Source organism: Geotrypetes seraphini, chromosome 8, assembly GCF_902459505.1.
Source record: "Geotrypetes seraphini chromosome 8, aGeoSer1.1, whole genome shotgun sequence".
Lineage (NCBI taxonomy): Eukaryota > Metazoa > Chordata > Amphibia > Gymnophiona > Dermophiidae > Geotrypetes > Geotrypetes seraphini.
In genome coordinates this window covers 13375381-13436328 of record NC_047091.1, presented here as the reverse complement: position 1 = coordinate 13436328, position 60948 = coordinate 13375381, and the positions used below count along the sequence as shown (strand labels likewise).

Genomic DNA, 60948 nt, shown 5'->3' with positions numbered 1-60948 from the left:
TGAATACGGTTTTTAGCAGGGGAGACAGGGGAGGGCAGCCAGAGCACCAGCGAGTGATGGATTCACTCGCGGTATGCTCCGACCGCCTCTTCCTGTACTAAAGGCGGGTCTCACCAATCAGGAGCTGCGTGTCAAAGCAGGGGGAGCACTGTATTTTTTTCACTCAGATAATAGTTAAGCTCTGGAACGCATTGCCTGAGATCGTGATAAGAGCGGATAGTGTAGCTGGTTTTAAGAAAGGTTTGGACAAGTTCTTGGAGGAAAAGTCCAGTCTGTTATTGAGAAAGACATGGGGGAAAGCCACTGCTTGCCCTGGATTGGCAGCATAGAATATTGCTACTATTGGGGGGGGGGGTTAATTTTATTTATTTCAAATTATCACACATACACAATGATATAAGAAATACAATCTTTATCAGTAGCAAAAAAAACCAAAGGTAATATTTAATCTCATATAGTCCACAATAGGGGAAAGAGACAAGAAAAGAAAACCCCTGAGACCGGGAAATAAGTTTAAGGAAAAGAGCAGCTAACTACTATTTGGGGTTTTGCCAGATGACCTAAATTACAGGGCTTAACGGACCTTTGGTCTGACCACAGGAAGGCTATCCAATCAGATTGCAGCGCCGGGGGGGCCAATCAGGAGCCAGGCTGCGTAGCCAGAAGCCCAATCAGGAGCCAGGCTGAGTGGCCAGAAGCCCAATCAGGAGCCAGGCTGAGTGGCCAATCAGGACGCGTCTTACTGGCGAGTCGCTGCACAGGGGGCGGGTCAGGCGAGCCGGAAGCGCCGGTGGCTTTCCTTGTGTCAACGTGACGAGCGTGCTGGGCTGCTACCGGCTCTCTGGATGAGGCGCGAAGCGGGCGCTTGAGAGAAGCTGCGCGTGAAGACCTCCTGCGTTCGGGCCTCTGTGAAGGGCGCTACGCGGAGGGGGGGAGGAAGAGCCACGGCCATGTCGCTCTTCACGGCGGAGGTCGCTGTGGAAAACCAAATCTTCTGCGCGGTTTTGTTGTTTTCGTGGACTGTGTACCTGTGGGAGGCCTATCTCGCTTACCGACAGGTGGGTGCTCAACTTTTAGGAAGACGGGGGACCGACACCGCCTATCCTCAAGGGAGGGGTGAAGGGACAACCCCCCCAACCCCCCCCCCCACGATTTTCTTCCCCCCCCCCCTGGCTGTGTGGTCTTGATTAAGATGTGAATGGCCCAGGCCCGTCAAATACCACATTGGAAACGGCCACATAACTGGTTTTCAAGTTGAATAAAAAATTTGATTTGATCGCAAAACCGTAATTCAGTGCGATTTACAAATAATGATAAAATTGGAGTTAAAAAAAAAGAAAAGACATTAATCAAACCAGACGGTTAAAACAACTTTAGGCCAACCAACCGCATAAGGTAAAAAAAAAAAATATATATAAATAAATAAAGGGTTAAATCAAAAGCAGGCAAACGGTTCATATGCTGTATGTGGCAACACACGTCAGTGGCAAGAAGCCGATTGTTTTGAACAGATAAAACAACCAAAGGTTTGAGACCAGTTTCTCTTGCTTTTTGGTGGGGTGGGAGACTGATAAACATTAAGGAACTTTTATTTTTTCTTCAATTAAATGTTGCTTAATGTCATGTCTCTGTGTTCCTCTTTTTGTTGTACTTGGGAGTATTGGCGTTCTGAGATGTTTTTGTGTATAATTGAAGGAACATAATAGATATGTTTAAAAATGGCACATACAAGTAGGCAATAGTAAGTTTACAGGGAACATCAGAAGCCCACTTTGCATGTTTCACTAGTGTTATACTGTGTGTCCCAGAAAATAAGATCTGGTCTTATATTAATTTTGGCTCCAAAAAACACATTAGGGCTTATTTTCGTGGGATGTCTTTTTTTTTTTGTTCCCCATGTACAACAATCATATCTCCTTTCCTCCATCCCAATTCTTCCTCTTTCCTTTCACCCCCCCCCCCCCCATGTCCATCATCTTTCCTCCCCTCTCACCCATCCCCTTGTGCAGCATCTTTCTATCTCCCCCTCCCATCCCCCTGTGCAGCAGAACCCCACTGACCCTCCCACCGTGAGACTGACGTACCGTACCTCCAAAAACAACAGTGGCAGTGCTCTGAATGGGTGCTCTGGGGCTTTCCCTGTGCCGCATCACTGATGTGAAGGAGCCCGTTTAGAGCACTTCCGCTGCTGCTTTAGGAAGCCTCAGAGCGGAGGTATGTCGGGTCTCATCAGGGTGGGGGGATCGCTGAAATGACAAGTTTGATTTTTTTTTGGGGGGGACACAAATCGGGTAGTGTCAGGGAACTAACTGTCAGGGAGTGTTGGGGACATTCGGGGGGGGGGGAGTTCAGTCTTAACTAGGGCTTATTTTTTGGGGTAGGGATTATATTAGGAGCATCTTTAGGGCTTATTTTCGGGAAAACATGGTACTTACTTTTACTACTAGACATAACCACAAGAGACTTCTCTGCCCCAGGAATCTTATATTTGTCTCAAAAGACAGATGCTTTCAGGAGTGTAATGTTTGTTAAAATTAATTGGGAAGTGATTTTTAAATAGAACTAAGGTATATGATTTAAAGGTAGCCTTAGAAGCATCAAGTTTATAAATGACACTTGATTTATTTCTAATTATCCTGCTTCTCTTCAGTAGACCTTCTAATGGTCCAGTTCAAGGACTCCTAGATTCCTGTCCATCAGTAACCAGTCATCATCAAATTTACATGGAAGGCAAAACTATGTAAAACAAAGCTGAGCTAATACGATCCTGGTATCATTCAAGAGAGGGTAGCCTGGTTTAATTTTTGAGAACTTTTTGGTAACGTGGTCTATAAGTATAATGTTATGTTAATGTCCAAATTCCACCTTTCAGAAATTACGATTTGGATGTTTTGATGGATTTTTATTTTATTTTTTATATTTTGGTCATTTTGAAATATCCAACTACTTAAAAAATTAGCACTTAAGAGATCAGAGGTTTGCAGTATTGCAGCAGGAGGGGAAAATGGGCACACAATTTTCTGTTTCAGTTGTAATTTAATGCAAATTTGTGTGTATGATGCAACACATAGCGGCATTACTATTTAAATAATAAAAAAGAAATCACTAGGTATAGAAGAGAAAGCCCAAATGATGCAATATTCCTGTAGAAAACTGGTTTCTGTATAGGCCAGGGATCTCCCTCCTTGAGGGCCGTATTCCAGTCAGGTTTTCCCCAATGAATATGTATTGAAAGCAGTGCATGCACATAGATGTCATGCATATTCATTGGGGAAATCCTAAAAACCCGACTGGATTGCGGCCCTCAAGGAGGGACTTTGAGACCCCTGGTATAGGCTGTAGTATGTTTAATTGAATTAGCATTAAAGTTATCCAAAGACAATGTCCATGTATTTTTAAGGTCGCACTACCTTCAGTCCACTTAGTGAGATTAACCTCTACACATAATTCTGCCTTTTTTGCTTCTGTACCTTATTTATGGAATTCATTGCCATTAGAATTATGTAATGAACTCTTGTATATTAAATTTAGAAGTCTGTTAAAAACCTATCTTTTTGGATTGACATACTCTTGCATTTTTCAATCAGGGGATATTTAATATTGTATTGGTACGAACGTTGGGGGAGAGATTTGCAGTTGCTGCTTTTATAATCTTATGGGTTTTTTCTCTTTTTTTTTCCTATTTTAACTAGAATTTTACTCTGTAATTTATTATTTTGTATTTTATTTTCCAATTGATGATGGAGTTCTTTTCTTTTTTGTTTAGTACTATGTAAACTGCTTTGATGTATCAAACAGTGGTATGTAAATACTAATAAACAGAAATAGTATGCTGTCCAATTCCCTTAGTGCAGGGGTAGGCAATTCTGGTCCTCGAAAGCCGGAGCCAGGTCAGGTTTTCAGGATATCCACAATAAATATGCATGAGATAGATTTGCATCTCAAGGAGGCAGTGCATGCAAATCCATCTCATACATATTCATTGTGGATATCCTGAAAACCTGACCTGACTCCAGCTCTCGAGGACCGGAATTGCCTAACTCTGTCTTAGTGATTATTCAGTGTGTCCTTCACCTGCCTCTCTCTCTCTATTTGTCTTCTTACCCCTTAACATTCCATCCTTCTTCATTCCCCATATCCTAACCTTCTTGCCTTCTTCGTTGCTGCACTCTTAAAAAGCAGTGATTATTCTTCCATGGAGTGGTTTTATCATTTATGTGGTGTTTTTTTTTTTCCATGGTTTCAGAGGTTGGTGTACCGAACCACGACACATGTTCCATCAGAACTTGGAAAGATCATGGATGCAGAAACCTTTGAAAAATCTCGTTTGTATCAGCTTGAAAAGAGCACTTTCAGTTTTTGGTCTGGCCTGTATTCTGAAATTGAGGGCACGGTAAGCATTCCAAATGGGGCTATATATTCAATTTATGAAATATTTGGTGTGTTATAACTGTAGATAGTTTTGAATAATTGAAATCAAGTCAGAAGCAGTGTTCCCTCTTAGGTGAGCGCATAAGCGATCGCTCACTATTTTCAGTGGCGTCGCTCACACGCTTTCTCCTGTCACTCACTCGAGGGTGGGCGGAGGTGAGAGGAAGCGGCGGCGGCAGCAGCCTGTATTTTTAAAGTTGAAAGATGCGGCGGCTCCTCTCAAGATCCCCGACTGCATCGGACTTCCGACGCAGGTGGGGATTCGTGAGAGGAGCCGCTGCCATGTCTTCAGTGTCGTACCAAAGGGGGGGGGTCGGCCCCAGTTGTGCACCCACCCTAAGGCTGTAGTCGGAGAGGAAGTTCGGGCCAGCCAATCGCTGCCTGGCTGGGCGGAACTTCCTCTCCGACAGCAGAATTGACGTCGGGGGATTGCTGGTCGGCCCGGTGGGAAGCAGAGAGAGCTTGGGGCAGCCGTGGCGGTGGCATTGGGGCCTGTTTCCCCCGATGGTTGCTGCTGTGGCTTTGAGGCCTGTTTCCCCCGATGGTGGCAGCAGTAGCTTTGTGGAGGGTAGGGAGAAAGAAAGGGGGCAGGCAGGGAGACAGAAGGGAAACAGAAAAAAAGACCAAGTCAAAATGATCTACCAACAATAAAATTAAAAAACACAAAGCACACTATACGCTGAGAAAATGTTAATTATCATTCCTATTCTGGGTTTTTTTCAAAGAGGTCAAGGCAGATGACTCTATGCATTGTCACCTCAGTAACAACCATACAAAAATAGACAAATATACCCCCCTTCCTTTTTATTAAACCACAATAGCAGTTTTTAGCGCAGGGAACTGCACTGAATGCCCAGCGCTGCTCTCGACGCTCATAGGCTCCCTGCGCTAAAAAACACTATTGCGGTTTAGACAGCATATATAAATTCAGACACATTTTGATCACTAAATTTAAAATAAAATCATTTTTCCTACCTTGTCTAGTGATTTCATGAGTCTCTGGTTGCACTTTCATCTTCTGACTGTGCATCCAATCTTTCTTCCCTTCTTTCAGCCTGTATGTTTCCTCTCCTAACTTTTTCTTCCTCTCACCCTGCCCTTTCTTTCTTTTTTCTCTCTTGATGCCCCCTTTCTTTTTTTCTGTTTCCCTTCTGTCTCCCTGCCTGCCCCCTTTCTTTCTTTCTCCCTACCCTCCACAAAGCCACTGCTGCTGCCACCATCGAGGGAAACAGGCCCCAAAGCTACCGCCGCGGCTGCCCCAAGCTCTCTCTGCTTCCCACCATTGGGCCGACCAGCATTCCCCCGACGTCAATTCTGGCGTCGGAGAGGAAGTTCCGCCCAGCCAGGCAGCGATTGGCTGGCCCGAACTTCCTCTCCGATGGCAGCCTTAGGGCGGGTGCACAGCCGGCCAGATCCAGACCTGGCCGGCTGTGCACCCCCCCCTAAGGCTGCACCTGGGGCGGACCGTGTCCCCCCCCCCTTGGTACGCCACTGAAGACGTGACAGCGGCTCCTCTCACGAATCCCCACCTGTGTCGGAAGTCCGATACAGTCGGGGATCTTGAGAGGAGCCGCCGCTGCATCTTTTAACTTAAAATACACTAAGGTGAACAGGGCAGACCGCCGCCGCCGCTTCCTCTCACCTCCGCCCACCATCGATTGAGCAACACGAGAAAACATATGAGCGACGCCACTGAAAATAGTGAGCGATCGCTCATGCGCTCAGCTTAGAGGGAACATTGGTTCCAACCCCTTTCCCTAAATATCTGCTCCAAAGTTTGATATTTTTTATTCTATGCACACTCTGCACTGCTGGTACTGTCTGATCAGCAAAATACACAGCATCATGAGGAGATGCATGTATTTTTCCACCGGTCAGTATTTCATAATGTGTATGTGGTCATATAACTGCATAAATGAATAAAGTACCTGCGCAATAAGGCTCAGATTTTCTAAACGGCATCATTGTTGACATCCGCTGGTCACTTGTCAATCATGTGACTGCGCCGTTTCGAGAATCACGCCTCCGGCAAAGGTAGTTGCAGGAAATGTAGGCCAAGGATTTCAAGGCCTGCGTTTCTGGTGACGTGAATCACGCCTACAGAGGCACCTACCAGCGCCTAATGCCACTTCAGCATTAGCCACACTTACAGTAGCATTAGACGCCAGTAGGTGCCTCTGGATGCGCAGTTCCAGCGCCATTTTTTTTAGGCGCCGGTAGGCACCTGGAAATGTCTTTTAAAAGAACTCTTAAATGGTGTTTCCCTCTTAACTTAGGTGCCAGTAGGGTGCAGACTGGCGCCTAAATTAAGAATATGAGTGCTTAATATATATGCAAAAAGGGGAACCATTCCTAGAAGTCAAAATGATACTGCATGTGATTTTTGTTTAATTGTTAATTATTAGTTAAATGGGAACAAGCCTCGGATTATGGAGTTAATTTTCCCATTTTGGGATTTTTTCCAAGAGAAATAAATTATTTTCTCTTACTCTGTTTACATCACTGGCTTGAACCCGTCCTCCCTACCGTAACTAAAACCATTAATTTAATGTTAATTTATTATTAGTTCCTAAAAATTATATCTCTACTTACTTTCCTTACCTAACTTTTTTTTTATTATTCTTTATTCATTTTTTAATCTTACAAGTGTACAAATATTTAATCTTTAATCAGTTTTCATTCATCAAATTTCATTCATATTCAGTGATGAAATTTGATGAATGAAAATTGATTAAAGATTAAATATTTAAAAAAAGATTAGGTAAGGAAATTAAGTAAAGAGATATAATAATTTTTAGGAACTAATAATAAATTAATTAACATTAAATTAATGGTTTTAGTTACAGTAGGAAGGACAGGTTCAAGCCGGTGATGTAAACAGGAGTAAGAGAAAGTAATTTATTTCTCTTGGAAGAAATCCCAGAATGGGAAAATTAACTCCATAATCTGAGGCTTGTTCCCATTTAACTAATAAATAACAATTAAACAAAAATCATGCAGTATCATTTTGACTTCTAGGCATGGTTTCCCTTTTTGTATTTAATTAATAGATAACCATTAAGTTTTGTTTTGCTTAATATACATAGCACTGTATCAAATTATTGTTGATCAGTGGTCTCTTGAACCCTGCTGGGACATGGTTTGAAATGTGTGGTAGGAAAGCTTTCTATTCTGATGGGAAGGAATTAACTAGATTAAAGTAGATAGAACGGAGTTATTGGCTCATCTGAGAGAGACTGAGAGTTTATTTCAATGTTAGAATCCCCAATACAGAGCCAGAAGTTCAGATCTCAAGATCCTGGATCGGAATACAGTGTTCCCCCTCTAATCGCGGACTTGCTCATTCATGGTCTGCTCCGTTCACCTCTTCCTGTAGTAAAGTCGAGCTACACCAATCAGGAGCTGTGTGTCAAAGCAGCTCCTGATTGGTGTAGCCCAACTTTACTACAGGAAGAGGCGGTCGGAGCAGACCGAGAGTGATTTTCTTCACCCGCCGGCGCTCCAGCTGCCCTCTCCTGCCTCCCCTGCCTTTTGACAGGCGAAAAATCCTGGAACGGAACCCCCGCGAATTTCAGGGGAGTACTGTACTGCCTGTGAGTCATGGGACAAAGACAGAAGATCTAGTGCAAGTTAAACTGGAGATGGAATAGAATCTGCTGTTGACAGTAGATAGGGAATCAGTTTTATCTGTATCGTTAATACTAGGGCAGAATCCTCAACCACCTGTTACCAGGTGGAGATTTTCCTGTCATTTTGCAGTATGACTCACACATCTCTTGCACTTTGAATGTCTGAAAACTGTCACTATTAATTGTGGCTGAGACCACTTTTTTTTTTTTTCTCCTCTCCCTCCCCACCTACAGTTATATGCCTAATCTTTTGGCCGCTGTTCATAACTTTTAAACTGTCTTTGGTGTAATTTTACAGCTTATACTTCTCTTTGGAGGAATTCCTTTTCTCTGGAAAGTTTCTGAAGGCATAATTGAGCATGCTGGCTTTGGGTCTGACTATGAGGTGAGTACTTGCTTATCTCCGTGCAATGATGATTTCTGCTTAAATTGAGGTTTTTATGTTATCAGTTGCATGGGTCTAATTATTTATTTAAAAATGTATATACCATATATTAACTATACGGTTTATAAAGATTACAATCATAACAGGTTAAACACCACATATAAACACAATTGCAGAACAGATCTCGTAAAAAAAGGAAAAGAAAAAACCTAGAAAGCGCTAACAAACAATTTGAGTTTTCAACATTTTCTTAAAATTCATCATCCCAGCACGGTATCGCAAAATTCCAGGCAACGCATTCCAAGCATTCCAAAGTTAGCACCTGCCACAGACAGCATCGCTGCACCAATCCTAACATGAGAAATTGGCATCTTACCCGCTAAGCTCATGCATATTTAAACATTTAGGGCCATGGAGGCTCTTTTTCAGAACGCTTAGACACACAATTCTGACGTCGGAAAGGGAGTTCTGGGCCAGCCAGGCAGTGATTAGGGGGGGAGGCTGGCTTGCCCAGCGCTTCCATAGTTGCTGCTGGCCTGTTGCATCAGGGAACAGAGAGAACACAAAGGCAACGCGAGTCTATCGCGGAGCGCGGGATGGGCTCCGTGATCAACTCATGTTGCTTTTGCGATCGACTGGTTGATCGCGATTGACCTTTTGGGCACTGCTGCTCTAAGTGGTGCCTTAGTTAAGCAAAAAAAAATGCCATTTAAAATGCCACTTAAAACAAATTTCAAGGTGCCTAATAAAGCAGCACCGGAATCTCACCTCCAGAAGCATGATTCACGTCGAAGGTATGCATCGGAAATGTAGGACTTGAAAACTTTGGCCTACATTTCTGGCACCTATCTTTTCCAGAGGCACAGTTCTTTAAATGGCGCCTTCGCGTGATTAACACATGATCAGCTGCCACTTTTAAAGTGGCCACCGGCAACACTGCCATTTAGAGAATCTTGGCCCTTAACTCATACCTCTTTTCAAGGCAAGTTACATTCATGTGCATGTTTTTCCTGTCCCTTCTGGGTTCATTGCTTGTACCTGGGGCAGATCACTTAACTCTCCATCGCCTAAGCTCACAAGGAGCAGTGGTTCTCAGCCCACTGCTCTAACCATTGAAGTTCAAGTTCAGTTTATTTAATGTATTGCAAATATAAAACCAGAAGGCAAATCTAAGCGGTTTACAAAAAAAAACAAAACCTCACAACAAAAAAAAAACAAATTAAATAGGGTAAGAACAGAAAAAAGACAAAACATAAAGGAAAACAATTGAGAACATGGAGAAAGAGGGAATTGGGGATTACAGTAAAAATAAAAAGGTTGGGAAAAGGGATGAACAATGTGGTAAGGGAGGGAACAAAGAATTTAAATCTGCCCACGCAGATGAAAAGTATCTATTAGGAGGAAGTAAATTAAGAGCTAAAGGCCAAAGAGAAGTAGTATGTCTTTAATTGTGTGGGCTAATTCTCCACTCCTAAAAGTTTCCAATACAACTAGTGCCATTTCTGGAGTCCACTATTGATTTTGCATAGCTGAGTGATGAGCACCCTCTAAGAAGATTGGACTCCAGTGTGCCCATCTTTCTCAAATCTTCCTTTACTTGGCAATTTCCATGATTTTGCTCTGAAATAAGTTTTCAAGTAATGATGTGTACATGTTTTTACGTCATAAGTAGCAGTTGTTTTAATGCAGGTCAGAAACCCAGTGTAACAGTACATTTGTCTCTTGTCTGTATAATTTTTAAAAAGGCCTTGTATCATTAATTACTATCATTTCTATCTTTGTTATATGGAATTGGTCCTCGAGACCCTCTTATGATAAATAGAAGACGTTTCACTTTGGTGTGCATTCTTTTACAAGAACTCTACTGCTGCTGTTTCTTGATTGATAAATTAAAACTTACATCTTTAGGATTTTTAAACATAATTCAGCTGTCAGTGTAAACAAAACTGAATTAGTCAAATTCAGTTTTAGCCTATTTGAAGGGAAATAAGGCCTATGTGGTTACTAAGTTTGTGTCCAAATGTTTTGATTTGTCTGTCAACTTTGAATCCTTATGTCTTCCAAATTTTGACTAGGGTTAGGTTTGTTCTTTTATCTAAAATATGCACATCACAGAAACTAAGCTGCATTAGTTAAGGGTGGAATGTTCTCTCTCTCTCTCTTTTTTTTTTTTTTTTTCTTAATTCCAGAGCAGATATGAGTGTTCAGTATTTTAAAAAATGTCTTCCTTACTAGCACATTCCCCATTTATAAATCTAGGTAAATTGTATAAAGATTGTATAAGGCCTAATCATTATACATAGCAGCATAAACAGCTGAACATTGACTCACCCAAGTTTTTAAAATTCTCTAATTATAATGCTTCACCTTTTATTGAAAAAGTATAAAAATCTATAATATGGAATATCCTAGATTAAAAAGGAAAACTAGACATAAGGTTCCAAAATAAACATGGTGTTTATATTTTTTTGATCTTTTTTTATTTGCTTTATTTTGTGATGTAATCTGCTTTGAACCAGAGGTTAAGTGAACTAGAAATGCTGAAATTAAATTAAACAGTGATCAAATATCAGCAAGTTGATTGTTTTCAGTAATTCAGTTAGTATCACAAATTTACCCCCCACCCAAGCCACGGTAGAAGTTTTTACCACAGCCTGGAGTGGTAAATGCTCCTATGCTACTCCGACACAGAAACCTCTACCACAGGGGTGTCCAATGTCGGTCCTCGAGGGCGGCAATCCAGTCGGGTTTTCAGGATTTCCGCAATGAATATGCATGAGATCTATTAGCATACAATGAAAGCAGTGCATGCAAATAGACCTCATGTATATTCATTGGGGAAATCCTGAAAATCCGACTGGACTGCGGCCCTCGAGGACCGACATTGGACACCCCTGCTCTACCACATCTTAGTAAAAGAGGGCTTTAAACTTTTAATGATAAGTATAAAATGTACCACGTTTCTAAGAATATAAAGTCTCAGGCCCACATGGTATTCACTAGGCTTCATAAAAGTATCTTTTGGAAGAGGTCTTTTCGCTTTTCTACTGACAGAATTCAAGTCACTCAAATTGAGAACAAAGAAAAAATTCTGATAGATCTCAAGAGAAGGAGCAGCTCATCGTCTCCATATACCCTTTTGGGATCCTGCTAGGTACGAGGGGCGTTCAATAATTTATCAACCTCAGTAAGAAAGAAAAGAGTTTTTTCAAAGAATTTTTGTTTTATTTTTCAATATAGTCCCTTAAAAGCTCCGTACACTTAATCTACTTTTCCTGAAATGAATTCTTCTGTTTGACCTTCAAACCAGGACGTTGCATCTTCCTTGACATCTTCATCACTTGAAAACCACTGTCCATAAAGAGATTTCTTCAAAACTCGGAACAGGACATAATCCAAGGGAGCCAGGTCAGCATTGTAGGGAGGAAGGTTCAGATACTGAAACCCACATTCTCGGCTGGCAGCCTGTGAGTGTTGTCACATGTGCACTGGCGTATTGTCGTAAAGAAGCAACACGTCTGCTGTCAGTTTTCCTCATCTTTTATCCTTGATTGAGTCCTGCAAAGTGATCATTGTGTTGGCGTAACTCTACCCGGTTATGGTTGTCTTGTGTGGCATGAACTCCAGAAGCAAAAGTCTTTCATCATCCCAGAAGACAGTTGCCATGACTTTGCCTGCAGATTATTTTTATCTTGAACTTTTTTGGGGTGGGGGATGATGTGCTTCCATTACATTAACTCCATTTTGGACTCTGGATCTCTATGACAGACCCAAGTCTCATCTCCAGTCACCAAACAATGATCTTCACGGATCATCTCAAAGTTCTCCTGCAGCACTGGAGCCTCATGGCCTTCTGCCATGGTGTCAACATTTTTTGAACCCATCTTGTACTAACTTTGGACATGCTCAACTTTTCATGAATTATTTTCCAAACTTTATCTGCCGAGATGCCCATTTCTTCAGCTATTCAAGAAACCTTAATTTGTCTGTCTGACAAATCGTTGACTTTCTTGCACATTTCTGTGGAAGTTGCTTTCACAGGCCGCCAAGTGCGAGGGTCAACTCCTTGGGTTTTGGCCAGGTACTAATGTCCTGGATTGGCCACCGTGAGAACGGGCTACTGGGCTTGATGGACCATTGGTCTGACCCAGTAAGACTATTTTTATGACTCTCTACCCCACTTAAACTGCTTGCTCCAAAATTTTACTTTGTAGGATGATGGGGTATATTTGCCATAAACTGAAGTCATGCGTTCATGGATTTCCTTTTTCTTTTTCTATTCTTTTTTTGAGAAATTTTGCCACTGAACGGTGCTCCAAATCTAGTAGTTACTTACTTGATTTGCATGAGGACTCTCCTGACATCCTGTCTCGTGGAATGTTAGATTTGCACTGAACTGCAACTGTGCATGAGTAACCTTGAGACATCACAAAATGCACAGACTTGTTTCAATACGCTTGCTACTTTCTTTCATACTCGGTAGATAACTTATTGAATGCTCCTCGTACTTGTGGCCTGAATTAGCCATCACTGGAAACAGGGTATTGGGCTTGATGACCTTCAGTCTATCCTAGTCCAACAATGTTTATGTCCTTAGTAGTAACCTGAGTAGGTTTTAAATGTAGATTTGATTTTCTGTTATGTCGATGAAACATCAGCATTTTTCCTAAACAGCTGATGAAAGCCTCCTTCCAGGTGCATTGACTCTTCTGAACCAAAGAACACAACCACACTACTCTTAAGTGGTTGAATCTGCTCTCAAGCACGCCCAGGAACAAGATGACATGGTTGCCCATTTGTAGCCTAGTTGCATTGAATTGATCTGTAAAGCTGGGCTGTGAACTTCGGTCAATACACTTTTTTTTATCCTATCTAAATATTGTCTTGGGGATAAAAATTTTTTGCTAATTGTTCTCCATTGGATCTTTGAGGGCTACAGCACAGCTCTTTTCTCCTAGGGCCTGATTTAAGGAAAGAAATGTTAAAAAAAAAAAAAAAAGGAGGGTTTCCCAACACAATTTTTCTAGTCATAGTGAGAGGATAAAGATTGTAGAGAGGGAAGGAAATACATTGTCAAAAGGCTTTTCTTTGTAGTAATCCATTCAACAATAAAGGACATTTTAAATTGGAGACTAGCCCATGGATTCTATAACAGATACCCAAATTCAGGCAACCATGGAAGATGCCTCTGCAAATCTAAACTGTTTCCAATTAACTCCAGTTATTGATTTGTCTGCAAATTAGTTAATGAGCCATCAATCAATAATTGGAGTTAATTTACAACCATCTAGATTTATGCACTCATCTTCTCTAGTTATTCTAACACATCCACACTAGAGAGTTGCACAGGGACAGAAATCCCACCCGTCCCCGCGAGAAATCCCCTCTTCTGTCCCTGCCCGCCCACCATAAAAGTTACCTGTCCCCATAAAAGTAGCAATTACTTCTGTCAGTTTTGATTTTTTTTTGTCTTTGTTTATTTAAACCAACAATAAAATACAATATAAACAAATAACAGTGAACAGAAATAAGAGATGCATACATCACCGGAAAGAATTAGAATAGGCATTAGGTCATGTGACTGTAGGGTCGACCATTTCTTGTTAAAAGAAATAAAAGAGTTGGATTTTTTGGCATTATAAAGCTCACATCTGTAGAGCGAACAAATCTGGTTCCACCATCTGGCATAGGTAACTTGTGAGAGGTCCTTCCAAGATCCACAAATAGGTTTTAATGCAACAATGAGTAAAGAATCGAACGATACAGCATCAAAATCATTTAAAGCAGAATTGAGAGAGGTACTTTTCCGGACAATGGTTGCATAAGAAAAATGTGCCAAAACTGAACTGGAAACCCCAAAACAAACTCAGCAAGTACTTCATTTTGTACTAAACACAATTGGTAGCATAACTATGAGAGAGGGCTGGGCCTTCCACTTTGAGCTTAGCCTCCCTTAAAATGAACATCCCCCTTGCTGTAGCTGGTGGGACATTTTGTTTTTCCATCATCTTGGTCCCAGTTTCTGCTTTTGTCTATCTTCCACTAATTCTCTTTCCAGACCTTGGGAACCTCGGTTTCATCCCATGGGAGTCCTGTGAGCCTGAGGGGGGATCCCCGTGGGAGTCCCATAGACCTGGGGTGATCCCTGCAATCCCTGTTCCCGTGCAGACCTCTAATCCCACTTAACCCTTTAATTGGCAAATGGTGAAACAGCTGCTTTACGTAACTTGATGTTGAACGAGAGCAACAGTCCCAAGTAACAGGCATTTGGAGATGCTGATCTCCCATAAGACACACGTTATAATCTCAGTCAATACTCTGGCATAGAAATTTCTATGTGGATCGGGATGGTGCAGAATAAGTTGTGAAGGGGGGACCTTTTCTTGAAGCAGCCTGTCGGTGAAACATGTCGGATATGACAGGTCCCTTTCCCGATGAGATAAGATCATCAAGAAAAAGAATATAACAAGATAAGTTTTAACCAGTTTTTTATAACGGTTAAGTTATTGATATTAAGCACTTTAATAAGTTTGAGATATAATGAAGCACTTAAAAAAGCCAAAAAATTGTGAAACATATTGAGTAGGGGCTAGTGAAGAAGCCATAGCCAGTGAGAAGAATTTTGGCAACCAAGCAAACACAAAAATTGTGTGGTGACCAAATGGCATGTCTGAAGCCCTGATAGTTTGACTAAAGCAATTTATTAAGAAGAGAGAGCGGCATTGAGAGATATAGTTGTGGATCTCCCATAAGAGCCATAGAAGACACATGTTCTATTAATATATCAAATAGCAGGTTAAATTTCAACTTCCGTGGAGAGGATGCGGTATATAAACTTAAGGTTTAGTTTAGTTTAGAGTGCAACTCAGAAGGGACTTAGCTGAGGGAAAAGTATGGGTGGATTAGGAGCTGTTCCCAGAAGTTAGACGTAATGTCATTGGGCACCAGCATTACACCAGGTTTTAGCAGGCTTAAATCCAGGGCCATTGATAGTTGAGAGCTGCACTAAGCAGAAAACTAATTTAGTGCAGATTTTTATCAGAACCTGGCTTTGGGTGCCATTTACTGAGTTTAGCCCTAAATGATCTATGATCTCATGGAATAGAGAACCATAAGTTCTGGCTGATCCTACTAGAATTATGTTCCAACTGGAAATTTAGCCCCACTTGGCCTACATATCCTGATCACTTGGCAGGCTCCTCTTATGCTTCTTGAAGGGACCTATAAGTACCTCGTTATACATTACAACAAGGGTGATGCATGCTAAATCAGTCTGGAAAGATTTTACACTTCTTTTTCAGTGTACTCATAACATTCACAACATTGGTATTAGACATCACTGAAAAACTGAATGGATACAAAATACACTACCTTGTAGTCTCAAACATTAAGTCCTGACAGTCTGGATACGACAGCTATTTGCTTCAGTTCTGATACAGAAGTACATTTGTATCCTGCACTTGTTTTTCCTTTCTTGCTAACTGGTGAAATAAAATGTGATGTTTTATGTTCAGATCAGTCAGTCCTTGATGTTCCTTCTGCTTGCAACATTATTCAGTGCTTTGACTGGCCTACCATGGAGCCTCTATAATACATTTGTTATAGAGGAAAGACACGGCTTCAACCAGCAGGTAACTTCTGTTTAAAATTTTTTTTAAATACATTTATGATTGCTATTTTTATTTAATTGGTTTAGTGATTTTTTTTTAGTAAACAGGAATTATAGCGTGCTGAAGGATGGAACCTTTCCTAGGAGATGGACTTCTTTCTGTGGCGTGCCATATGGCTCTCGTTTATTTCTCCTACGCTTTTTAATATTTTTGAGTGCTCTGTAAAATGTGCATTTGTATGTTACCCTGTGCTTCTGATGGGTTTTTAAAAAATTAATTCTGTTAAATTCAAATACGGAGGACATTTCAGCTAAAATTACTGATTGCATGAATAGAATTGGAGATTGAAATGGAATGTAAGTAAGAGGAAGGTTCTTTGTTTTCATAAGTCACTATCTTCTGTCCCTTCATTTCTTACTCTACAGTCAGGTAATGTAATGTAATTTATTTCTTATATACCGCTACATCCGTTAGGTTCTAAGCGGTGTACTACCCTGCAAGTAGTGGAGTAGGAGGAGTGTGTGGCGCAGTGGTTGAAGCTACAACCTCAGCACCCTGGGGTTGTGGGTTCAAACCCCGTGCTGCTCCCTGTGACCCTGGGCAAGTCACTTAATCCTCCATAGCCCCAGGTACGTTAGATAGATTGTGAGCCCACCGGGACAGATAGGGAAAATGCTTGAGTACCTGATTGTAAAACCACTTAGATAATCTTGATAGGCGGTATATAAAATCCTAGAAAAAACTTGAAAAACTAGATAAAATGTCTAAAGTTTTGGGTATTCTTTTAGACCAGTGGTTCCCAAACCCTGTCCTGGGGGACCTCCAGCCAGTCGGGTTTTCAAGATATCCCTAATGAATATGCATGAGAGAGATTTGCATATAATGGAAGTGACAGGTATGCAAATCTCTCTCATGCATATTCATTAGGGATATCTTGAAAACCCGACTGGCTGGGGGTCCTCCAGGACAGGGTTTGGGAACCACTGTTTTAGACTCTTCTCTTATATTTGAAAATCAAATTTATAATTTATGGAGGAAGATTTTATGTATTGTGAGGAAACTTAGGCTAGTGAAGTCGTGCTTTATTGAACATCATTTTGCACTGTTGCTTCAAATGTTAGTGGTACCTCAACTTGATTGCTGTAATTCTTTATATTTGAATTTAACATCAAAACTGATTTTAAAAAATTGCTCCAGAATACTACAGTTAGATTAATATTTGGTCTAAAGATATGAAAGTGTTGCATTAGCGTATAAAAATCTTCATTGGTTATCGGTTGAGAGGTGAATTAAGTTTAAATCAGCTTGTACAGTTCATTGTATATTACAGACTGCCTCTTCAGATCATCTGATTTTGCTTTTTTCTCATTTGCATTATTCCATCAGATTATGTGGTACTTTATTACTACATCTTCCACAGATTAGGAGTACAGTATAAACAACAGTTCAGCTCCTCTTTTGCGTACGCTGCCATTTCAATTTGGAATAATCTACCTGTTTACATTAGGATTGATATCAATTACTTAAGGTTTCGTAAAAAATTGAAAACTTTTTATGATTTGTAATATTCATGGTATGATATTTTAATTATTGATTGCTTTTGTATTTTCCCGTAGATTTTACGCCTTTTTTGTATGTAAATTGCCTTGAACCTTTTTGGTATAGTGCGATTATTAAGTTATGTATTACATTAGATTTCTAAGGAGTCCAATCTGAGGATCTTTTATTTTCTTAAAAGATTATTTGATGTCTCTGACAGATCCAACAGATCTCTAATTTTGTTTGCAGAATTTCATGGATAGTCATTTGTGATGCATTGACAAGAGTGTAGGGATGCCGAGTTAGGCTTGCCATGATGGTTCTGCAACATTTAAGCATCTCCGTCTTTGAGATCCAGAAGTTACCAGTGTTTGTTGTTGTTTGTTTTTTAATTCAGTTTTACAAGTTGCACTGGAACTGTGAGATTAATCTAGTGTTGCTTTTTTTATGAATGGAGAACAATAATCTGATCAAATAAGTACAAGTTTTTAAGTGTTGACTTAAGCAGAGGCACATGGGATCTCTTAGAGACAAGAGGAGATGGTGGATGCTGCAGATAGGCAGACTGGGTGGGCCATTTGGCCTATATCTCTGTCTTGTTTCTATGTCCTTTCCTAGTCATACAGCTGTCCTCGGTATCTGAATGCTGGACATATTAGTTTTTCTCATTCTTCAGTGCTTGCAAATTAATCTTTCTGCTTAATTCCTAAAAGTTATCCCTGATGGCACAGCTGCAGACTTGTAAGCATTTCTGCAATTTGACTGTGCATCAGAAGTTTTATTTAACTTAGATGTATTGTTTGGCTTACATGAGTACAGCAGCTTTCTGGTGGGACAAAAGAGAACTGGAAGGCCTAAAATTTTCTCTCTTCAAGTGAGCAGGTCAGGATCAGACAAGAGTAAAATGAAATTGGTCTACCAGACTTGTGACTGTAGCATGAGGCAGAGCAAGCATCTTCTTGATATACTTATTGCTTGTTGAAGGCCCCACACAGGGAAAGGGGACTTGTATGCCGCTTTTTTGTGGCGTTAGCATTCAAAGCTGACATTCAAAGTGGTGGACACTGAAGGATTAAGTGACTTGCCCAGGGTCATAAGGAGCAGCACTTCAATTTGATCTCTCAACCTTTGAGCCATAGCCCTTTAGGTGAGCTGACTGGATGGACATCTGCCAAGGAACCTACCTTAACATTTTCCTGGCAACATTTGTCTTATAATCCCAACAGGGAGCCTAGGAGGTGTTTAGACCTTGTCAAAGTGTTATCTGAGAGTGAATGAAAAGAAAAAGGTGCTCCTGTGACCTTGTCAGAAATCACCACAATTTATTTGTATCGATGCTTTAAGACAGTGTTCTTCAACCACCAGTCCATGGACCAGTGCCGGTCCACAGAAATTTTCTGCCAGTCCACAGGGCCAGCACGTGCATCAGGCCCAAAACAGTGTTCTTCAACCGCCGGTCCACGGAGTGATCAATGCGGTGTTATCTTCGAGCCAGCTCCCTCTTCCTAACTGATTCAGTGCACAAAGCCACGGGCAGTGGCTCCTACGGGCATCCTGCGTCTGAACCGGAAGCCTTCTCTCTGACGTTGCAACGTCAGAGGGAAGGCTTCCAGATGAGGCACGGGACATGCAAGGTGCAATTAGTACTATTATGGGGATGGGGTCTGGGGTGGATATTGGGTAGAGTTGGGCAGGGTCTGGCCCACAACTTAGCCCAGTGTTCTTCACAGCCCTCCCTCCCTCCGACATCAGCGTTGACATCAGGGAAGACTTCTGGTCGGCTCTGTGTGCTGGGGCAGTGCAGGCAGGAAATAGAAGACGAGTCTCGCGGCTCAAGCTCCATTTGGCTGAGAAAGTTGCTGGTAATTTGCAGATGAGGGCTGGGAGGCAAACGCGGAACATAAAAGGGGGGAGGGAGTGCGTTTTTGGACACGAGGCATGAACTTGGGAAAGAGATGCTAAGGTGGGGGGAGTGCGTTTTGGACACAAGGCATGAACTTGGGAAAGAGGATGGAAGAAGGGAGGGAAAGAGATGCTGAGGTGGGGGAGGGAATGCGTTTTTGGACGCAGAAGTCATGAACTTGGGAGAGAGGAAGGGAGGGAAAGAGATGCTGAGGTGGGGGAGGGAGTGCGTTTTGGACACAAGGCATGAACTTGGGAAAGAGGATGGAAGAAGGGAGGGAAAGAGATGCTGAGGTGGGGGAAGGAATGCGTTTTTGGATGCAGAAGGCATGAACTTGGGAGAGAGGAAGGGAGGGAAAGAGATGCTGAGGTGGGGGAGGGAGTGCGTTTTGGACACAAGGCATGAACTTGGGAAAGAGGATGGAAGAAGGGAGGGAAAGAGATGCTGAGGTGGGGGAAGGAATGCGTTTTTGGACGCAGAAGGCATGAACTTGGGAGAGAGGAAGGGAGGGAAAGAGATGCTGAGGTGGGGGAGGGAGTGCGTTTTGGACACAAGGCATGAACTTGGGAAAGAGGATGGAAGAAGGGAGGGAAAGAGATGCTGAGGTGGGGGAGGGAGTGCGTTTTTGGACACAAGGCATGAACTTGGGAGGAAGGGAGGGAAAGAGATGGTTGTGTACACGGGAATGGAAGAAAGGAGAATTTTTGGTCATAGGGAGAGAGTGAGGTACAGATGAGAGGGAGAAATATTGTGTTGGAAAGGGAACAGTGGGACAGATTGAAATGGATGCAAGAGGGAGGAAAGTTGGACATAGTGGTGAAGGGAATGAAGGGAGAGATGTGGCGTGGTGCTGGAGAGGGGCGATAGAAGGAGAAATGTTGGGCATGGGGCTGGTGGGCAGGTACGAAAGATGAGAAAGGAATAAATGCTAGACCATGGTAGGAGGAACCAATGGACAGCAACAGAAGAATTTACAGAAGATGGGAAAGCGGGAAAAAGAAACTGGGACCAACTTTATGGAAAAATAAGTCTCCAGACAACAAAGGTAAAAAACGGAATTTATTGACTAAAATATGTTAGCTTTGGGAAATGTATATAGCAGATGTCTTTGTATTGTGTTCAAAAGAAAAGAAAATGCATTTCTGGTTTTATTTCTACAGTGTTGAAGTACTTGCTGACCTTTGCTGTGACTGGTGGGGATCCCTAATTACTGCCAGCAGAGGACCTCCTCTAGAGACAGCCAGAACTCCCCTCCACCAAGCATAGCAGTCGCTGGCAACATCCATGAGCCACTGAGGTGCCAGCATCTGTGACTCAGGGACGCTACTGCTGCCTGCCAAGCTTGGTAAAAGGGACTCCTGGCCAACTGCAAAGGAAGTCCTCAGCTGACAGCTTGGGGGTTCTCATCAGCTGAGTATTTATATTTTATATTTACATTAGAGGCTCTGGTAGAAACCCATTTACAAAGTATGTATTCTTCCCAATTAATATTTCCAAATTAATAAAGTCTCTTTGCTTATTTGTAAATGGGTCTCTACCAGAGCCTTTAATTCAATAGCATAATTAAATGAAATAACTATTTCTGAAGTTTATAGGGACGGGCGGGGACGGAGGGGATTCCTCGTGGGGACGGAGGGATTCCTCACGGGGATGAGTGGGATTTCTGTCCCTGCGCAACTTTCTAATGGACACTTCAAGTTTCTGCTTCTCAATAATCCAATTTCTCTTTGCAGACCCTGGGATTCTTTTTCAAAGATGCCATTAAGAAGTTTCTCGTGACTCAGTGTATCTTACTACCTGTGACATCGCTTCTGCTGTACATTATTAAAATAGGGGGAGATTATTTCTTTATTTACGCATGGCTCTTCACTTTAGTCGTTTCTTTGGTGAGTATCTACAGCTATTTGTTTTATCGGTTTAGTGTGAGAAGTCTGCCAGGTAGATTGATTCAAAACTGTGCCCTCCCATTACAAGTGAGATATAGTGATGGCCTCATGTTGCTGTTTTGTGGTTTGGAAATTCAAACTGTAAGGAAATATATCAAGCACAATAGTGATTAATTTCCCACACATGGAAGATGGAAGAATCCCTGTATTATGTTAAGCAGTTCTTCTGAACTCTCCTCCATGTTCATAGGTGTTGACCAAGTACCATGACTCGCAGCCCACTTGGAAAAGCTTCCTAAAAATTACTTCATTTAAGAAAAAACCAATCCCTATCTTTATTTGTTTTAATTGGATGTGCTTAGTGCAAAGAAGAAAATGGATAGGTCATGTGGGTCTGTTTTAGCCGCTGAAGGAGGAAGAGGTATTGCCTCATTGTTTGGGCAATATGAGCTCTTTCTTATCCCAATTTCAATTTCCTGTGTTTTAAGTAGTTACAGTTCCCATTTGTCACATAGCAGAATGCAAGGTTTGTGTGTGGTATTATAATAGGGAACCCATTGGGCCAGCAGTATTATAGAAAGATCCTGACTGGACCCCCCTACTTTACTTACAAAGGATTATACTAAGGAGCAGTACTTCACACATTAGGGATCCTACAGAAATATTAAAGTAGGACGATGAGAACTTAAGTCTGATGGACAAAATGTCTGGCTTATAATTGGTACCAAGCTACTGTTCTGAAGGAATACCATATATACTCAAATATAAACTTAGATTTTTCAGCTAAGAAAATGGCACAAACCTGGGGGGGAGGGGTTGTCTCGGTTTATATTTGAGTCTTCCTCCTCCACCACCACTGCATGCAACCCCCCAGAACTGGCAGACTTTTGCTGCTGTGGTTAGCACATGCACACGCCCCCAACCTCTACTGGAATTTTAGCTTGTGTTCCTTCCCTCCCAAACAGAGTAACACTTCCCAAAAAGAATAACACCTGTGGCCACACCCTCGTCCAAACCCTTACCAGAACGTCAGCTAGCGCTCCTTCCCTCCCAAGCGAGAGTAACACTCCTTCCCCTCCCACCAGGCCTACTGTGATTTCCTGGTGGTCTAGCGGTGCATTGGGGCAGGTGCAATTCACATTTGCTCCTGCCCATTCTTTCTCCACAGTAAAAACTGAGGAAACCCCCCCCCCCCTCATTTTTACTGCAAAGGAAGAATGGGCTGACTCTGACCCACCCCCGCCTCCCGAACCTCTGCACTTACTTTTTAAAGCCCGGTGGTCTAGGGGTGAAGTGGGGAAGGAGTGATTTCCTATGCTCCTGCCCTGTGCAGAGCCGCAAACAAATATGGTTGCTGTGAGTTCCTGTGGTCTCACAAGACTAAAGCGTGAACTCAAGGCAGCCATTTTTGTTTGCAGCTCTGCTTGGGGCAAGAGCGTAGGAAGATCACTCCTACCCTGCTTCACCGTTAAACCACCAGGCTTTAAAATTAAATTAAGTGGAGAGGTCTGAGAGGCAGGGTAGGTCAGTGAGACAAAAGCCATGAATAATCAGTCGCGAATGCCGAAACTGCAAATATGGAGGAGGACCTGTAATTCTAATATGATAACAAAGAAAGACCCTGTGATTCACTGGTAAAATGCTCATAAGTAAAGTAGATATTTACTATGGATTTTGTTCTAGGTGCTTGTTACAATCTATGCCGACTACATTGCCCCTTTGTTTGATAAATTTGTCCCTCTGCCTGAGGGAGAACTCAAAGAAGATATTGAAAAAATGGCTCGGAGCATTGCCTTCCCTTTAACTAAGGTCTACATTGTGGAAGGTGAGACAAGTACACTAGTGTACATGTTGAAATTTATTTTGGGTTTTTATACCACATAATCCTAAATGGTTTACATTGATCAGGTATCTGGGTTTTACCCTGTCTGTCCCAGGGGATTCACAATCTAACTATGATAGTTGGGGTAAAGGAGGGTTAGGTAACTTGCCCAGGGTCACAAGGATTGAACCCATGACCTCAGTGTGCTGAGACAGCAGTTCTAACAACTAGACTAGGAGTCTGTAACCTGCCATGTGGCTGTGGCTCTCCAGGCCCTCACCCTTTAATCCCCCTCCTCACCAAGCCTACCGAGATACCTGGTGGTCCAGCAGAGGATTTTCATGGCCTACTTATGGCTGCCTTCTAAAATGATTGCCACCACCTCTCGCAGCAGCTGGCGATACTACAAGAAATGCTGCGAGCAGCCATGAAAGGTCACAGCAGCCATTTTAGAAGGCAGCTGTGTGGAGACAGGAGCAAGAGGGCCGCGCTCTGCCACGGGACTACCAGGTACCTCAGTAGGCCCAGGGAGGGGGAATCATGGGGTGGGGTCGGGGCCTGGAGAGGGAACCTTGACTATGGGTTGGGGGTAGGGGGCGGGGGGGGGGGAAGAGGCGCAGAGACCTGCGAAGGGTTGGAAGGAAAAAAGAAGGGAGAGAAGCTAGAACTTGGGGAGGGACGAAAGAGTGAGAGACCTGGAATATCTCAAACTCCCTCCTCTACCTATTGCAGCTCTTTGTAAATCTTGGGTCAAATTTATAGGATAAATTGGCTCTGCTTTAAAAATTTTGCTGACCCCTCAACTAGATTAATTCTGACTGTGTGCAAATGTATGTAAACTGAGAAAACAGTAATATGGTGAATTATGAAGTTATTCAAAATATCCACGAGGACCTAAAAATCGGCTTTCTCCCTTTTCCCCCCCTCAAGTTTAAGTACTGGCAGTCTGTTGAAATTTTGAGCATATGTTGAATGTTGCTGTATCATTTATGTAATTGTGTTGGACCATTTGTGCTGCTAGATCTCTTGCCATTTAATAAATGATATGGGAACAATTCAATTTTCTGTTCAGATTACGCGACATAATTGCTATCTTTGGGTAATTTGATTTATAAAGTTTTAACTCAAAAGATGCATTAAAACGTTTGTGCTGTTTCCCAGATCATTCTCGTCCTCAACTCTCCCCCCTTTTCACGTTGAACACTCTCTCTAGCTCTCTCACCCCTTTTAGACTGAGTCCTACTCTCAGGTCTGTCTTTTAGTGATGCTTTTCTTTTTGTGTAATGGCTATTCCCAGTTCTCATGTTCACAAGTATGTGTATTTTTCTCTTCAGTCTTTTGTGTTTTGCAAAAGGCCCTATAAGGCTTCAGTGAGCCTGTTGTTAAATACCTTGAAACTTTAAACATCCCAGCTTGGAATGTCCCTTTTTCTGACCTAGGTAGCTTAATGGAGAAGAGAGGTAAAGGAGCCAAATTTAGATCATTATGGGTGCCCATACAAGAGTTTGCAGATAGTAATTGAATTATAGCGGAAGAATGGAAATGTATGCATGTAGATTTGGATGTACAGTGGTACCTCGGTTTACGAGTGCACCGGTTTGCGAGTGTTTTGCAAGACGAGCAAAACATTCGCAAAATCAGCGCCTCTGAAACCGAGCGCGCTTCGATTTGCGAGCACCCCCCCTGCGAATCGGCACCCTCCCCCCCGCTGCCATCGGGCACCCCCCCCCCCCCCCCGCTGCAACCTGAGGTCCCCCCAACCCACCTGAACCCTCTTCTTACTTTTCTGTAGCCTCCGCAGCGGCACCGGCACCAGCATGTCCTGTGCATGGTGCCGGTGCCTGAAGATCTGCTTCCTGTGCAAGGCCTGAGAGTTCACGTCGAACATGAACTCTCACGAAGAACGTGAACTCTCAAGGCCCAGCACAGGAAGCCGATCTTCAGGCACCGGCACCATGCACAGGACATGCTGGTGCCGGTGCCGCTGCGGAGGCTACAGAAAAGTAAGAAGAGGGTTCGGGTGGGTTGGGGGGACCTCAGGTCGCAGCGGAGGGGTGTCCGATGGCTGCAAGGGGGGGTGCCGGTTCACGGGGGGGCCTTCGGGGGGAGCAATGCCGATTCTCGTGGGGGGGGGAGCAGCGCTGCTGGCCTCGGGGGGGGGGGAAGGTGGAGGGAGGAAACATATCAAAGCAAGTTTCCCTTACTTCCTATGGGGAAACTTGCTTTGATATACGAGCATTTTGGATTACGAGCATGCTCCTGGAACAGATTATGCTCGTAATCCAAGGTACCACTGTATGTTGTTTTTTACCCTCTGCAAATGGGATGGGGGGAGGGAGTTTCATTTCAGGGATTTTTTTTTTAATATCCTAAGCTTTGTGTTATGAGCAATTTGTTTAATATGTTTTCTCCTGCATTATTGTATGTTACTATATAAAATTTTGGAACTGAAAAAAAAAATACCTTGCAACTTTGAACATCCCAGCTTGGGATGTCCCTTTTTCTGACCTAGGTAACTTTAAGCTTGAAATATATATTCCACAGTCATCTCTAACCATGGCTGCTTTCTTAATTATAGATTAAGGGGTTGATTCTGTAACAGTGCGGGTGCCTGCCACGTATCGCTCAACAACGAGCACCGCTTCCAGGACCAAGGCTTGATGGGTCCCTTGGCCACCGGAAATGTAGGCCAGGGTTTCATAGGCCTACATTTCCAGGGCCTAGGGTCCCATCGGAATTGGGGCCGGCACCATCCCCTAACCATACCCACTTCTGGGCTTTGGCATCGCTATGCGCCACTAGCCACCAGGGACCTGGAGGTCACATAGTGGTGCCTTTTTTTGCAATTACTCTTTAATTGGTTTTAAACGACGCAGTCAATTACCAATTAAAATAATTAAGTTAGGTGTTGGTAGGACGCCTATTGCCTCCTAACTTTCGGCATCCCGATGAGAATTCAGACTTAAATATTTAACTGACCTATTCAGTTACAGGATTTTTTGGGGAGGTTGAAGGAGGTAATAACAAGACAGGTACCAAACATGGTGTGCCACTACTTTCCTTTCTCTCTCTACTCCCCCTCCGCCCAAAAAATATTCATCACACATTTCCTCCCTTTAAATTTCCCATTGCAGAAAGGATAACAAAAAAACCAAATTGTGTCTTAGAGTTCTTTCAGAGTGCTATGCAAAGGGTGAACTTCAATAGGCTTTGCCTCTACTTTGGCAGCAAACCCACTGCCCCTATTTAGCCAGTGTGTTCAAAGTATGTCTGGAAATGTCTGGCCAGGGTCCTTCTGGGAAAAGAGCCAGCAGTAAAAGGGAAAACTCTCCGCTTCCATCTATTCAGAGCATGAAAAGGGTATGGTATCTATAGAGAAGAATAGCTGGTTCTTCCCTAGGGACAGTCTCCTGTTCAATCAGCAAATTGGCATGATTTATTCTAAATGGAAGTCAGAAGCCAAAACAGTCATAAAATGTAAAATGAATCTATTGGATTCAAATTCATGAATTCTTAAAACCTGTTCTTAATGTAGATTCTGAATTCTTACAGGGTAACAATTCTGCTGAGGTATATGAAAGTGTCAAATACCGCCTCTCACTAAAGCCACCTACCCAAAACATCTAGCCATACTCATTTCTTACTATCTTTGAAAATGACCAGATATCTTTTTCGTAAGATCTTTTTGTAATACATCCTTGATAATTCTTTTGTAATCCGCCTTGAACTGCAAGGTAATGGCGGAATAGAAATCCGTAATTTAATGTAATTATCTAGATTTGGTATCTGTTATTTCAGCTATGGATGCTGGAGGATTGTTCTAGTTTCCCAATGCTTCCAACATAAAGTTTTGCCCCTTATCTGAAACTTAAAGAAGGTGCTAAGGAAAAGGCCTCCTGTTTGGTGTTTTTTAGATTTGTAATAAAAAAAATTTCAAAGTTGTGTTGGTCCCAGGCTCTGGTTTGGCTCCCTCTTTCTTGTCTTAACTCTAGGGTCTCCTGCTCGTTTGACATTTCTTCTTTCTTTGTGCTCACCCATCCATCTTCCAGAGCAGATGTTGAACAGGGAAGTCTGCGGGACACAGATGCTCACATATTCTGTGTCCATCACCACTTTGTCCCTATCCCCTCCTCCTTTGCCAAGTATCACTCTTCTGTGTTCCCCATCCAGCATTTCCCTTCTGTGCTTCTATTCTCTCCCCATGTGTAGCATTTTCCCTCTGTGTTCATATACCTCCTCCTACATCTGGCATTGCCCATCTGTGTCCATGTATCATCCCCATGCAGCACCCTCCTTCCACCACCTATCCATGCCCATTATTTTTCCTCTTTCTGTATACCACCTCCCTGTGTGTCTCTCTCTTTTCTTCCCTTCTGGTCCAGCAGTCCCCTCCAAAGGTTTCGCCTCTCTCCCCTTCAGCTCGGCAAGCCCTCCTTTCCTCTCACCACTTGCAAAAACAGAAAGTTACACCATGAGGGGCCTGGCTGACAGGAAAGACCACAAGCAGGCCTCTACAGATCAGATGAGTAAGATATGCAGCAGTGCGGAAACTGCAACTTTTTTCCACGTGAGCAAAGCTTTTTACTGCTCCCACAGGGCTGTAAAAAGTTTTGCTCTTGCACCCACGGCAAATGACTTTGATTTCTTTTTACCACAGGTACCCGTGGTAACCCATCCCCTTGTCATTCTCTTATGTTCTTGTAGAAGCAGTGGCAGGAGGGATACCTATTCCCTCCTGCCTTAGGGCCCACCTCTTCAATATGGCAAGTGTCCTTCCACTGCCCAGATGCACTGGGAGGGGCCTAAACACCACATAAGGAGTTTTTCTCATGGTGTTTAGGCCTCTTCCAGTACATTCCAGGGTGCACCAGCAGGGGCTGGGTACTTCCCATTTTGAAGAGGAGGCCCTGAGGCAAGAGGGAGTAGGCATCCCACCTGACGCTGCTTCTACAAGAAAGGTACTGGGGGAGAGTCCTGGCATATATGAGGGGTGAAGGGAGGAGAATTGTTGAGCTAGGGTGTGCAGCTTTGCCTGGCCAGACCACCAGGGATAATATTTGAGGGTAGGGGGGGAGAGGGGTCAGGGGCTGCTCCGCTGGACCACCAGGTATATTTGTTTTGGTTAGGGGGTTGGGAGGGGTCTACTGGATCCCCAGGGATATTTGCAGGTTGGGCTTGTGCAATTTCCTCAGCTTCTTGAGCCCGAGCCATTCAGCGCTCTGGCACTAGTGGGAAAGTAAACGTACGAGAGCTCAAACCTGCTGGAAAAATTTTTGCATGCTGAAAACTGTCTGTACTTTGTTGTACATTACGCAGTGTGTTCATTTTAATACTAATGAGCTCTTTGTGTACATTAACATAGGATTTTCGGTGGCGGCTATCAGTAAAAGCCACCAAGAACCCTTTTGTGTATCAGCGGCTGAACTAATGTTCAAGCTAGACTGGCTACAACAACTCTTGCTTGTATGATAAGCGTTTGAGCATCTGCCTCTCAGCATTCAAACAATAATTGCAGCCTTTTGTTAAGAGGAGGAATTTCTCAGAGCTAACATGGAGAGTTTTCCAGCATTTATACTGCCCGTATCTTTTCCTTGCTCTGAAGATGGTAAACTCAGTCCAGCTGAGGGAGGAGTGGCCTAATGGTTAGAGCTACAGCCTCAGCACCCTGAGGTTGTGGGTTCAAATCCACGCTGCTCCGTGTGACCCTGGGCAAGTCACTTAATCCTCCATTAGATAGATTGTGAGCCCACTGGGGACAGATGGGGAAAAATGCTTGAGTACCTGAATGTAAACCACTTAGACTGATAAGCGGTGTATAAATAACTACTAATAAATTTAAGTCAAAATATTCTGTAATACCCATACCTGGATTCCGCTGGCTTCTCCAAATAAAGTGTAAAGGGGATGGGACTTGTATTCTGCTCTCTTGTGTGTGTGGTTTACACAATCAAAGCAGCTTACAAATGTTTCACAGGCTCTTATTTTGCACCTGGGGCAATGAAGTGTTAAGTGACTTACCCAAAGCCACAAGGAGTTGCAGTGGGAATTGAACTCACAACCTCGGGGTGCCGAGGCAGCTGCTCTAGGCCACTCCACATAAGTGTACGTCCTGAAAAATAACTTTGGAATGTTTGTGTTTGAGCTAAGATCTACACAAGACATCTAGATGTTATCCAGTCCACTTTTTATTTCTTGTTGTCCACTATTAACTGCATACAAGCAGTACTTTTTATTACTCAGGCCTGTATAAATACTTAAGAAACTTCCCATCTTAACCACTAGGTGTCGGACTATGCTCATTTTACTTCAGGTAAGGGAGGATAGCCTATTTATGCACACAAGTTTCTTGGTTTTATTCAACAAATCTTTAGGTAGTGATACGTTTTTATTAGGCTAATAGTGTTCTGAGATGCAGACTTTCAGGCAGCGGACTGGTTTACATGCTTTGAAGTTGCTCTCATTCTTTTAACATGAGGGCAAAAGTTCTAAATGGATTTTCAAATCACAGAGGGTTAGAAGTTGCAGTTGTACATTTTTGCAGATATTTGGGGATACCAGGTACAGGTCTGAACAGAGAAACATTTGAGCGCCCATTGTTTAAATCAGAATAATATACTAAATCAGTTTCCCAAATGTTTTTTTTTTTGTTTTGGTTTTTTTATCATCATGCGGGGTACCTCATTTTGGCAGTTAAATTCACATGATCCCTAGAGGGTCACAAAATCAGATTACCACAAAAACAAAACAAGCAGTGCATTGATGATGAAGAACCTTAGCCTCAGTACCGTGTAGTTGTGTATATATGAGTATGCTTTTTTTGCACAAATCACTTTCCCCTCCATACAGACTCATCCTCTCACTTTTTTCACCATTTCCTTCTTTCTCTCATTCCTCCATTTTCTCTGTCTGCTGTCTAAGGCTAACCCCTTTTCCCTCCTACCCCTACCCAAGGTCAACCCCATTCTCAGCCTTTTCCATTGTCTCCTTGCCTGTGGGGGTACAGGGGCAAAATGATGCATTTCTCCACACTTAACCACCCTATCAGGTTCACGCCTCCTCAATCGCACCCCTTCCCCAAATTCACTTCTCCCTTCCATGCCAGTGCTTTTCTATTATTGCCATTGAAACTGGAAGGGAACGAGCAGAAGTGAGTTGTATCCAGCAGAGGGAATGAGGCCAGTATTTTAACTGCTGCTGAAGGTAGGCAGAGACAGCCCTGGAAGTGGGGGAGGGGGGGCGGAAAGACAAGTGCCAGCAGTTATGCACAGAAACATGGGCAGCATAGAGGTGGCGGTGGCTGTTGTGGCAAAAGGAAGGAACGGTTCATAGACAAAACCGCGGAAGACAAAGGCACGTGCTGACAACTGAGCGCAAGACGGAGGCGCGCGCCGAAGAAAATGACAGTTTTTAGGGGCTCCGACGGGAGGTTTTGTTGGGGAGCCCCCCCACTTTACTTAATACAGATCGCGGCGGCGTTGTGGGTGGTTTGGGGGGTTGTAACCCCCCTCATTATACTGTAAACTTAACTTTTTCCCTGTTTTTAGGGAAAAAGTGAAGTTTTCAGTAAAATGTGGGAGGTTACAACCCCCCACAACGCGGCGCGATCTGTATAAAGTAAAGTGGGGGGGTTCCCCCCTCACACCCCCGTCGGAGCCCCTAAAAACAGTTATTTTCTTTGACACGTGCCTCCGCGCTGCGCTCAGTTGTCGGCGCGCGCCTTTGTCTTCCGCGGTTTTGACCTGACACCGGAAGAAACAGTTCTTAATTGCAGTGGTTCCGGGACACGCACTTCAGGACAGACAGCAAAATAGAGCAACCAGATCCATGCTGTTCATACTCCAGCAGTCTGGAAGTATTGGCTTGCTCATTTGCTTTACAGTTGCCATGCTGGAGGGATCCCTTCTTTTGTCCTTAACTGTGGTTGCGGCCACTTTTAACATTAAACTTGTGCATCATGGTCCCAAATGGGGATCGTAATTTGGAAACTGTGGTAGCAGATAATATAGCAGAAGATGACCAGTGGCCAGCCCATTCCACCCAGTTACCTTGCTCTCAGCTCTTTCACGTCTGAGCCTAAATGGCAGTACTTTCGCAGCTTAGTAATTAATTTCATATGGAGGGGGTTTCTGCACCCTTTTTACAATATACAGTATATACCAGTGGTCTCAAACCCTTTGCAGGGCCACATTTTGGATTTGTAGGTACTTGGAGGGACTCAGAAAAAAAGAGTCTTATTAAAGAAATGACAATTTTGCATGAGGTAAAACTCTTTATAGTTTATAAATCTTTCCTTTTGGCTAAGTCTTAATAATAATATTGTCATTTATAGTTAACATAGAGTATGACGGCAGAAAAGGGCCGACGGTCCAACAAGTCTGCCCTCTCAAGAACCCTCCCTCCATCTTTTAAGCATTCCTCTGAAGCGACCCCACCTGGTCTGTTCCATCATCTCTTGAAGTCAAGCATGGTTCTGGCCTCAACTACCTGACGTGGAAGGCCATTCCATCGATCAATTACCCTTTCGGTGAAGAAATACTTACTGGTGAAGAAATACTTCCCCCCCGAGTTTTAGCGGATTCCCTCTTGTCTTGTGATTATGATAAGCATACCGAGGGCCTCAAAATAGTATCTGGCGGGCCGCGAGTTTGAGACCACTGGTATATACCATATACAGTGGATCTACAAGATCCTCTTTTTAAGCTTACGGAGCTTTAAATAAAAGGATTTATCAGCTGTGGTACATGTAAACTACAAGCCTTGTAATTTAGGATGTTTGCTCTATATCTAGTGATACAAGTTCTCAATAGCACACTGTGTAGCACTTTGAAACATTTGAACCTAATTTGCAAGGGTTCTTTTACAAGGCCTCAGCCATTTGACGGCTTTAATGCCCTGTTTCTTAGTATTAGTTTGAATAGTAGTAGTATATTTTTTTTTTCTTTTATTTATAAAGTTTTCATTTAACATCACTAGAATACATCTTGCTACAGAAAAACACTCAAACAATAAGGGAGAAAACACAACCTCCCTAATAAAGAAAAATTCTATAATCTCAGAGAGAGAGAGAGTCAACTTTTCAAATATGAAGAAAGTAAAAGTAATAATTTTAAAGAAAAAGCCTAATATGAAGACAGCTGCTAATAATAATCAAAAACCCTTCCTAATCAGTCCATGATGATTTTCTTGATAATCCAGAAATTCCTTAAGTTGTTCCGGGGGGAAAAAAATATGTATTTGATTCCCAAGTACCTTCCCAAGCACTTACAGGGGTACACTAAAAGGAACGTAGCACCCAATTTAATTGTCGTAAAGAAAGGAAATCTTTCCTTCGCTCTTGAGTTGTTTTTGAGACATCGGGATATATCCAAACTTTTTGATTTCCAAATAGTTTTTGAGCATATTTAAAGTATAGCTTAGGATCATATTAACGTCCTGCTCAAAAACAGTAGTAGTATTTATACTGCCTACAAGCCTGAAAGTTATCATAAAAGTGGTCTCCATTCAGGTACAGTACATAATAAATACACTGCATGCTTTATAAATTGTAAGTGTAGTTGTGTTCCAAATAGGGTATTTTTTTTGAAGACACTAAATCAGTGTATTCATGGTGTGTCCTCTTAAAAACTGGTTATCTTTTTATCCATTTTAAGTAACTTGTAATGTGCAACGCTTTTCTATTCAGTTTCCTCTAAAATAAAACATTTTTCCTTTGTTCTTATCCTCTGCCATAAAAAGATTATTAAAATATACAGAGTGGCTTTTTTATTTCTGTAATCAGCATGGCTTTATTTATTTATTTTTTCATTTTTATAGCCCTGAACGGGTTACAATAGCAGTAATCATTAGGAGCTTAAGACTTCCCTATCTGTCTAAAAGGCTCACAAACTAACTAAAGCACCACATTAAACATCCATCAACATATAACATTTCAACATGACAAAACAAGTCAATCAAAAGAAAACAAAAATAATAATGATGGTAATAGTATTACAACGCCCCCTCCGAAATCGCAGTTTCGGTTATTCGTGGTTTTTCATTTTTAGGCTCCGCCCCCAGAATTACATCAGAGAAAATCGCTGCTCCCAGCGTTGTACAGAGAAAACGCTGCACTTTCTTCACAGGAAAAGGTCAGGTTATTCGTGGTTTTAGCATATTCTCTAGGGTTTTTGACAGAAAATCGCAAATAACATATGAAAAGTTATTTGCGCTTTTTCTGTATTCACTGAGTTGGTTTTCCCCCTATCACCACAAATACGGAGGGGGGAGGTATAGTCCAGTCCTCAGGAAAGCATCATCATCAGATCTCCGAAGACAGAAGCCGCAGGGCCTAACCACAGACCAGCAAAGAGGGAAGGGAGTAGCGGGTTTAAATATATAAATATATATACACAGTGGAACCTCGGTTTGCGAGTGTTTTGCAAGACGAGCAAAACACTCGGCAAACTTTTGCCTCGCAAACCGAGCATGTTCCAATATGCGAGCACCTCCCCCCCACTCTAACCGGCATCGCACCCCCCGAACCGGCATTGCAACCCCCCCTCCCCCCCCCCCGCGAGAACCGCATCGCACCCCGGTGCTGAAAGCTGCATCCGCCCACCCTTCCTCTCAAACACGCTCCTTACCCCTTCTGCTGGTTGTGAGAGTGAAAGCAAGCTCCCGCCTCTTGCCTGGGCCGGGCCTTGAGTATGCGCTTTGATATACGAGTAACTTGATTTACGAGCATGCTTCTGGAACGAATTATGCTCGTAAATCAAGGTTCCACTGTATATAGAAGCAACAGTATATTTCTGGGGATTATTAGATAAACACAGATTTCATTCCTTCTCCAGTTTGGTAGTGTTGGTCAGCTAAAACACAAGTCCTAATTATAATTAATGCAGTATTGTATTTACATGGATTAGATGGCATCTTCATCTGCTTTTTACTTGGCCATCTCATGTTTATGATAAATATAATCAGTTCATAGATGAATGCTTTCCTGTGTGCCAGTACCTGTTCTCAAGGTCATTACTTAACCCAGTCCTCAGGGCACACCCGGTCAGTCAGATGTTCAGGATATACACACACACAAATACAATTTACACTGATCTTCATTAGGTATTTTCCTGCACCCCACTAAATTTACAATCTAATGTAAATGATTTATGGTTCATTTGTATTTGATAGTCTGTCTTTACTAATTCAAGGTCAAGGTGGTTAACAATAACATATGTATGTTGTCAAACATCCTGTCTCTGCTCGCTCACTCCAGCCTTAGATGAATTTCATATCTGAAGGCCTGAAGAAAATATCTTCTGGGGGAGGGGGAAGTGCAAATGGGGAGTACATAGCCGCTGGAGAGATGGTAGAAGGGAATAAGGAACTTGGACTCTGGTTTTGCAGTAACATCAAGTTTAAAGTTGTATGTACCCTGCAACTGAACACCTCAGTGCAACTCTATTCAAAGAAGCACACCACACTCTGGGTTCTAAATTTTGTGTCCCTTTCTTTTCTAAAGGTTCAAAGCGTTCCTCTCACAGTAATGCATACTTCTATGGGTTCTTTAAGAACAAGCGGATTGTGCTGTTTGATACTCTGCTAGAAGATTACTCTCCGTTAAATAAGGAGGAAAAGGAAGACCCAAGTGGAAACTTGCAGGCAACGACACAAGATGGCTCAGAAACTGAAAATGTAGATGTGAAGTCCAAAATCAGTGTAAGCTTTCCTTCTGCAGTGTCTGGCCTTGTATGTACGCGCAGTTTTTGCAGCTGAGCAGGTGCAGTAAAGATCTCAACAGATGAGACAGAACATCAACATTGTAAATTTCCTTGTTTTAAAATGTAAACATTTAAATATACGACTGCAGGGAGACAGAGCAGTGAGAACATTGATTTTAGTTCTGAGTGCCAGCTTGGAGGCCAACTTCCGTAAAATGATGATCGACAAATCTTTTTTCATGTATAGGGTCACAGTGAACACAAGAAAAGCTCTGAGGGCCAGCAAAAGCTTTGGAAATTACACATGCTACTAATTTTGTAAACCACCTTGACCTGCTTGTTCGGAATTAAACATTAAAATTAATATTAATTCTAGAAACTCTCTTTATTTTGGATTGCCAACAGTAGAAAATTCCGTAAATGAAACACCTGGGTAACACTCAAGAGCTTGTTTGCAGTCACTATATCAAGTGGGCGAGATTGAAATTAATACATTACGGGATTTGAAGAGCATATCAGCTAACTGTTTGAGGGCCACAGTGGAGGACTTCAGGTGCTATGTATTGGAGACCACTGCAGTAAAATAAGCAAAGCTTTATGTAGGGTAAGCCCAGCTTTAGCATACAGTTTTTGTGGGTGCACTGATGAAAAAAAATGATTTCATGCAGAAGCTAACCCCCATGTAAAGCTTTGCATTAGGCACCAGCCTACAGCATATTAAAACCCATGGTAATGATGTTGAAGTGTGCAGAAGGCTTAAAGGCTGAGCATAATGCCAGGGCTTTAATGTCAAGTCGGAGAAGGCATGGAATGATTTGCTCATTCTGTACTAGCATCTTGGAGGATGTCATGCCTGTTTTGCTGCGAGCATACAGGAAAGCAACTTTTTTTCATGGTCCCCATGACCACAAAAAACACACACAAATGGGAGGGGGGGAGATGCTAGAAAAACTGGGCTGTTGAGAGTGCATAATTCTGTGCACAGGTCTGAGCAGAAAAAAAAAAGATTGGCACACACCTACACTTTGAACAACAAAAAAATCGGGATGGTGCATGGTATGAATGAAGAGGGGGCTGTTCTTGACAAAGCTCAATAGCGAAACATGTTGAACCAGCCCCTTCCCGGCACGGACAAGCAATCAAAAAAATGAAAGTAAAAAGCCGTCTGTCTGGTGGCTACAAAGCTAAGTTATTTAATATTTCTATGAATATTCTTTTGGATGTGAAAGTTTTGTGAAGGTCTTTTATCAAGATTATGAGCAAAAAAAGCAGATTAGATGATGATATATATGTCACAGAAATTTTTCATGCAGCCGTTTTAAATAATAATTGGCTGGTTGGAGATATATCTGATAAATCTGCAAAAAATACTATTTAAACTGAGTCTGAATGATACACACTGCTATATTGTTATAGAGTTGATATTTGTGGCAGTTTTATAAAATTTGGTGTGGCTATAGTGGATGATATTTGATCAGTAGAATAGCCTGCCAGCATGTGTGCCAATATATGTTTATCTGCTCAGATTTGTTCACAGCGCTTGTTGCCCATGTGCGCAATCATTTGTTGTACTCTTCCTAATTAGTACATAGGTTTTACATAGCTCCTATTTGCATATATCTAACTTCATTGGTGAGCAAAAATTTGACATTACATTTTCTTTTAATGCAAGCTCGCTGCATCCACTTGCTGTCTTGACAATGCCTGGCATTTTATTGGAGATCCATTGAAGGCTTGGTAATGGAGTTGCTGTGGGCTTCCCTTGCCTGTGTGCTAGAGTCCGCAGCTAGTTAGTGGTGTATACCATATTGCATAGATTGAGTATCAGAAGTAAATAAAACCATAGTACCTGACTTTCTTTATTTCTTTTCTTAGAGCCAGCATAAGAAGCAAGGCTGCAATAATCAGGAGGTTTTAGCTGTGCTTGGCCATGAGCTGGGCCACTGGAAACTGGGCCATACGGTGAAGAACATAGTCATCAGCCAGGTAACTGAGCAGTGGAGAAAGATTTTCTTCTTGGTGGTGTGGGAAGGGGAGGAGCTTAAGTCTGCTGCATGACATTCCACTAGCATCTCTATGCTCACATTACCCCTCTCCTCAAGTCACTTCATTGGCTCCTTATCCATTTCCACATACCGTTCAAACTCCTTACTGATTTGCAAGTGCGGCACCTCAGTATCTCTCCTCTCTTATGTTTATTAAAACTTGATATACCGCCAAATCTTACAATAGTTCTTAGCGGTCTGCATCAATAAAATTTCTAATTAACATATAAAACACAAAAAGAACGCCATAAAATATAGGATAGCACACAGAAACACGGCAAACAACATCATACAATGTTAACATCAATACTCTTCATTATCCTGTGCATTGAATGAGTGCCTGAGAAATCCTCAATCAATATGTTCTATCTGTCGCTCCAACTGCTCTCGCTTGCTGATAGAAAATGGTGCATCAAACAGTTTCTCTTCAGTTTCCATTTCCAAGATCATGCGAGGTTTTGTCACTGCTCCTGACAGTGGAGCCAAGAGAACATATTTCTTGTATAAGTTTTCTGTAGTATTAAACAACAGCAGGGAGCTGACAGAGTTGATATTCTTAGGTAGACTGCCCAAGCCTAAGATGCTTCATCATCTTCATGGACTTGTATGTTCACACAAACAGGAAAGTACTTAAGCTTCTCCTGTATTCTCCTTATAGTCTTCCCTGGGAACTCTGTTCATCGGGTCTCTCTTATCTGTACCCTTCTCCTCTACTGCCAACTCCAGACTCTTGTCTCTTATATCTTGCTGCACCGTATGCCTAGAACAGACTGCCTGAGTCAGTATGTCAAGCTCTGTCTCTGGCAGTGTTCAAATCTAGGCTAAAAGCCTACTTTTTTTTTTGAGGCTGTTTTTAACTCCTAATTTCTATTCACTTGTACAATACCCCTGTCTGTTTTATCATTCCCTCCGAGATATTCCCTAACCCAGGGATAGGCAATTTTGGTCCTCAAGAGCCGGAGCCAGGTCAGGTTTTCAGGCTATCCACAAGAAATATGCATGAGATAGATTTGCATCTCAAGGAGGCAGTGTATGCAAATCCATCTCATACGTATTGTGGATATCTTGAAAACCTGACCTGGCTCCAGCTCTCGAGGACTGGAATTGCCCCTGCAATAGAGCAAGACAGGGCTGCCCAAGTCTAGTCTTCGAGAGCTACTGGCAGGCCAAGTTTTCAGGCTGTCCATAATAAATATGCATGAGATAGATTTGCATCTCAAGGAGGCAGTGTATGCAAATCCATCTCATACATATTCATTGTGGATATCCTGAAAACCTGACCTGAAAAACATCACCCCCCCCCCTCCAAACACAGAATTGGTATAGATCTTGGACAGGGAGGAGAGGGAGTGGGAAGAATTGATTCCCCCCCCCCATGCTGAGGGAGGGGATATCAGCTTTTTTTATAGCATGTTCATCGCAGCACATTTTATGGGATGATTCAACGCTGAAATGGCCGCAATGAATCGTCCTAGACCCGTGCATAATTACTGGTGTGCCAGAAAACTTGAATTGGTCACTTGTTACTATTTTGAAATGGACTCCAGCTGTAATTTAATGTCTTCTGATGATTTGATGTTTTCTTTTCCAGATGAACTCTTTTCTCTGCTTTTTCCTGTTTGCTGCTTTAATTGGTCGGAAGGAGCTCTTTGCCGCATTTGGGTTTTATGATAACCAGCCCACACTGATTGGCCTAATGATAATATTCCAGTTCATTTTTTCACCTTACAATGAGGTAAAATCAATTATTAATCATTGAAATACATCTGACATTGGCAATTTGTAATCTAGACAGCATTGGGGGGGGAAAGGGAGAAGAAGCAGGGGGAGTTGTGGATTGTTAGATATAACTTTTTTAGTTGGATTTAGAACCCATGATACTTGCTCCTGGACCCTAGCTTTCAAACTGTTCCTGCAATAATCTAATAATACTTTATCTGATGACATAGCAAGGAGCAGTAAGAGAGTGGTTCTGTTCAGTGCAAGGACCAGGGACCAATGAATGGGTAGAAAAGTCACATGCTTGAAGGACAAGGCATTTTTCAGTAAATCAAAAGAAAGCATGTGGAAATACCTCTTTGACCATACCCTAAGGCAGTGTTCTCCAACAAATGTCCCAGGGTTACGTGCAGCCTCTGAAGTCCTCCATTGTGGTCCTCAAACAATTGTCTGAAATGCTCTTCAAATCCTATAACTATTGATTTCAATCTTTCCAACTTGATATAGTAACTGTAAACAATTTCTTAAGTGTATTTACTCAGGTGTGTCTTATGGAATTTGCTATTATTGACACTTCAAATAAAGTGAATTTTTAAAATTTAACCTTGAAGTATTGTAGAATCAATATTTAATATTAATCTTTAATGTTTAATACCCACTCTGAACAAGCCTGTCAAGGCAGTATACAAAATTAGTAGTATGTGTAATCTTGAAATCTTTTAATGGCTCTCAGAGCGTGCTTGTATTCACTGCAGCTCTTGGAAAAAGGTTGGAGACCACTGGCCTAAGGTACAGGCCCAGGAAGATATCCATATACATTCAAAGCAATGGATTCTTTCACCATGGCCATTATAAGGCATATGGGGACAGACTTAAAGATCTCAATATGTATACTTTGGAGGAAAGGTGGAAGAGGGGAGATATGAAAGAGATGTTTAAATAACTAGGTGGTGTATGAGTCAAGTCTCTCTCATTTGAAAGGAAGCTCTGGAATGAAAGGGCATAGGATGAAGTTAAGAGGTGGTAGGCTTAGGAGTCATCTAAGGAAATACTTTTTTGACAGAAAGGGTGGTAGATGGTGTGGAACGTAGAATAGGCACGTGGGATCTCTGCAGATGGGCAGACTGGATGGGCCTTGGCCTTTATCTGCCTTCATGTTGCTATGACATACTAAGAAGCTTCTCTTTCAGTTAGTTGCTATTTGTCATGCATCCCATTTTTCTTAGTTTGTCATTGGCACTGAATGATCTCAGTATGGCTGTCTAGAAACATTGCAGGCCATGTAATTAGTGCATTTTCAGAAACACTAGTAGAAAACCACATGGCCGACTTAACTTTTATATTTCTAAACCACTCAATCAGTGTTCTAGGCGGTTCACAATTCTAGTCTATTTTCATTTCCATTGTTTTGATTAACCTAAATACACTGTTGTTTTTACTTTTGTAGTAAATTATGGTGGTGACAAATGAAAGCATTATAGCTATAATGAGACAAATTGGCTGCATTTTCTTCTGAGATGGCAGCTGTTTTTTTGGTGCAGGGAAAAATATTACCAGGCAAGCAATGAAGCAGCATGAGATAAATCGATTCAGATTACAAAACACAAAAATAAATGTATTCCATTAAATTAAATGCAGCCATTAGAACTGTATGTTTGGACTACTTTTCATTGTCAGCAGTGAATGAGCAAGGCTAAGGTTTTCCCTAACACCTTTTCATTTGTGCTGCTTTAGAGGGGGTGAATGAAGTTGCCAACTCCCAAGAAACATTTCTACTGCCAATCTTTAGCTTTTGGTAAAAATAGCATTTTTATTTTTTGTTTATTGCAAAAATATCTCGTCACTGCAGATGACCCACCTCCATTAGAGAATCAGTTGAGCAGGGAATGTAATAACTTACCAACTAAACCCCTGTGGAATTTAAGAACCTCTCTATCACAAGGATAGCAACCCAGTACAAATAACTCAGAAATGACTACGTTTGTTTAAAGAACTATTAAGTTTTCTCACATATAATGTTTCAAGTTCAAGTTTCAAGTTTATTTGTTCTTAATGAATCGCCTATTTTAAATTACTAGGCGATGTACAATGCCACAAAAATACAAATAAAACATTGGTGTCAATATATAAACTAACTTTTGTTATGCGATAAAAATTATCATACAAAAATACATACATATAAAAAAAATATTAGTTATGGATGAAAACATACAAGAATAGTGAGGACAAATAGGGGGGAAATTACAATGTTTAGACAGGAAAGAGAGAGAAACATAAAAGGAAAGAACACATAGGAGGGAATTTTGAGTTTATCAGTAAGAAAAACTATTGTTAAAATAATTAAGAATCGTAGGAGGAAATTTTTTTTTGCCAATGAGGTATCTCCATGTTTATTGCTTGCCTGAATGCTGAATATGCTAGCAGCAAGCTTGAGTCTGAGGCTTTTTCCTCCTAGTTTAAACAAACATAATTATTTGTGAGTTATTCGTGATGGGTGGCTATTCTTGTATAGAGAGGTTCTTAAATTCCACAAGGCTTTATTTGGAAAGTTGATTATTTGGTCCCCTGGGTTTGTGGTTTGTAATGTAGTATCTTAACCCCTTGTCAAAATTTTGACAATTTTCACCTTTCTTGGAAGCGACTGGGAGAAAGGTGCAGACAGAATTGGCTGATCATAAAAAAAAAATTAGGTCAGCCAAAGATATTTATTGACCTTGGGTCTGTTTGAAGGCTAGATTCATAGATTGCCAAATATTCATAACTTCAGATGCCGTTCTGGAGACAAAGCTATGATATTACACCACTCCTACACTACATAATGTATACTTACAACCATTCACACAGATTAATAAATCAAAAATTTTAAAATCAGAGCCTCTTGTAAAATAGCTATAAGGATGTGTAGGATTACATGTCTTCCAAATATCCAGTTAGAAAAATTATGATTTTGTATTATTTTTTTTTTTCTCTCTCTCTCTCTTTAAAAAGCTATCCATACCTGCAGCATTAATCTACCCACCTTCTCAAACCTAATACCAGGGACTGTAGTATCTGTTGTAAGCAGGAGCAATCCCAGGTTTCAAAATGGCACCCATGACCTCTAGTGGCAATGAGAGGGTTAGGGGAGGGGAGTCCAAACTCCAGCTTTTACACCTGCCCCTACAGAAAAGTACTTATTTTATTTTTGAAGCATATGTAACTGCTGATGTCTAGATTTCTGCTTCATCAGCGTGAATTGTAAGATGGGAATCCATGTTAATATGAGGTTGGTCCTTACTACACCTCCAGGAGAACTAAACATGTGTATGAAGCACTTAAGTATAAATGGCCCCTTTTCTAAAATGGCATTTACACATATGTATGCTAATCTACATGTGAAAATGTTAGCATTTACATATGGAGATATTTCTATAATAAGGCCTTATTTGCTTATACAAAAGAAACAATATAATGAACGATAGGGGGCTTGAGGGGTACAGATAAAAGTAGAGATAGGTTAGGAAGAGTATAGATAGAAGAAAAAGGGGGATCATAGGGCTAAGTCAAGGAACACCTTACAGGTCATAGACCTGCTGGGCCGCCGCAGGTGCGGGCTGCTGGGTGCGATGGACCTCTGGTCTGACCCAGCGGAGGCAACTTCTTCTGTCTTCTGTTCTTATGAGTAAATATCCCAGTCACTCTTCCAACATTGGCCAATATTATATACTCAACTATCTCATAAGATTTTTATCGTTTTTTTGGTGGCTTCAGACATGCCAATTGTTCGCCCAATTTCCTGGCGATACAAAAGTCTTAGTGGCTATGGCTGTGGCTTCTTCATTCGCCCACTTAACATTTTTATAAATGATTTTTTAAATAATTTTTATCGTGTTTTTATCTTATTTTATATAAAGTGCATAATGCTCTCATAAATAATTGCAAAGAAATAACTTATCTTAAAAGAGTTGTTTCCTTGATAAGATCGGGTCAGGGACCTGTCATATCAACATGTTTCGCTGTGAGGCTTTTTCAAGATTAAGTCCCCTGTGCAAATAAAAGAAGACAATGTAACTCCTGTCCCCGTAGTTCTTACAATCATAATCATAGCTTTAAGGGAACCATATAGTAAATATAAAACTTATATGCTCACCCTTTTTTTTTTCAATTTCAACAGACCATCCCGATATCTGACTTTTCTGATCTAACAAAGATGGCTGCGGCGTCTTTTTTTCGGATATAAGTACCTCCCCTACTTGATGACGTCACCTCTTTAAATCGCGAATCAGGGTCACCCATTATAGTAAAGTGTTCCATTCTACTTCTTGGTTTAAACCCCCTGGCTCCACCGTGTCTAACCTGTAAATCCATTTCTGTTCCAGCCAATCCATTTCTGTTCCTACAAACATAGGTTAAATTGGCTGGAACAGAAATGGATTTACAGGTTAGACACGGTGGAGCCAGGGGGGTTTAAACCAAGAAGTAGAATGGAACACTTTACTGTAATGGGTGACCCTGATTCCTTAATTGCCAGTGGTAATATTTCTTAAAGATAGTAACCTTGTGAAAAATATTTTTCTGTATTAACATCTATTCAATTTTTTAATTGTACTTGAGGTGATACAGCTTTGAGAATATATTTTTGTAAAAATTATGCTAATAGTTGTCTAAATATTTAACTTTATATAACCTTTTGTGTACTTGCTTTCTTCAGGTTCTTTCTTTCTGCTTAACTGTCCTAAGCCGCCGATTTGAATTTCAAGCTGATGCATTTGCCAAGAACCTTGGAAAAGCTAAAGACCTCTACTCTGCCCTGATAAAACTAAACAAAGATAACTTAGGATTTCCTGTATCGGACTGGATTTTTTCTATGTGGCATTACTCCCACCCACCTCTACTTGAGCGGCTTCAGGCTTTAAAAGATGTGAAACAGGACTGAGTAGGTTATTGTGAGTTGAAAAATGTTGCCTCAGTAGAACAATTTTTACATTGTTTAAATGTTGTCTTATAGCTTTCATTCCACTGAGGCCCCGATGCTCAAAGCTCCGACAACATGCTATTAAATACCATGTTGGGAGCAGTTGTTTTTTGTTTTTTTTTTAATCAGGTGATGCTCAGCACAATAAAATGCAAATTATATGCATGCTATTCATGTGGAGAAGCCTCGGTAAAAGGGGGAGGAACTCCGCCTAGCACCTGCTCAAACGAGTACATCGTTCGGCACAGCTCCTCCCCTGTCTGCTCCATTTCATTTTTCATCTTGATTGTGGCGCTGGAGCTGTGATCAGCTGAGCAGTCAGGACTCCCCGAAGCCACCGACTCAGCTGATTGGGGATTCCACTGCTGCTCAGCTCTTCACGGCTCCAGCACAGCGCTCAAGATGAACAGGCAGGGAGCTTGGGGGATGCCTGCTCAGCTGTGAGTTTCTCAGCTGCTCCCTGACCCTGGGCAAGTCATTTAATCCTCCACTGCCTCAGGTACATTAGACAGATTGTGAGCCCACTGGGACAGATAGGGAAAATGCTTGAAGTACCTGTATGTAAACCACTTTGAGTGTGGTTGCATAACTACAAAAAGGTGATATACAAGCCCCAATCCCTTTAGTTTTGGGGAGGGGGCAGCTGTTGTATATGTGCACACTTGCACAAAAGCTGAAAATTTTGTTGGAAATAGAAGAGGGGGGGGGTTTCCTTTCGTGCATCACAAGGAAAGCATTTGATAGGGTTCTTGTTGGCTGCATCAGGAGGAGAGCTTCCATGCCAGTAAGTCTGCTTTTACAAGCCTTACTGGCACGGAAACCTTTGAGCATCGGGGTCTGAGTGAAAGAAACATCGTGTGCAAACATCTTCTGTAATCTGAATGCATTTAGCAGTCAGGGTTAGCATGGGAAGGGACTCTTTGTTTTGTACATGTCTGAACTAGTATAGTCATATCAGGCTACTTCAGTTTTTGGTTTGTTTTTGAAAGTTAATACAATTATTCTTTAACAATAAAACCTTTTTTTTTTTTTTTTTTTTGCATGTTATGTTCATTTGTAAGCCAAAGTGTGTCCTGCAGGTTTCATTCAGTATTACCAGTAATGGGTCTTTCAGTAGACTTCTGTACTAAAAACTGAGTGCAGTGCTACCTTTTCAGAAATGTTCAGGGGTTCACTTCTTCCCCTCCAATAATAATGTAATTAAAACTATAAAGACATGACCCAGTGGAACTAGGAATCTTATCACAATGTAATTTGCCACATCTTTAGTTATAACAAATTTTTAAACTGATTCTGATGGTTCTTACAAAATCCTTTTAATAATAAATAAAGCATTTTATACTTAATTGCCCCCTATATGCCACACTACATTGACTGATTTTTATTTCCAACCACTGTACAGATAGCCATGAAGATTAAGACAAACATCTGCTGAATCTGTTCCTCAATCAGGAATTTCAAATTCCCATTTTACCAACCTTGACAGGCTTCTTAGCCAAAATGTGTTGGATGCAATTAAAATGCAACAGTAAAGCAGTATTGCATACTAAATAGATTTAATTCATAGTCACACAGTAGGTAGAAATTAATCGGTGCAGACCTAATACAAGTGCATCGTGGTTTGTGGAAAGGAAAAATATATATACTTTCGAGGAATGGAATACTTGCTTTAACCATGCATCTAAGGTTAAATGTACAATATCATTCCATATGTTTTTGGGCTGTTTGGGGGGTTTTTTTGCAATGGGGAAAAACTTGCATTTAGTGTCTTATCACTTGCTGCCTTTTTTGTTTTGTTTTTATCTGTAAAGCTCTCTGAGATTGTGTATTGTGTATGAAGATAAGTACAGTAATAAAATTTCCCCCCAAAAAAGATGTTAATCATGAGCACCAGTGGATTTGTGGGTACATAATGGAATCACGAACCTAAAGTCTGATTAAATTTCAAACCCTCAGTTTGTGTGTGTTTCTCTTTTCTTAGATTGTTACTATTTTATGATAACTGTTAGCCTATGCCATTGTCTTCAAACCTTCAAATTTATAATTGGTATGAAATGTAACAATTTCCAAAAAAACATCTTGTTAGAGAAATATAGTGCCAAATAAACTAAAATTGGATGACACATTCACTAGTGGAGTAGTAGCCTAATGGTTAGAGCAAAGCTGCCCATTGTGATTTTGGACAAGCCGCTTTAACCCTCGAGCACAAAATTTAGAGTGTATGTTTTGGTGATCAGAATAGATATAAAAGTCCCATCCATCAGCCACAGCTAATGTAAGGTGTTGATATACAAGGTATAGAAGGCCCAAGGCTCAGGAATGTAGATGACTCCAGGATACTTCTTCCTAAGGATGGTATCGTTCCACAATCAGGAGATCCAGAGAGCAATCAGTAGCAGGGCTATGCAGAAGGAGCAGACAAGGAAGAGACCATTACTATCCAGGATAAACCCCTTCCGTCGCTGGTGCAGGATGATGGCCAGCATGGCAAAGAATGTGAAAATGAACAGGATGAAAATCTGTCCCAAGGTACCAGTAATAGAGGCTGCTGGGCCCAACCAGGAGCCAGGCAGACAAAGGCATCCTGCTCTCCTCCACAGCACGTGAAATACAGGAACAGAATGAGGAAAAAAGGAACGTACCACATGCAGTGACCCAAGTACTAATACAGCAGTTCAAAGGAGTCAATCAGTGTCCTGGGCTTGAGGTCTTCTTTGATTGGATTCTCACGGACAGACAGGTGATGCTGGTACCCGCTGAAGATAAGGCGATGGTTCACAGAGTCTCCCACCAGGTGGATACTTGCACCCATAACAAAGGTGATGTAAATCACAGCGTGGAAGGGTCTGGGGACACCTCTCAATCAGCATGGCGATGGGGCGGCCGAAGTCGAGGAGCCAGTTCTGAAGGGTGAAGCAGAGCCACAGGTCCCGGTGGCAGAGGTGGTGGAGGCTCCCTGGTGACAGCAGTACCCGCGACTGCCCACTGGCGACAGCGGGCCAGGCCGCGACTGCCCTGCGCTGAACTGCACCCATGGCGACACCATAAAGTATTTCTTCACAGAGAGAGTGGTTGATCATTGGAACAAGCTTCCAGTGCAGGTGATCGAGGCATACAGCGTGCCAGACTTTAAGAATAAATGGGATACCCATGTGGGATCCCTATGAGGGTCAAGATAAGAAAATTGGGTCATTAGGGCATAGACAGGGGGTGGGTAAGCAGAGTGGGCAGACTTGATGGGCTATAGCCCTTTTCTGCCATCATCTTCTATGTTTCTATTTGTGTGTTTATTAAATCCTCCAGAAACAGGGAAGGACTTAGCTCAAGGTGAGTTACATTTAAGTAGACTCTTACTGAAATGGTATGAGAAGCAAGCACACTGTAGCAAGAAAATGGTTATTACATAGCCCATATCTGTTCAAATGAGAAAAGACCAAAACGGTTAGGGCTCTTCAGCTTGGAAAAGAGACAGCTGAGGGGAGATATGATTGAAGTCTACAAACTCTGAATGGAGTAGAATGGGTACAAGTGGATCAATTTTTCACTCTGTCAAAAATACAAAGACTAGGGGACACTCAATGAAGTTACAGGGAAATACTTTTAAAACCAATAGGAGGAAATTTTTTTCACTCAGAAAATAGTTAAGCTCTGGAACGTGTTGCCAGAGGATGTGGTAAGAGCGGATAATGTAGCTGGTTGTAAGAAAGGTTTGGACAAGTTCATAGTCTGTTATTTGAGAAAGACATGGGGGAAGCCACTGCTTGCCCTGTATTGGTAGCATGGAATGTTCTTAAGTACTTCAGATTCCATAATCTTTTGTTACTCTTTGGGATTCCGGAATCTTGCTGTTCTTTAGGATTCTGAATGGAATGTTGCTACTCCTTGGGTTTTGGCCAGGTATTAGTGACATGGATTGGCCACCATGAGAACAGGCTACCGAGCTTGATGGACCATTGGTCTGACCCAATAAGGCTATTCTTATATTCTTATGTTCTTATCTGTAGCAAACCAGCAACACAGAGATGTCTCGCTATTGACTTGACAAAAACTACATCAGCTACTAGAGGGTTGGCTGCATGGGGCCTGCCACTAAGAAAAGCAGCAGCATGCACTGGTTCATAGAAAATATACTTACAGAAGCCTGTCCTTTAACTGTACAGTCAACAGGGAGCTTTTAACTAGAACAGACCTCCAGGCTGTGGGGTATGTGACTGAAAAATGCTGGCTCCTTTTCATAAGAACATAAGCATTGCCTCTGCTGGGTCAGACCTGAGGTCCATCATGCCCAGCAGTTTGTTTACCCGGCAGCCTAACAGGTCCCGGACATGTGCAGTAATCCTCTATCTATACCCTTTTCCAACAGAAAATTGTCCAATCCTTTCTTGAATCCCAATACCGTACTCTGCCCTATTACGCTTTCTGGAAGCGCATTCCAGGTGTCCACCACACGCTGGGTAAAGAAGAACTTCCTAGCATTCGTTTTTAATCTGTCCCCTTTCAACTTTTCCGAATGCCCTCTTGTTCTTTTATTATTTGAAAGTTTGAAGAATCTGTCCCTCTCTACTCCCTTCATGATCTTGTAAGTCTCTATCATATCCCCTCTTCTCCAGGGAAAAGAGCCCTAGTTTCTCCATCCATACGCTGAGAGATTGGAGAAACTGAGTCTCTTTTCCCTGGAATCAAGCTCTGATGAAAGTTCTAGAGAACTAATGTGTAAGAGAAAATAAGTGCTCACTCATAAATAACATATATAAATAATTTTTTGTTTTTCATAGGAGACCTCAGTGTGGATTGATGTCAGATGAACGCAAAAGCAAACAATGCTTCAATCCATGCTTGAGTAAATAAACACTCAATGCTACACACCATCTACCCACATGTGTATAATAGTGAATTAGTGCAAAATATAAGTATAAAGCACATATAATCTCTTAAACATGAACTGCACAGCTCTAAAAATATAAAAGACTTGTCCTAATAGTATAATGTAAAGAGCCCAAAAGGGCTAACTTGGCTCCAATTGATCATGCCATATTTATTTAGCCCATCCTCCCAAAGGAGCCCAGAACGGGTTACAGGAGTACATTCATAGTAGGGGTAGGACAAATTTTAGTGAGACATAAACTTTGCACATTCACAGCATTTACAGACTTTACAGCAGGGGTGTCCAACCTGCGGCCCCATGAAGTATTTTGTTCGACCCTGGTCGAGAGTGATGCAGTGTTTTCCTCTGCTGCCTCCGGGTGTTTACCATCTTGTTGGCTCCCTCCTATGTCTTGCTGCAGCATTTGTGCGGCCCCAGAAACATTTTTATCGGCCAGTGCGGCCCAGGGAAGCCAAAAGGTTGGACACCCCTGCTTTACAGCATTTACAGTATAGACATAACATACAGACTTAGTGGACATAGGGTGGTTTGGATTGCAGTATTTTCAGTGTAGATATATACTAGGAAGTAGAATAGCTTTACTTTGCAGGTGGATGCATCTTTGTTGTCAGAGAAAGTGGTAATAATTCAAGTTATATTTGCAGTGGCATGCAAGATTCCATTTGGTATATTAGGTGTTGTCTTTGGGATTCCATCCATCTGGGGTGTAGACGTGGGTCTTCACAGAGCTGGGTTTGTAAAGAGGAAGGTTTTCATGGCTGCTGAATTCCTGCGGTGCCCTTGTATAACAATAACAGCCTGAAACAGTGGCGGTTCTCCTTTTCAGAGACATCCTGGCTCCATCAGGAACGGTTGAAAACAAAAATGGAACTCGGAACTTCATAAATATTATGTTTCATTGAATGGGTTTGGAAACAATCTCTTCCTTATGGTATGCTTTCCATGATCAACGGGGAGGGGAAAAGACCTCAAGACTATTAACTAGTTGTTACACGTCAGCCGAATGGCTCGTTCAGCTAGAATACACAGTGCTGTAATCAGTCCTCCTCCACCCCTATTATTCAATACCAATTGTGCAAAATATAAATAGCGCTTATAATTTCTCAACAGTCTAAATCATCAAAGAGCACTTATCTAATAACTGTTGAAGCATTAATCATATATGTTGATTCTGACGGGCCTGTTTCGCCAACTTCATCAGAGAATCAGCCCAACAAAAGCAAACTGGATACTTCATTCTGCACGCTTCTATTCAATCCACACCTTTAGTGTCTAAAATAAAAATAAATAAAAAATTGCATGTCAAGAAATACCTTGCATATCACCCTCCTGCACTATCACTCATACCAAAAGACATACATGTTCTGGACAACCAACTAAATACAATTCAACTAAAAACAGACCTCAGCTAATCAGTGTGTTGGTGAAAAGTTGTCAACTTGTATTTAAATCCATGAACCATCCTGAGTTTGTTCACAGTGAAATATTCACAAATTGCATAACCTACCCTTATCTGTGTTCTAAATAGAAACTATTTTAAGTAAAAGCAAAAGGGCCACACAAGGTTAATCCCTATCATGTTCAAGAACAAACTTCACAATGCATGTTGCTGGTATTGCATTCTGAGCACCTCAACCTTCTCTAACATGTTTATTAAATTGGGAACATCCACTGAAATATCTTATTTAGGAACTGATTGCTGATCCAACTTTTTTTCTTTTTACAGGCAGCAATGTCAACTGCTCTGGCATCTTTCTAGAATGCCAACATATCTTTAGACCAGACATGGGCAACTCTGGTCTTCGAGGGCCGGAATCCAATTGGGTTTTCAGGATTTCCCCCAACGAATATGCATTGAAAACCGTGCATGTAAACAGATCTCATGCATATTTGTTGGGGGAAATCCTGAAAACCCAATTGGATTCTGGCCCTCAAGGACCAGAGTTGCTCATGTCTGCTCTAGACTGTGGAGACTAGAATTACAACAGGTAATTTAGGAAAACTCAAGTCTTCTATCTAACTGTATTCTAAATTCTCAGTCTTCCAAAGACTTATTTTCAGAAAAAATAAAATTTAAATAACAGATTCTTCCTCTTCTGTTTTCACTTCCCTATTACTGGCCAAAGATATTTGCAGCTGTTTAGAAAAAATATATTTTTTAAAGTGTATATTCAGACATCCATCCTACCAATTGCAGCCCAAGGGATGTTGAATTTTGCAAATAATTCAATCACCAACCACTCTCAAGCTAATTCCTTATTGTTCCCAGCACCAGCTTGCATTTTGCCATCTTCTTCTTCTTCAGTGAGTGTAACTGAGCTGGCTTCGGCCCTGTTGACCTTAGGCTGCACCTGTGCCTCAGCCTGGGGTCCAGCAACAGGGAATACGCTTCAGAGTTCAGTGAGATCTCACCTAGAGCATGACACTGGGACAATTTTTTACCCATCCCCACAGTTACTCAATTTCTCCAGCCTGTCCCATTCCTATAAGCTCTGTCTTAACTGCACAAGCCTTGAACACTTAGGACTTTAAAGTGTTTGAGGCTTGTGCAGATGAGGACGGAGCTTAGGCATTGGTGGAATGAGGCATTATGACATCACAATCTGAGCTCTAGAATGTTGCTACTTAGGATTTTAAAGTGTTTGAGGCTTGTGCGGATGAGGACGGAGCTTAGGCATTGGTGGAATGAGGCATTATGACATCACAATCTGAGCTCTAGAATGTTGCTACTTAGGATTTTAAAGTGTTTGAGGCTTGTGCGGATGAGGACGGAGCTTAGGCATTGGTGGAATGAGGCATTATGACATCACAATCTGAGCTCTAGAATGTTGCTACTTAGGATTTTAAAGTGTTTGAGGCTTGTGCGGATGAGGACGGAGCTTAGGCATTGGTGGAATGAGGCATTATGACATCACAATCTGAGCTCTAGAATGTTGCTACTTAGGATTTTAAAGTGTTTGAGGCTTGTGCGGATGAGGACGGAGCTTAGGCATTGGTGGAATGAGGCATTATGACATCACAATCTGAGCTCTAGAATGTTGCTACTTAGGATTTTAAAGTGTTTGAGGCTTGTGCGGATGAGGACGGAGCTTAGGCATTGGTGGAATGAGGCATTATGACATCACAATCTGAGCTCTAGAATGTTGCTACTTAGGATTTTAAAGTGTTTGAGGCTTGTGCAGATGAGGACGGAGCTTAGGCATTGGTGGAATGAGGCATTATGACATCACAATCTGAGCTCTAGAATGTTGCTACTTATGATTTTAAAGTGTTTGAGGCTTGTGCAGATGAGGACAGAGCTTGCAGGGATGGAGCAGGGATAAGAAAAGAACTCACTGGGTCAGGAAAATGAGTTCCTGAGGGAAGGGGAAAACACTTGTCCCCATGTCATTCTCTAATCTCACCCTCACCAGCAGCAATAAGAGCAACTGCCGCTAGTCCATTTGAGTATGGCACATGGCAAACACCCATCTTGAATTTATGCTTCCCTGCTGCAACAACAGGAAAAGGGTAAGAGGAAATCATTATGAGAACTCAACCTGGCTATTGCCAGATTATCTTTCTTAATGGTTCATATTTTATATATGGGCACTTACATTTAGACAATTGATGTAGAGTTCTCCCTCCGTATTCGTGGTGGATGTGTTCCGGATGGTAGGCACGAATATGGAAAAACTGCGAATAACTTTTTAATATGTTATTCGCAGTTTTTGGGATCTGCCACCATTTTTACTAAAGAAACCGCAAATAACCAGCGATTTCAGGGCAGGCAAGCAATTTGTCAGAAGAACTCTCGCTACCACCCTCTCCCCCAAATCTTGAAAGCCAAGTGGGTCGGACATTTGCATCCTCGGAACCCCCAGCCCACTGCTACTGAACTGATACCGGTATAATACTGGGGAGAGGGGGGGGGGAAATCCTGCAGCTGATCGCCAAAAAACAGGGGTGGGGGGAGGGGAAGCGGGACCAAGACGTGGCCAATATCAGGCTAAAATGACTTATACAAATCCTGCAGGACCATAAGTACCCCAGCTGCAAGCACATGGGCACTGAACGGGGGTATGTGGGCAGGGTGAGGGAAGTTGGTACTCTTCTGCTGCTCTTGTTCTCTTTGTTGTTGGGCTCTGGCAAATAAAAGTGGTAAGAGAGGGCGCGAGAGAGGGGCAGAGGGGAGGGAGGGGGTAAAAAAAACAACAACCAACCAATACAAAATAAACCCCAAATCAAACAATAAGCGAGAAAGAGGCGGCTAAAGTGCAAGCCCGTCGCCACTGGCTCCCACCCTAGTCAGCCGGACTTCACGACTGACATACATTATCACCAATAGATATTGAGAGAGGCATGAATGGCATTCCCCTACAGCGAACAGAAATTTAGAGGGGGCAGGCAAGCAACCAGGGATTTCAGGGTACTGTACAGAACACTAAATGGAAAAAAATTTGAGTGATGACGTTTTTTTTGGGGGGGGAGGGGAGGCGGAGACAGTGGCCGAAAAATCGCAAATAATCAAAACCGCAGATATGGAAACCACGAATACAGAGGGAGAAGTGTACGCAGGTCGTGTGGGGGAGAGTTGGAACAAACTCTTGAATCTTCATATCCAGTTGCTATCCTAAGTCTGCATAAAAATCTCATCCAGAACTTTCATCGACTACAGCTGTTGGTAGTGAATATTAAGTGAATCATCTCATCCTTCAAAGTGGTTAACGTTACTAAATTGTATACTGAGCTGCTGGTAATGGTGTAGATTTGAAAAGTGAGCAAACATAAATATGGCCTTAATAAATCTGAAAGTTTTAGATGGTTGCAACTGAAGCATGCCATTCAGGCAGGGTTCCCTGACTGGAAAAACCTTAAGTTCTTATGCTTTCAGGTGAACATCTTGGGTCACCAGGCCACCAGTGGTATAAATTGCTGACTGGATTTATTAAAAAGAAACCAAACACTGGTCTGAGAGACATTTGGAGCATTGAGATCAAGCATCAAATTACTGCGTCTCAATGGCCACGAATTTGGACTTGGAGGATGAGATGTACAGTGTCGGCATCTATGAGACAAACTTGGTTTTTTCTGTTACATAGAGCATTATGGACCCCTGTTCGGTTACAAAAATTGGATAGCTCTAAGTCTAATAAATGTTGGCACTGTCATCTTGATGCAGAGACTTTAGATCAGGGGTGCCCACACTTTTTGGGCTTGCGAGCTACTTTTAAAATGACAAAGTCAAAATGATCTACCAACAATAAAAACACTAAACATATACCCCCTCTTTTTCTAAGGTGTGCTAGCCGATTTAGCGAGCGCTAAGTGCTAATTCGCCCATTATATTCTTTGGACACATTAGCATTTAGCATGAGCTAAATCGGCTAGCGCACCTTAGTAAAAGACCCCCCATATTTATTTATTATATATACTGTGTGCACCTCTTCTGTCCTCCAGAACTCATTCCATTCCCTATCCAATATCTCTCTGTCCCTCCGGGAGTCCAACTTTTCTTCCTCTCTCCTCCACCCCTATTGGCAACATGTCTCCCTCTCTCTCTCCTCTGTTATGATCATGCATCTCTCTTTTCTTCCTCAGGGTCTCTCCTCCTCTGTCTGCACCTTCCATATCCCAAAATCTGCCCCCCTCTCTTCTGCCTCCCCTTTGTTTCAGGTTTCTCCTTCTCTCTATCTTCCTTCTGCTAACATTTTGAGTCCTCCCACCTTTGGTCAAGGTCTTTGTCTCTCTCACTCTGTCTTCCCCCTCCCCCAGGGCCTGGAACCTCTCTTTCCTGGTTCGGGGTGTTTCCCCTCTCTAACCACTCTACTAGTCCAGGATCTAACTTCCCTCTCCCTTTTGGTTCATAGCTTTTGGTTCAAAGCTGCTTTTCCCCTCCCCTCCTTAAGGTCCTTGTGTCTCCTCCCCCAACCCCCGATCCAGCATCTCTAAGGCAACTCCTATCCCACTGGGGTCCTCGCTATGGGCACAGCCTTACTTCTTGATTGCAACTTCAGCTAATTCCCCTTTATGCCTCTGAAATTAAACAAAACTGTAGCAAACTTAAAATTAATACATTTTAATGTGCTCAGCAAACAGATGCCACAGGCAGCTGGGAAGGCACTCTGGGGGCCTTACTGGGAGGAGTACTTCCCTAAATGCTATGTTTCAACAGGAGGATGGATGAGGGTTCAGACTTACTCTCTCAGTTTATCTTCAAACTGTCCTCGTCTCCATTCTTCCCTCTGGGCCTAACTACCACAGCTGAAAGTTAATTACGGCAGCCTGCAGAGCAAACGTAGCAGGTTGCCGTCGGCCTCTGTAGCATGTTCTCTCTGCCGCAGTCCTGCACCTCCTGTAATGTCAGGGGCGGGACCACGGCAGAGGGAACGTGCTACAGAGACCATAATTAACTTTCAGCTGTGATAGGTCCAGAGTGAAGAACGGAGGACGCTGAGAGGGAAACCTGTCATCTGAGTAAGACAGCTAGGCATTCACCTAAATTAGCCGGGCAGAGTGCCCGGCTAAAAGATGCTAAAGACACTAGGGAGAAGACTGGCTCAGCGATCTACCGGCATTGCCTTTGCGATCGACCGATAGATCGCGATCGACGTTTTGGGCACCCCTGCTTTAGATCATTTATTATTGTATTGTCCATTTATTATGAATTTCTGCAAATCAATCTGGGACCAAATTAATTATTAGATAACCCAGTGGCATTATCATATGATACTGTGCTATTTGGTATGGCAATGAGAGCAAAAAGTCAGATTTCTACAAATAATAACAAATTATTACTTAGAATGACTGGGGTTGCCATTCAACAAATTACGTATAATTGGAAAAATTGGAGTAGATTATAATTTCTGGTGGAATTCCTTATGTCATGTTTTATAAAATGGAAAGATTTATTGCAATACAGCGCGGTTTTTTCAGGAAATTTCAGGATGTGTGGGAGCCATTTTCAAAGTATTGTACCGATTAGATGACATTTCCCCCCCCCCCTTAAATTTACAAGTTTGATTGTGAGGGGGGAGGGGAGGGTAAATTTATTGTTACATATTGTATAAGGCATTGATTATATGATAAGGAAGGGTGGGAGATAAGAGCATATTATTTGTACCATTGTTGATTATTAAGTGTTATATTTATTGTTAATTTGTTTGGATATATTGTTACATTTATTGTAAATTTGAAAATGAATAAAGAATTATAAAAAGAAAAAAAAAAGAAAAGTGAGCAAAATACATGTTATACTTCAACACCCAGTTTGTCTTTGATCATATTCAAGCTCCCCTTCCCCCTCACATTATTACTCCTAAATAGGTAATTGTACAAAGTCTCAGTATTCTGTACAGAACTTACCCCCTCTTTTACGAAGGTGTGCTAACCGACATGGGAGCCAAGAGTTATCCTCCCAGGGGCACTTGTGTATATGTTGAATAGTGGTGGTCAGAGGGGAGAGCTTTGTGGAACACCACATGTTGCTTTCCGTGGTTGTGTCTTGATTTCCTTTGGCCTTTTCTTACTTCATAAGTTTTCTTGGTCAGGAATTCATTGAGCAACAAAAGAAAAAAAGGGTCCAACCTAATCTGCAGAACAACACCAACCAGGAACAAACAAAACAAAACTGCAGACTGTGTACAAGATGCAGGCAAAATTTATTGTGACAAGATTAAAATTTATATAAAACCCTTTTACCACTCAAGGGACCCGACATGGTTCGTGTTTCGGACAAACCTTCGTCAGGGGTCCTAATAAATACAGATATAATACAAAAATTATTAAAAAATACAATAAAATATATATGTAACATGATGATGTTGTCATGCCATGCTGTCAGAGATAGTGATGAGATAACGTGAAGATAAATATATAGTAAAGGAAGGACACATGCAACATGAAAAGCCACATGCGAAGGAAAAATGAATGAATCATCAAGACAGAGTATTATGAATGAAAATATGAATAAAATGAAGTTAAAAAGTATGAATTACTTACACTAATATAAACTTTAAAGCAACATATGAAATGTGACAAAAAAACGTGACCCAAAAAAAGGTGAATCAAAATTGAAATAAAAGAAAAATGAAAAGAGAGAGAAATACATGCCATGGTAAAAAAGGGGGCTAAAATATGCCACAAAAAAAATGGAGAGTAGTAACTATCATAAAACATAAAAACATAACACAATGTAAACATATGATCTTAAAACGATACTCCAAAAAAATTGATTGAAAAGACATATAGCATATTAGCATGTATCATGCAGGTAGAAACAGAGACCAACTAGCAACAAAGAATATAAAATTAAATTATATAAATCATGAAACATTGAAATTGGTTTCTAATGGTATGACATAATCAGGTCCACATAAAAAAGTGCATGTATAACTTCACATAATAATAATGTTAAAAATAAGATAAAAGTTAAAATATGAATCAACATAAGACAATATTTGAAACCAGAGATATTTGAGCAAACCATATATGTTGAAAAGCATGAAAAGTGCTTTGAAAACTTATGAAATTAGCCAATGAAAGGAAACCTTTAATGGAGAGCCGTGATGGGCTGCGGTACAAGCGAGATCCTGCTTTGGAAACAACATGCATGGTAAAGAAATGTTCTAAAATGAAGACACATAGCGGCAAACTTAACTAGAAGGCCGTGCCATATCACAACTAGAGCGTGTGTGTAAATAACTTATGGGTGGATCATACAGCCATAAAAATAGAAATGATTTGACCTAAAATTATTAGCGTAAGGCAATATAATGATACAGCTTTGAAACTGAATAAAAACCACATTAGAAACGAAGTATTAAGCCCTCCAAATAGTTAAAAACCGCGTGGTGTATCAACAAGGGAGGTACAATGTCCTAACAAAAGCTATATTCATAGACCGCCATCAGTAAATAAAAGAATCTAGCTTACCGAAATGCCTGTGTATCAAGTTCGCCAAGAATTGCCAATAACAGTAAAGCATCTCAAAAGTGAAAAAATACTGTAAAACTGCTGTGAACTTGAACAAACTAAAAACGTAAAGAGACGATGCAATTGTCGTAAAAATTTGGTTTTTCAGCGTGCTGGAAAAAACTCTCATGGAAAGCTATATTGACAGAAGAGAAATTAAGCCAATCAGCACGCATGTGGGCGTGTCCGTAAGCGGACTGAAGTGGAACTGTGAAAAGCTAGAAAAACTATTGATGGGCATATATTGAAACTTCGTAAATATTGTTAAACCTTATGAGGGCTTACGAGAAAAAGGTAAATGTGTATGGAATCGTTTTATAATGAAATATAAATAAAAGGTGGATATTTAAAAAATGTACTAAATAGAACTAAATTGTAGGACTGTATGAAGGGTCAGATTTAGATATAGTACTAATAAATAAATAAATAAGTTTCTTATGGCTGCATGATTGAATAATAAGCTATAAAGCTCATTTGAATTTAAAGTGTAAAGGATCTATGGTGCCTAACCTCATCCCCTACCCCCTGAAAAAGAAGCAAAATTACAACAACTTAAATTGGATCTTCAGGCGCTAGAGTTAGAGATAATAAATGTTAGACTCCAATGGTTACACCAGGAATATTTTGAAACAAATAATAGAGCGGGTAGAATCTTGACCCATAAGTTGGAAAAAAGACAACTCCGCAATGTTATCACTCATGTACAAGGCCCGACTGGAGATTGTACTACCCTAGGCCAGATTCAGCAATTATATCAACCTGAATATATAGTGGAAGAAGCTGACATTTGTGCTTACCTGGATCCTATACAGCTACCTAGTCTAACTCCTGGGGAAGCTCAGGAACTTTCCCTTCCCTTTACAGTAGAAGAATTAACATGGGCTATCAATGATATGCCGGTGGGAAAATCGCCAGGATTAGATGGTTTCACTGCTAAATTTTATAAGACATTTCGAACGACTTTGATCCCCCCATTGCTGCAATTCTTTAATACCTTGGTAGATAAGACAGGAACTGCCTTACTCATGGCGTTTAGCGGGTATAACTTTGATATTAAAACCAGGTAAAGATCCGATATCCTGTTCCTCATATAGACCCATTTCACTACTAGATGTGGATTATAAATTGTTTACTAAGATTTTAGCTAAACGTTTACAGATATATATATGCCACATCTAGTGGTTGATGATCAATCTGGATTTGTACAAGGTCGCCAGACTTTTAATAATATTCGCCGAGTCTGTCATATATTGCGTCAAGTTGGCGGTGGAAATGATTCGACTCTTATTTTGGGCATTGATGCCAAGAAGGCATTTGATAGGGTTTATTGGCCCTATCTGTTTTAAGTGTTAGAAAAAATGGGGATAACTGGAACTTTCCTACATTGGCTTAGATTGTTATATATGGCCCCTCTGGCTTCAATCAATATCAATGGAAGATATACTGAATGCTTTATTTTGGGGAGAGGGACTCACCGAGGTTGTGCTCTGTCACCTGTTCTTTTTGGATTAGTTATGGAGCTTCTTGCACAATTGGTGCGACAAACTTCAAATATTTCAGGTATAAGCTGTGGTGGGTTACAAACAAAAATACTACTATTTGCAGATGACATTGTTTTTACAATACGAGATCCCTCCATCTCGCTGAAAGCTGTAGTAGATGTTCGTACAGCTTTTGGACAGCTGGCAGGATTTCAGATAAATATGTCTAAGTCAGAAATTCTGGATCTTACTTTATCAGATTTAGATTGTGGATGGATCTCTAGTAATTATTCTTTTAAATGGGCACAACAATCATTACGATACTTGGGGATTAATTTAACAAAACATGTCGAATTGCTATATGCTGCTGATTATCCCCCCTCTTTTGAAAGTGATTTGGCAGGATATTGAAAGATGAAAACATCTAAATACCTCCCTGGCTGGGTAGAGTACAAACAAAGATGGTGGTGCTCCCGAGGTTGTTATACCTCTTCTCAGCCTTACTGATCCCTTTATCTAAAAAAAACTCTTTTTACAGTTAGAGCGGAAGATATTCGCTTTTATTTGGCACCATAAGACTCCAAGAGTTTCTCAAGCAATGATGTATCAACCTAGAAAACTGGGAGCAATGGCAGTACCACAATTTCAATTTCAAGCAGCCCAATTACGATATTCAGTTAACTGGAAATGGGATAGTGGAAAATCCTGGGTATGTATGGAACAGGAGATATTGGGAACGCTTCCACTGTGGACGATACCCTGGCTCCAACTCTCACAACTTTCTATAATAGCTAAGAAGTCTAACCCTGTAATATGACCCATTCTTGATTTATGGATCCAGATACGTAGGCGATGTTATGGGGATAGAAATTATTTTATGGGGGGCAGCTATTATATATATGCCTAATTTTACTCCAGGAGAAGTTGATGTGGCCTTTCATCTATGGGGGAAAAAAGGTCTTAAAATATTAGGCCAATTGTTGGAAGATGGGAACACTATTTCATTTGAATCATTGAGAGAAGAATACAGCCTCGCACGAAGTGATTTATTCTACTATAGACAAATTGAAAGTTTTATTAGAAAAGTGGTTCTAAAAGAATCAGTAGTTGCTCAACAGTCGGATCTAGGGATGGCTATGAAAAAAGAGAGTGGGAGCATCTTCATCTCCCTTTGAAATAGAGAAGTCATTGGGAAAAGATCATAGGTAAAATCTATTCCGATAAGGAATGGTTTAAAATACTGCAGTCTCTTTTATACAGTACTATAGCCAGTAATATGATAGAGAATGGATATAAGATGTTTTTTTTTTTGTTGGTATCATACACCAGCACAATTGTGAGCTATGTATGGGAATGGATCGGATAAATGTTGGAGAGAATGTCTAGAAGTAGTCACTTTTGAACATATTTGCTGGTATTGTACTAAAGCACAGGTTTATTGGGATAAAGTAATTTCCTTTATTATTGAGGAAGTTCTAGGTATTTAGATCCCTAAGACCATAGAGTGCTGTCTGTTGAATAAGGGGCCAGACGCCCTGCCTCTGAAACATCGGAAATGGATACATTTGATAATGACGGCAGGATGACTTGTTCTGGCATCTGCCTGGAAACAATTAGATTTACCAGGGCTACAAGTATTATTGGTTAAAGTTCAATATATACAACAGATGTCTAAATTAACGGTTCATAGACAACGGCGCGAAAGACAAAAGCGCACGCCGACAATTGAGCACAGCGCGCGCCACCGCGCCACACTAAATTACAGTTTTTAGGGGCTCCGTCGGGGGGGTTTTGTTGGGGAACCCCCCCAGTTTACTTGATAGACATTGCGCCGGCGTTATGGGGGGTTTGGGGGGTTGTAACCCTCCACATTTTACAGTAAACTGAACTTTTTCCCTAAAAACAGGGAAAAGTTTAGTTTTCAGTAAAATGTGGGGGGTTCCCCCCCACACCCCCCCGTCGGAGCGCTAAAAACAGTAATTTAGAGCGGCGCGCGCTGCGCTCAATTGTC

General features: G+C 41.5%; 1 protein-coding gene and 1 pseudogene across 1 annotated transcript; one reads left to right on the top strand and one right to left on the bottom strand.

Annotated features, from left to right (window-relative positions):
* The first annotated feature begins 749 nt into the window (after window positions 1-749).
* Window positions 750-45574, top strand: ZMPSTE24 (zinc metallopeptidase STE24). The gene is made up of 10 exons (XM_033955146.1): window positions 750-1058; window positions 4247-4393; window positions 8359-8445; window positions 15960-16076; window positions 21231-21383; window positions 23067-23208; window positions 34703-34899; window positions 36777-36887; window positions 38538-38681; window positions 43356-45574. The coding sequence occupies exons 1-10, from the start codon at window positions 951-953 to the stop codon at window positions 43578-43580; spliced, it is 1431 nt and encodes a 476-aa protein (XP_033811037.1). The 5' UTR covers window positions 750-950; the 3' UTR covers window positions 43581-45574.
* On the bottom strand, window positions 44639-47174 carry LOC117365144 (annotated as a pseudogene).
* Window positions 47175-60948: the final 13774 nt, after the last annotated feature.

Coding starts and splice junctions, on each gene's coding strand:
- ZMPSTE24 (XM_033955146.1), top strand. CDS start 951: ATGTCGCTCTTCACGGCGGAGGTCGCTGTGGAAAACCAAATCTTCTGC. Junction 1,059..4,246: donor CCTATCTCGCTTACCGACAG/GTGGGTGCTCAA, acceptor CCATGGTTTCAG/AGGTTGGTGTACCGAACCAC. Junction 8,446..15,959: donor GCTTTGGGTCTGACTATGAG/GTGAGTACTTGC, acceptor TTTTATGTTCAG/ATCAGTCAGTCCTTGATGTT.